Source organism: Pterocles gutturalis, unplaced genomic scaffold (assembly GCF_000699245.1).
Source record: "Pterocles gutturalis isolate BGI_N339 unplaced genomic scaffold, ASM69924v1 scaffold3985, whole genome shotgun sequence".
In the NCBI taxonomy this organism is placed as follows: Eukaryota; Metazoa; Chordata; class Aves; order Pterocliformes; family Pteroclidae; genus Pterocles; species Pterocles gutturalis.
This window is the reverse complement of record NW_010143172.1, coordinates 1-70133: the sequence shown is the minus strand read 5'-3', so window position 1 is coordinate 70133 and position 70133 is coordinate 1. Positions and strand designations below refer to the sequence as shown.

General features: G+C 46.2%; 4 protein-coding genes across 9 annotated transcripts; 3 read left to right on the top strand and 1 right to left on the bottom strand.

The window, feature by feature from the left end:
* The first annotated feature begins 32374 nt into the window (after positions 1-32374).
* Positions 32375-37790, top strand: LOC104469887. The gene is made up of 8 exons (XM_010084617.1): positions 32375-32417; positions 33331-33660; positions 33970-34272; positions 34886-35215; positions 35666-35741; positions 36554-36669; positions 37082-37131; positions 37584-37790. Exons 1-8 carry the CDS (start codon positions 32375-32377, stop codon positions 37788-37790), a joined length of 1455 nt encoding a protein of 484 aa, XP_010082919.1.
* A 3532-nt stretch (positions 37791-41322) lies between these two features.
* Positions 41323-45289, top strand: LOC104469885 (triggering receptor expressed on myeloid cells 2-like). Its single transcript, XM_010084615.1, has 4 exons — positions 41323-41362; positions 43924-44268; positions 44618-44678; positions 45073-45289. Exons 1-4 carry the CDS (start codon positions 41323-41325, stop codon positions 45287-45289), a joined length of 663 nt encoding a protein of 220 aa, XP_010082917.1.
* Positions 45290-47143: 1854 nt separating this feature from the next.
* On the top strand, positions 47144-53488 carry LOC104469886. Its single transcript, XM_010084616.1, is given in 9 exon segments — positions 47144-47187; positions 47712-47962; positions 47965-48024; positions 48361-48441; positions 48444-48695; positions 49621-49803; positions 50047-50099; positions 50517-50636; positions 53444-53488. Coding segments are annotated over 9 exon segments (1089 nt in total).
* Positions 53489-58125: 4637 nt separating this feature from the next.
* NFYA (nuclear transcription factor Y, alpha) lies at positions 58126-67844 on the bottom strand. 6 transcript variants are annotated; one of them, XM_010084610.1, is made up of 9 exons: positions 67724-67812; positions 65993-66076; positions 63610-63756; positions 62207-62338; positions 61464-61569; positions 60836-61002; positions 59869-60042; positions 59409-59510; positions 58126-58609 (listed from the first exon to the last, which is right to left on the bottom strand). In XM_010084610.1, exons 1-9 carry the CDS (start codon positions 67796-67798, stop codon positions 58556-58558), a joined length of 1041 nt encoding a protein of 346 aa, XP_010082912.1. In that variant the 5' UTR covers positions 67799-67812; the 3' UTR covers positions 58126-58555. The 6 variants fall into 6 exon arrangements, with proteins under 6 accessions (XP_010082912.1, XP_010082910.1, XP_010082913.1 ...); XM_010084608.1 differs by having other exon boundaries at positions 65993-66079; positions 67724-67798; XM_010084611.1 differs by lacking the exon at positions 65993-66076 and having other exon boundaries at positions 67724-67798.
* Positions 67845-70133: the final 2289 nt, after the last annotated feature.

Here is a 70133-nt window from a genome sequence, read left to right as displayed (position 1 = left end):
TGAGCGGGGCTGGGGAAGGGAGCAGTCGGGGAGGCAGGGGTTTTCTTACTCCTTCAGCATCACCCGAGAAGCGAGGCAATGTTTTCTGAATGCTAAAGGTTTGTGAAAATTTTTCTTGAGGTTTGACTTGTGATCAGCAAAGGAAGAAAAGTAACATCCCCAAGCCCAAGGTTTGCTTTAGCACTTGCAAGGAAAGCTCAAGAAAATAAAATCTTTTACCAACTCCTAGGTAACAGTTTTCAGCCTCCCGTTCCCTGTAAGGACCATGAGAAACGACCGATTTCTGCATCCATCCCACTGCGATCGCCAGCTCCTGAGCGCCCAGTGTTTTGACCTGCCTCTCGCTTGGGGTCATGGCTTTATTTGCATGATGGACCGCACTGGGGACACGGCAGTCCCGGCACACGCGAGGGGTCCCAGGGGTCAGTCCCCAGCTCAGAGGGTGCTGACGGTCCCCGGATCCTGACCAGCACAGCAAAAGCAGCTTGGCCAGGTGACACCATGCTCTTCCTACAAGAGCTGCTCTCTCTGACCCCCTGGTGCTGGGGAACCCCTAGCAAGGTCTGCAAAAGCTGCTCTTGTGACAAAGGAGCTTCCAGAGAGCGACTTCTCAGCAGCTCCTTGTGATGAACAGCCAGGGTTTTGCAGGCTCAGCTTGTGATCTGGCAGGACACAGCCCTGGAGCCTTTATTTCCACGTCCTGCTCCTAACCCCACACCTACAACTCCATCAAAGCAGCACCAGCGGTGTCACCAGCTCCCGGATAAAAGAGGTGGAATTGCTGGCAGCAAGTGATGACTCAGAATTTGGTAAAATAAAATTGGAAGTATATGAGAAGAGGTTTTTGTCAGCTGCCTTTGGCATTTCCTATTTAAAATGAAAATGTAGTGAGAGAGCAGGCTCTGAGTGTATTTTGGCAATTTTTGGTGAAGTAAAGCAAAATTATCAAAAGGATCTATACTTGTATATAGAAGTAGAGTCCACCTGCAGACCTTCTTCTGCTTATTCCCCAAGATATTCCTGAGGGCAGGGTTCAGGGGAGTTGGAAAAAACATAAAGAAAAAACCCCATGGAAACGGAAAGAAATGATACCCAGAATCACAGGTATAAAGTTTAAGAAAAGAAAGCTGGCAGAGGAAAATGATGCAAAATTCCGTGCTGCAAAGGATAAAGCAATCTCTAACTAATGGAGATTGGGAAGGAACTCTCCCAAAGGACTGGCCATCCCATAAATTAACAGAATCAATAGTGTCGCAGACCTCAGTCACAGGGTCCCGAATCATTGGACTAAGTGCTACAAGTGCATGAGCATCCTCCTCCGAAGCAGCTGGGACTGGCCACTACTGGAGATTACACACAGCCAGACGGAGCCCAGGTTTGAACTGACCATTCATCCATTTCAAAGCAACGCCAAAAATGGCCATAGGAGTGAATGAGTAAAAACACATGAATCTTTTCTGGTAGAAAGGGTGCTAGCTCTAACTCAAGCCTGACTTGACTTTGATCTTGTATGTGAGACCTGGCAAGAAATTTCCTAGGATGCGCACAAGTCTCCAGACACGCTAGAAGTTCATCCAGGCCAGAAAGAGTTCCTGCCTCCACTGCCTACACAAAGACGAGCTGGAGTGCACAGCAGATGCTCTTCTGCAGGTTTAAGTTAATCGAGTTAGAGCACTCGATTGCTGAATTACATTTTAGCACAGTATTTTGTTAGGGAAATCCGGGTTCCTGTTCTATCATAACTGCTGCACCTCTGTTCAGAGATCTCTGCTCTCTCAGGCTAACTCTGCTGCATAGCTACAGTCCTCAGAGATTCTTCATCTACCTTGGAAAGCTGATGAAACTTCCTCCTCTCTTATAAACTTGCAAAAGGATCCTCCTCAGCCTCAAAATACATGAGCTGTACACCTCACTCAGAATAAACAGCCCCAGACACTCCGCTTGCTAACACGGAGCCCATGGGGACGCTGCAGAGAGACACCTCATTAATAAAGAAAAATTCATCCTCATCCAAACAAGCTCATGTTCTAAACTTGCCAGAATGAGAGAGAGCCAACTGCCTACACTTCTCTCTGCCCACCATCCCTCAGAAAGAGGAAAAGCTGTACAAGTCTTCCCTCTACACTGCCAGCTGTTAATGGGGCACAACTAAACGAAACCCCCCCAGCATCACCTGCAGCTCTGCTCTTCAAACCTCTCCCTTCATGCAAGCAGGGTCTTCCCCTCCATGCTTTGGAACATGAACATTTACAAAAATATTTTCTTCAACCTTTAAGACACCAAGGAAACAATTTTCCAATCACTTTGTTGGTTATTTACTGTTGTTGCTCTGCCTGTGCTTATTGCTTCACAGCTAGAGTTGAGCATTGCACTTAAGGCTGATATTAATAAATAATAGCCATGAATTAACAATATGCCTCTTGCCACCTTAATTATAGATGGGATCTCCATTCCAGGGCTTTTCCGTGCCTCTGTGCTCACCCCACTGCTGGGCAGGGTTACCAGCTCCCTTGCACAGAGGGGAAGTTGCTGCACATGGAGCTTGCAGCCAAGCTTCCCAGGGATATTTAAGAGTTTTAACTCCCACTGAAACTGCAAATTGCTCCAAGGCTCCCAACCTAAGAGACTTGCCCAAGCCTGTGGTGGATTTGGGAGTACAGCAGTGTTTCCCTCAGGTTCACACCCTAACTGCGAGATCCTCCCTTTGATATCTCAGGATCTGAGACCATTTAACAGCATTAATAAACAAGCTAAGGAGAAGACATGGCAGAGAAGGAGCCTGTTTCTCAAAGGGGCACCAACGCAAAGAGACAGATGATGTAACCTAGACAAGATCGCGTTCAGATTTGCTGGAAGCTCTGAAATCGGAGCGCCCGTCTCCTTGTTCCCATCCCCGTGCCTTGACCTCCAGGACCATCTTTGCTCTCTCCGCAAATGAAAACGGGCAGGGGTATGACAGATTGACCAGCCAAGCTTCCTGGAGGTATTTCCCACAGATTGTTGCTGAGACATACAATGAAAGTGATAAATATCCCAGTGGGAAATATACGGCACCTCATCTCCCACTTGTGTCGCTGGGAAGAGCTGGGGATAAATTTTAAAAAAGGCCTTTTCCCTCTTAGGGGATAAATCCTTCAGGACCAATCCTCTGGTGGGAAGCCGAGAACAACTAGAAAACCCCATGACCCTGCCTAAAATCGTGGAGTCAACAAGTGGTCAAGCAGAGGTCAAGAGGCCAAAACAGGGCCAAAAAGGATGCTTTCGGCCAAGCCCATCTGCTGGCAAACAGACAGCCATCACCCCAAAGGTGCAGCGTGGATCAAGCTCCAGGACTCAACTGTTTCTTCCCCCAGACAGTAGCAATTATCATAATCAAGCAGTTGACTCCAATTACGCCTTCCTCTCATTACAGCCGAGGGGATGGACGCAGCCACAGCAGCAAAGGGAAAGTTCGCAGCCGTGTCGCCTTTGCATATCTTAATCTAAAATGACAGGGTGTGACACGGGGGGCCGGTGACCCTGCCAGCCTTCAGCTGTTCGTGTGGCAACAATTTCCAGCACCAAATTACTCCCAGGCAGGGCTTGATTGGAGGTTCAAGGCAGCAGGAGAGAGAAGCCATTTAGGGGACTGAAACATTCTTCACAGCCCTATTTAAATACAATTTACATTCCAGGCTCTGCTGTTTGTGCATTGTTAATTGCACCTTGTACCTTAGTTTATTTTATAGTTGAAGGGTTTTTTTCTTTGCTGTTGTTTTTTCAAAGGCATGCTTTCTTTCTTTTTTCTTTTTTCTCCTAAGGGGCTGTTCTCAGAATTTAGTTCTATTTCCTGGAAGGGAAAATAGATTAGTAGATTTAAAGGCCAGAAGGGACAAACAGATCATCTAGGTGACCTCCTGAAGAAGACATTTTACTCAGTAATTCCTATTTCTCGATTTGTCCAGACCTAAACCAATACCCCATGTCAACTGAAAGCCCCTCCACAAAGGCAGTCTCCATCCAAAGACACCAAGAGTCTTGTGAATCCCTGGTTGTCAAATTCCAGCACTTTTTATCTAAGATGGTATCAAAATTCTGATGACTTGGTCACTCTTGGACAGACACGTTGGTCTTCATTTCCCATAGGTAATGATGGTGGTTCCTCACTTTTCTCCAGCCCACTCTCAAAATTTTACTGCCCTTTGTTTGCTGGGTCAGGCTGGTGAGCTGGAAGACGAGATGCACTGGTTAGAGCTTTATAACTGGATAATGCATGAACCACTTTCACCATCTTTCCACCGACCAAACTGTTGTTGGTAGGAGAGAAAACAAAGTGGGAACAGGAAATTATTTATTTAGATTTGGGAAAAAAAAAAAAAAAAAGCAAAAGTCAGAATGGTTCTAGTTTGAGTGGCTTTTTTCATTCAGTTGAAATGGGACATACCAACCAAAATAAGAGCATCCACCCAGCTTTTGCATTACTAAAATATGGTGCAGAGATCAGATACACCCTGTAGCCCTAAAGCCTGTGGACACTGGCAACGAACCAGTCAAATCCAGACAACACAGCTGACTTTCCTACTTAAAATCCCGTATTTTTGCACTAATTATGCATTACTGCATGTTACCACACATTGTGGAGCCTAAGAGAGAAGCTTTATTTTCTAACACTAACACATACTGTGATAGCTGCCTCACATGAAGTCAATTTAATAAGAGTATGGACAGAAAATCCTACCCAGCTGGGTTATGGGGATGCAGGGGTTTACCTCTTCTTGGATGAACTGTATGAACCAAGCAAAGGCTGAATTCTAAGCTGGTGTTAATCTAAAGCAAAAAGTTTTCACAAGTTCCTTTTCCTCAGCTATGCAGAAACAGTGCTTGCAGAAGTGGAAAATGGATTTTGAATTTCCAGACTTGGGTGGAATTTCAAATCTCAGCTCTGCCTGCAAAAAAACCACTCCAAAAAACCCCAAACAAGAGAACATCTGTCAGGGGAGCACAGGGGTGAAACACCACAGAATTTTTCACTCCTCTTTCTCCAACTTGTTCTCCTATTGGCTTTGAAAAGCTTTTGCAAGTGTATTAGATTATTTGTGACCATGGGCTTTCCACTAGGTTAAGAGCCAACTTTGGATGCCTGGTAGCTGGAGCCAGGACCCATTTTTGGGGTCTAAGGGCTGCTTGGTTTAGCAAAGCCCTGAGAGCTTCAACTTGTACAAGTCTGAAAACAATGAGCTGCCATCCAGGTGACACCGGGGGAAGGCGGCATTGCCCAGGGAAGAGTCCTGCCACGTGGGAAAGGTTCGATCCTGCCCTGAGTGCCACCCAGCAGCACCATCAGTTTGAAGCTCTTTTGGCATTCTTTTCTTTGAGCCCCATCTGCTGGAGTCCCGTGATTTCATGACGCATTTTATCTTTCATTTGTTTGTTCCTATTTAAAAAGCACATTTTTAGCCTTTGCGGCCAAGGACAGAAGCTGGGAGACCAAAAAAAAAAACAAATGAAAGAAAAATGATAAAATCTGAGGAATTTCAGGATAGTCCCACGATTTCACAACTTCCGAAGGCTCGTGGCTGGGAATAGCCGGTGCTGCCACCGGTAAAAATAATCTCCCGGGCCTGGTTCTCATTTACATGAAGGTCCCTTCACACCAGTCTGGCGATGTTGGAAGCTGCTGCGATATAAAAAAAGGTGTCGGTGTAAATGACAACTAAGCCCACTTGACCCTAGCGAGCTTACTCCTAATTTACTCCGGCTCTGGGGAGGTCTGAGTCAGCCACCAGCTCAGTAAAACCTGACGGAGAGAAAGACAAATGTACAACACACCCTGCCGCCGCTCCGAGCCAATTCTTTTGGTGATCTCACTCCTCCCTTCCTTCTTCTTGCTCTCCCCCCTTTTCCCATCACGTGCTCGCTCCCAGCACACGCACGTCCTTCTGCAACAAAAAGCAGTGCCGCAGAGGAATGCGGAGGGTTTGAAAGCCCCCCGAGAGCAGGTAGAGCCATCGGAGCGAGCGTGCCTGCCTCCTCCAAAGCCAGGAGGGGAAGGCGGGAGGAGATCGGTTTACATAAGTACTTTGCCATATGAAGAAATAATTTAGTGGTATTAATAGAGGTTAAAGTTTCCCAGGAATCCAAAACAGGCCCCACAGACACAGGTGGGTTCTTTCACTCACAGGGATGGGGAGAGTAACATGAGTCCCTCCGGCGAAGGGGAGACGGGAGGGCGATGGGAGGCAGAAGCGCTGCTGGGGTCCGTGGGGTGTGCGGAGGGGATGGGGGGGCTCACCGCCCGCCGGCCGGGTGATTTACTGCAGGCTGCGAGATGGGGGGTTGCTGGGGGATGCGGTAAGCACACCATTGACCCTCCCTGCTGGCTGCCTGGGGGGACAGGACTTGCAAGGGCAGGGGCAGCAATGGTCCCACAGCGTCCAAGGAGTTTGTCCAGGGCAGTGGTGGAGTCACCATTCCTGGAGGGGTTCAAGAAACATGTCGATGTGGTGCTTTGGGACATGGTTCAGTGGGCTGGGTGGTGTTGGGTTGACGGTTGGACTTGATGATCCTTGAGGTCTTTTCCAACTTTCATGATTCTATGATTGAGTTCCAGATCAAGGCTGTGATCAGGAAGGGATCTGTGTGTACAGCGCTGGCAACACACAAGCATGGGCCAAGCACTGCCCAGCACCTCTGCCCTGCCCTGAGCATCCTCCCTGTGTGGCAGAAGGAGCATATGGTCCCGCAGACTCGTGCAAACAGGCACGTGCTGCTTCGTGGATGGAGCATGCACCAAACGTGCTCAGCAATGTGCGTGGAGCGAGCTGTGCAATCACCTGCACTGGAAATCCTGCCTTTTCAGAGCTCAGATACCACACACCAACCTGGAGTCACATCCTTCATCGGCAGAAAGCCCCAGCTGATGCCCAGCTATGATTCACCTCCAGTGCCTCCTGCAGAGCAGGACTTCATCCCGACTAAACGGATAATTTTATGGAGCACAGAGGGAGCTACAAGCAAGAGAGCAGCATGCCTGAATCCCCCTTTGTTTAGGTTAGGATCTGAGATAATGTTGCTGATTCTCTCACGTGGAGATTTTTACAGCCCAGGGAGTTTTATGCCACCCCAAAAATAATCATTTCTCAAAGCTCTAGTGATTATGGTGCCTTCACCCTATAAAACGCATGGGACCAAGCTCCAGCCCACCCTACGTGGTGCTGTGCTGCCTTGCACTGATTTGTGGGATTTGGCCCACAGCCTCCAGATCACAGACCTTCCCAGAACACGTGGCTGCTGTTCTGCTCCGGAAGGGACTAACAAAGAAATAAGAGTATTTGTTAATATTTTTTTTCCACTGAAAAAAAGCAGTTAAACCTTCCTAAGACACTTTTTTTCCAGACACCTAAATCCTTTAAAAATATTCTCTAGACTCCATAAAATTTACATTTTCCCTGGGTTCTCCCATGAGTTATTAAAAAATTAAAGTCTCTACCTTAAAGGCTTAGAGTTTGGTCATGATCAGAAAGCCAACTATGCAGAACGGCACCGTCCTGGGTATCCAGAGACACATCTGCTACCGTAGTGGGGAATATCCACGAGAACTGCGGGACCAGCTCAACCAAAGGAGAGCAGCCAAGACACTAAAAACAGATAAGTGCTTTTTTGGGTACCCAGGCTAAGACAGATTGAGGGATACGTGTTTGAGATGACAGAGGCTCGACACTCTGAAAACACAGGGTCCTTTGATGGATAGCCCGGATTGGCACAACCACGTTTCTAGCTGTTGGAAAAGAGCGATCGCATTCTCACTGTTTACTCTTTTCTCGACAAACACCTGGCAAAATCAGAATTTTCATGGTAGCATCTTTGCTTTCTTCCAAAGCCTCCCCCTCCCAACAGAGGCACCTGGATGGAGCCCGCACGGTCCTGTACAGCCAGCAGGTCACTCACACGGAGCTGTGATGGGCACAGAGCATCCCCTGGGCATCAGGACAAGCAAGTGATGCACGCGAAAGACACACAGCACAGAGGAGCTTCACAGAGCCAGAAGAGTGGGGGCTTTTTTCCCCCCGTAGCTGCTTTTCTAGACCAGAACTGTGCTCCCACACTGCCAGAATCAAAGGGATCATAATACCCTCCCTGGTTCACTTAAACATCAGTTTGTCTGGGGCGTGAACTCTGCCAACTGCAGCTCCTGCAAAGTACTTCGCTCTTTCTTCCCCCCCTTTTTTTTTTTTCCCCTTTTTTATAAAGCTTTCTCTTTTCCTCACTGCTCTTACCTCGCTCCCTGTCTACCTCCCCGTAGCCTCCCAGAAGCACTGGCATGTTTTTAACCCAGGCATGAAACAATCCCACAGCCACAGATTGTGATGTTTCAGATAACATACGGAGAATGTAAATCCTGTCAGCAAGTGCAACAGCCATAAAAGGCTAAAATGGATTCCTGCGGATTAGAAATAAAACACAGAAAGGGCCCTGTTCTCTCACTTTCCTCATCTCACAACCTCCTCCGCCTCCCCTAGCCCTCCCTCTCCTCACTCCCCTTAAAAAATTGCCTGGAAATGCAAGGGGTGGGTTGGTTTTTTTTGGCTTTTTTTTTTTTTCATCAACTTAAAAGAAAAATAAAATACATTCCAGGAAAAGGACTGCTGCTAAGAAAACTAAAACCAGAAAATGCTTAAAGATGTTTTAATGACTTAAACACAGGGCCAGGATTGTGTCTAAAAGTTTCCACATTTAAAAAAAAAATAAAAATAGCAAATTCAATATTAAATGTCCCCCACCACCATGGCTGCTGTATTTCTTTCTCGAACCATCTGATTTAAGCAGCGTATTATGAACACGGCCAGCGCGAACAGACACGAGCCTACATTTAAGCAAAGTTTACGCTTCTGTTCCAAACCAGAAAAGGCACAACCGAAAAATGCTCCTAAAAAATAATGAGGGCCACGTGAGCGTGGGTCCGAGAGGCTGTTAACAAGCAGCTGACAAGTTTCTGCTCGAGGAATTAGACCCTCATTTAGCGGGAGATTAGCAGAAATCTTCCTTCTCATTACAGAACAAGCCCAGCGATCTCCCCGCTCCAGATTTGCTGGGTTCTGCTGGAGGCGTGAGGCTGGGGGAACAAAGAGCCTCCCTGCAGCCAGAGGTGTGGTTCAAGGGCTGCTTCAAAGCCTTGGGGTGAGGTGAGCGGGGTCAGTCCTCAGCTCCCTTCCGAAGCCAACCCATGTAATTTGTCACGACCGGTAGCTTGTGTTGTGGAGGGGCCCCGAGTGCTGATCCGGCGTGAAGGGCTGAATCGAAGCCTTTCACCGAGCAGACAGCGCGGTTCCTGAGGTCACGGCAGAGGTTAGGGCAGGGCAGGCGCTACAGCTGCCTGCGGTGTATTTGGCCTTCGGATATGTTCAAAGCGAGATGTGGGGAAAGCCCCGTGCTAAAATGTTGGCTTGCGTGCAGAAGCAGGAGAGACAAACCTCCTGTTCAAACCAGCAGCTGAGAAGTTAACGCACAGATAACTGCCTGAAATGCACGGTGTCGGGAGGATTGCGTTCAAGGGAGCAAAATCTAGAGTATTCTGGGTGGAACATGAAAACCCCAAATTTGAGTTGCTGCTTTGAGGCTGTATGAAGTGTAGACAAATAATCAGAGAGCAGGCAGGCTGAGCTTCGCCTATTCGTAGAATCACAGAATGGTTTGGGCTGGAAAAGACCTTAGAGACCACCCAGTGCCACCCCCTGCCATGGGCAGGGACACCTCCCACTAGCCCAGGTTGCCCAAAGCCTCATCCAGCCTGGCCTTGAACCCCTCCAGGGATGGGGCATCCACAGCTTCTCTGGGCAACCTGGGCCATTGCCTCACCCCCCGCACAGGGAAACATTTCTTCCTAATATCTAGTGTAAATCTGCCCTCTTCCAATTTAAATTCATGACCCCTCGTCCTGTCACTGCATGCCCTTTTAAAAAGTCCCCCCATCTCTCCTACAGGCCCCCTTCAGGTACTATTGAATGTCACCCATTTTACTGACAGGTATGTAGTCACACCCAGGCTCACACATAGAGATACAAGACATACCCCCAGCAGTGGGGTAGGAGAGCTTTCAGTATTGCAGAGTGAAAACATTGCCTGGGTGGGAACTTTGGAAGGTCCCCGTGTCCTGTCAAGACCGAGGCTCCCTACCCCTGCTCCCACATCCCACCTCTACCCCCTCCCAATTTCACTCCATCAATATCAGCCTGCTGAAAAGCCACAACTGCCCAGAAGTGCTGGAGAGATGAACAAATCCTGGACTAGGGCTGGGACATGTTAACTGAGGCTGCACAACTTTCCAAAGGTGCATGTGTCCCTCAGGAATTCCCAGAGGAGAAAGGGAAGGAATCAAGGGAGCTCCTTGCAGTTCATCACGCATCTCCAACCATTTCCACAGGGTCTGACCCTCTGTTTCCTTCCAGCATACCTACATTTTGGGGGACAAACCAACAGATTGAAAAAAAAACCTCCTGCCTGCATGCAAAAGGGTGCAGATTGAGCCAGTCCTCTTCTGCAGGGACCGTTTGGGAAAATAAACCTTTGTGGGACCAGGGGAGCTACCAAACCCCAGCTGGAAGCATCCCTCCTGCTCTCCACCCCGTCTCCCCGCTGCGGGAAGGACCTGCTGAGCCTCCAGCCCAAAACACCTCCTCAGCAGCCACTCTGACAGCCTCTCTCCACCTTCATCCAAAAGCTCAATTCAGCACTGGGGGTTGTTGGGTTTTTATTTTTATATTGAGAACGTGCAAGCGTGTTTCAAACCCAGATTTCCATCCAAAAGAGTAGGAGGCCGTAGTCAGTCTTCCCAGACCACAGACGCACAGCTCAACCTCTTTCCAGCCAGAGTTTCCATTGTATTCTTCCCAGATGAACTTTTGAAATATATATGTGTGTGTGCGAATACGTGTGTCAGTGTGTGCAGGAACAACATATGTGGTTTTTTTCTTTCTTATAAAAAAAACAAAAACCCAAGAATAGAAAAAAGGTGAGTGAGCAAGGGAGGCTTTTAGGAGGTTAATAAACCAATCTGTTGCCAAGTTGGATGTGTGCGTGGAAGGGGGGAGTTGAGGGTTTTAATCCCAGTTTTTGATAAATAGAAGACATTCTAGTCATAATAAAACGTGTTTTGCACTTCAGTGGGGGAATAAGGGGAGGAAAAAAAAAAAAAAAGGAAAGTTTTGGTCAGGCACTGCAAGCTCCTGAGCCCAAACAATGAGGTTCAGAAACATAACTGTAACGCATTAGTAAATTGACAATGAAATTGCAGTTACTTCACTGGCTCTTTATTAAATAAACACAGCCTGAAATGGACCTGTCTGCCCCGGAGGTATTTGTATAGGGTTCATGTTACTAACCCAACAGCGCTGCGAAGGCGCTCTCCGCACTGCACACCCCGAGTGCAAACACATTCCAGAGCAGACCCTGCAAGGTGGGGCTGACCTTGCTTTTCCCCTTGTCACTTTTTCCCTTTCGTTTAGACCCCGGATTTTGTAGCCACTGGCTGCTACCATGACATTTTATCCCCAGTCGCAGCTCCTTTCAGGTCCAATTGAGAGAACGGCGTGTGTGGATACATGCACTAAGAGCACGCTCGTGGGCAAGCTCCCACACTCTTGCCCCTGGAAGAAGGTCCTCCTCTCCCAGGGCTCCTTCACAGCCTGCCCCCAAACTTGTGGTGGCGGCTTCCCTCCACCTATCAGTCCTTCCCACCTATTCACAGCCTCTACAAAAAAAAAAAAAAAAAAATCACACACCCCATGACAATATGCACAGTTCAAACCAATGGCCATCTACCCCTTGCAGCTACAACCCCAACCAGCAAACATCACCACTTCCCGCTCACCGGCTGTCCTGCCTCTCCATTTTCACAACAACCCAAGGGGCTTCCAACAACACGTCTTCATCCCTGTCCTCATGTATGTCAATCTAATCAACAGTCCTGCCACTTGGGCTGTAGCCTGACCCACAACCACCCAACACTGCGGCTACAAGTGGCAACCGTAATCAACGAGAAGCTATTGCATCTGGAGATGCAGCTGCAGCTCACCTGCAAGGTGAAAAGCCACCTTAGGAAACCTTCACCTGCAGTGCTAGCTAACCATTCATACCTACCAGCCCAGCCAAATCCCAGTCCCGCTCCCCCAGGCGAGCTCGGGTAATTCATCCCCGCGCACACGTTGGAGACAATAGGAACTTCAGCATGTTCAGCACCTTGCAAGGCCTTGAACGGCTGCCAACGTCCTTTGGAGATGCGCCAAACCAGCTCATAAGATGTGAATGATAGAGATTCTCAGCAGCCCATGGGGTCTGTAGCAGGCTGTGCTACTGTTAGCTTGCATGGTCACAACACGTTTTTCCCCTTGTTCTAAGACATCCCTCCTGTGGAGTCAGGTTTTCTCAGGGAGGAATTCTATTCCTGTCTGCAAGTAGAGTGAAAGCGCTCTGCTCTTCTTTCATGTGTGACCAAAACAAAAAGAAGCAGTGGGTTAAGTATTTTCTTCCTCCCTTGTCATCACGGGAAAAGACCAGACTCTCACAAAGGTAAAATACAGAGAGAGGACCTAATGAATCGTGTAGAGCAGAGAATTTACCTGTCATCCAACTAGTCTTCACCTAGGCTTGAAATTTCCCCAGTTACTCCAGGCTCACATTTTCAAACCCTCATGCAGAAGAGAATTCTGGGAAAGTGCACCAAAATTTAATTTTTCTGGAGCAATTTCTTCACCACCTTCTACACAGACCTCGGAACAAGAGCAAGGCCGGCCAGCCCACGCCGAGCAGCCCTCGTGCATGATCCTGCAGAGAGCAGCCAAAGCAGGAGGCGGATACACAGCCACTGGTGGGAATTTTAGTAATATGGAAGAAGAGATGGACTTTTTGCAAAAATGTCTTACTGACACAGAAGACGGCAGATGCCGAGGCAACTGTAAAAGCACAGCATGCTAATGTGATGTGGTGCCGAACACAAGGGCAGGGATGCTTTGCAGCACACTGGCAGATGGGTGTAAGGACCACTGGATAGTGCTGATTTGGGCTCCTCCTCTTCATCCCTTCTCCAAATGCCAAACTGCATTAAAATCCATCAGGATCAAGCTCACACTATTTTCTTAGTCATCCTGTTTTTCCATATGAGCAAATGGCGTTGTTGGCACATCTAGCTTTTGGACGAGCTCACCAAGGCAGGGGAGAGGCAGCAAATTCTCAAATTGTTTGGGATCCTTAAAGCCAGACTGGATGTCTGTCCCTAAGAGACAATGCCCTTGCTCCACCGGGGACTGCTCGGAGCGTGCAGGAGCAGCGGGTGGAAATCCCTGCCTGGCCGTAGGTTAGCCCAGCCGCTCCGAGGGATTCCGTCTGGCCTTGCAGCTGAACGTGAAATCACAGAGACGTCTCCTGCCTTGCCAAAAGCAGTTTTAATTTTGTAAGGAAGTGAAAAGGGAGAGCTTTCCACTGAGTTCTTTCATTCATATAGGCTGGTGGATTTTTAGACTTTTTTTTTTCTTCCTCCCCCAACTTGTTGAAGCCTCCAAGTTTCCCTCTGGAAATTCCATCCTGGGATGGTTTTCTCTTTGAGTTACCTTTTGCAGATTCGTCAGGTGCAACCCAAAGGCTTCCAGGGGCCAGGATGGAAAAGCTCTGCAAATTTAAGGGCAGGAAACAGGAAGATGCCCTGTTCATACATTTGAGCTGCCTTTGACGGCAGTCTCTTGGACAGGAGTCAACCTTGGCTGTGGATGGGAGGGAACGTCTCTCAGAGAAGATGGCTCTGCCCTATGGTGCTACTTGTTCACAGAGATATTGTTGAAATAAAAACCAAGCAGTACCGTATGTATCTGGTCACTTCTTGGAGTTTCCCTCTTTCCCCATCTATCCAGGGGGTTTTACACCTCCTCTGTTCCTCACAGCAGTTTGTCCCTGCTTTCAGAAAGCCCCCACCTTCCCGTTACCCATTTTCTAGGCATTCACTTGACATCTGGCAGAGAGGGATATAAGCCATTCTGCAATGAAATCTTACCCTGCCTCTTTTTCCAGCCTGTCTGACAGAGAACAAGTCAGCTGCGGGCCTCACCAACGATTTTAAACAAAACCCCACAATCCAGCAGGTCAGGCTATTTTAGCATATGTACCTTTTATTTGTAGCGGACTGTTAATAATTAAGTGATGCCTTTCATACAGACATTTACAATAATTTAACCTTGCCCTTGCTGTGTAATTTATTCTTTGCAGAAGCCAATAAAAATAAAGGCCCCGTATTTCGTCTCTCTCTCCCTCATTCTCTGTACATATATATAAATATATATATACACATATATCCAGAATAGTGTAATAGGTTTCACATATTGTTCCATAGGTATCATTAGGGTAACAGAGCCAAGTGTCTCAGTTCATATGACTCTCTTTATAGGTGCCTTATAATCCACATAAAATTGAGTTTATGTTTCCTCTCCATCCACTGATTCTAAAACAAGATGAGGAAGGGTTCTCTCTCTCACTCTCTTTGCTTTCTTAGTTCCAGTCCTCACTGCACCAAATTCAAAATTTGCTATTGGTGGTAAAACCCAATCTTTTAAGAACCCAACCATTACCAAACTGGACATCACTTACAATCCACCTCTTGTAATGTCTGACCGCTGACCGTGACAAGTTTTAAAGGCTCCAGGACAAAGATCTGAGCAATGCCCACGGCAGACAAGTATCAGATCGCCTGCCCAGGGAGGAAAATCCTTCCTGAGCTTGTGAGTCATTACTCCTGTTTCTAAAGCCACAGACAGAGAACCCAGCAGGTAAGTGGAATAGGAGCAAGGGAAGGGACTAAAAACAGAGATTTATTTCCACTCCAAAAAAAAAAAGAGAGGAAAAAGCACAGGACAGGGGAAAAAAAAAAAAAAAAAAAAAGCCAAAGCTAGTACTATTGGCTTTGCTTCCACAGAAAGTCCTAAAGAGGCTACACAGAGAAACAAAAGAAAAATATTTTCCCCTAAAGAAACATTAGTAAAAACACGTTTATTAAAGCACAAAAAATTCCATAACACTTAAGAGACCTGATGCTCTGGAAAGTGCGGGGCTGACCGCTGCGTGTAAGCCAGCGGGGCTGAGCAGACACGGCCGTGCGCCTGTGCAGGCTCGCTGCCCCAGCAAGGAAGAGCTGGAGAGCCTGGTTTGCCAGTTTACCCACTCCACACACATCCAGTGTGACCAGTATAGCCCAGCTTGGGCTGATCCAGGCAGCTATAGGATCCAGAACCTCAGCTGGACTGTTCTTATGCTCCCAAAGATCAGCTTTACCATCCTGAGGTCTAACCTACTCTCAAAATCTCCCGTGTTAGATATTCCACCTTCTTAAAGGCGACCGTGCCATGCAGTTCAGACACTCGGGCTACGTCGGAGAGGCTGAGACACCCAGAAGCACGATGGATCTCCCAGCACACATGGCGTAGAACCTATGGGTCACATAGGGGATGTGCCGCCCTACACCCATGGTAATCATAGAATCATTAAGGTTGGAACAGACCTCAAGGATCATCAAGTCCAACCCAACGCTGCAAAAAGTTTCCATTCAATCCCAGGCACAGCTTTTTTCCAGGGTCCTTTAGAGCAGCAGCTCCTAAGGGACACGAAAGCACATCTGTATTGTTATTGTTGTTATTATCCACCGGCGGGGCAGGGGGAGAAAGGGGCAGGGACAAGGCGGCTACTGGTCCCCGGTGCGCGGTCGGCTGGCGGCACGCAGCTGTTTGGTCCATATGAGGTGATGGAAAAGTTTCCCCAGCATCAGGTGTTGCTGCTGAGTGTGAGCTGCTCCAGTTACACTCTCAGCAAGTGTTATAAACACACAGGCACAATCTAAATATTTATGGCACATGAAATCTCCCGTCTGCTGTTCCTCAGCAGAAAGAGAAAAGAGGAGGGAGGGTGAATTAAGAGGTGATTATTGTGCAGGGCCTGCGAAATCAAAATATGGAATCAAGATGTATTCGGTCCCCAGGAACGGTCACGCCGTGGAGAGGAGCCAGGTGTCAGCTCCTGCCGTTGATCTAAGAGGTTTGCCACGGGCTGGGGTCAGCTGGCCCGAGCCACGGCTGGGGGAAAGCACGCGGCTTCCTCCAGCTGAAACACGGCTATTTCACACCAGATGGAAAACACGGCCCTGGTTTCGTGGTCTCCTTTTTCCTCTCAAGCACCTCCTGAGAGAATGATTGCTTCAGCTCGTAAAACCTTTCTGGGGCTGTGAAGAAGGAATAGAGCAGGCTGGGAAATTATTTCCCTGCCCTTGACAAAAATTACAATAGAATTTGTTTTCTTATTCTTTCTATTTTTTGCTCAAATCTCTGGGGGTTTTGTTAAAGGTTAAAAAAAAAAAAGAAAAAAAAAGAAGCATAACAAAAAAAAAGAGAGACCCAGACTGGGGAAGTTCAAAGTATTTGTGGAACAATCGCCCATTGATCCAACCTGTGAAGCACTGAGTGTATCTGAGGGTCATAGGACCCTCTTGCCAGAAAGGAGAAGTGGAGCTGCTTTAGGAGAAATACTCCACTTAGCAAAGCTTGGGAAGTTAGTATTGACCAAAAAAGCCCCACCAACAGAAATCCTGTCTGCACTGGTCTCTGGTGCTAGCAAATGCCGCTTCAGCTCATTTCACCACCATGGCAGGAACCAAGGACAGGGTGTTCATGGGCGCACACAAATTTGGTTGGGTAGCTGGACAGCCCCACCAACAACCTCCTCCAGGTCATCACAGAGACCTGACAAGGTGGACAGACTGCAAATACATTTTCAGGACCATAACACACTACAATTCCCAAGGACGCGTCTACCCACAAAGGATGGAGGGCGAGAGCATCATCCTTTTTGATAACACAAATTCAACTGGGAATGCTGACCCACAACTGGCTTGAGCAGACAACCCCTGGAGACAAGCTCTCAATGTGCTGCCCAGACTCCTCGTTCCGATTTTGCACTATTATTAGAAGAAAAAGACAATACAGAAGGTAGCTCCTCTGCTGCGCTGGGGCTCAGACATCGACAGTGTCCGTCACTGCGTTGGTGGCTCCGGCCGAAACCTTGGCAATGTCCAGCTGGAACTAGAGCAAGTCCTTCCTCCTGCGTTCCAACAAGCCCATTGCTTTCTCTCAGGAAGGGTGACACCACAAAGCGTGATAGTTTTCTAGCTTGGTTTCTGGCTGCCAGAAAGGCAAGAGAACCAGCACATGGGAATTTGTATACTGCTCTGTTTTCCAGGGAGTCTGTTCAGTTAAGGTGGGGCCTCCCAAGTTATTTTTAGCTCAGCACAAATAATGAAGCAGAAGGCTTTGACGTTTTTCCTGAACCAGTCCCAGGACCAAATTAAAAATCTAGGCTATTTAAGCTCTGCTCAGGAATTTATACAGCCTTTCACCTTGGTTTGTGCTGGCATCGGTGAGTTTGAGCACAGGCTGGTGACAGCAAAGGGAGGATCAGGAGGAAGAACTCCTTGGGGTGAGCCATACCCATTGAAACCTCCTTTTTCTGTCCAAAATACCAGCTCAGATTCTTCTCAGAGCTGCTCTGCAAAGTTGCTGAACAGCAACTCTCAACTTCAAGGAAGTACTCCAGTGCCTCAAAGGGCTGACAGCTCACTGTTGCCAACTTTGAGTAAACAAGCCAATTTCCACATCCCCCGGAACTGCAAGCACGTTGATAATCACTCAGGAGAAAGTTGAAGTGGAGCCCGGCCTCAGTGCTAACAAAGCCAGGGCACGTTGGGGTTGGCACACCCAGCTGGATGTTTGCACCCACACCCACAGAGGCGCCAACCCCGATCTCCTTCCATTGCAATGACAGGCCTGGCTTTGCAGGGCTTCCAAAGGCACAACACCTCCTGCCCTGAGGAGGAATTTTACTCCCAGAAGGCTGAGAACATTTTCATCGGAATCCGCCGTTGAGAAAAGCACTATTTTCCATGTTTCAGATATGCAAAGTGAGACATCATCTACTGCTTATAGAATCATGAAGGTTGGAAAAGACCTCAAGGATCACCAAGTCCAACCATCAACCCAACCCCACCCAACCCACTAGACCATGTCCCCAAGCACCACATCTACACGTTTCTTGACCCCCTCCAGGGATGGTGACTCCACCACTGCCCTGGGCAGCCTGTTCCAATGCCTGAGCACTCTTTCAGTGAAGAATTTTTTTCTAATATCCAGCCTAAACCTCCCCTGCTGCAGCTTGAGGCCGTTTCCTCTTGTCCCATCACTTGTCACTTTAAAGAGGCCAGCACCCACCTCACTGCACCCTCCTTTTAGCTTATGTTCCATAACCACACACCCTCTCTGTCAAAAGCTGGAACAAAGGTGCTGACTTCAGGGGACTTCTTATGGTCTCGCCAGGGTTGCTTGTCAGCAAGACAAGGGGCAGCTTTTGAATTCCCCTTATTCTACATTTCCAGGGTCTCTCATTGAAGCCTCTCTACCATCAACCTAGGGAAACAACGCGCCTTCCTCCAGGGACAGCTCAGCTGACTGCACAGCCAAAGGCAAAGCTACTGTGGACATGAAGAAGTCTCCATGCTACCTCATGTCTGAGCTCAAATCTCAAAAAAGCCAAAAATCTCCAGCTCAAACTAATAGACACATCTGCCAACAGCTTCTTTTAATTTTTTGGAACTCCTCTATAGATTATTTTATTGCCAAGAAAAAGAAGAGATATTTATGATGGGGACTGAAAAGCCTTGAAATTCCAAGTCAGATCCTCAGCGGTGTAAACTGGAGCTGCTCCAGTGAGTCACGGGGACACTGCCAATTTACACAGGTTGAGTTGGCTCTCTCGTGTTACCTGCCTGGCTCTCTAGCACACACGGACAACTAAAGGTAGCTCATTGAGATACTGTATGAATATCTGCCACGCTTCCCTCGAGTCATCTGGTTGGAAAAGAAATAGAAGAGTGCAAATGCAGAAGTAAAACAGACTTTTGCTCCTACCTTGAACTTGGAGGTGGCTGGTGTTGCAGCTTTAGCACGAAAACGGGAACTGAAAGCTGGACGGACAGAGAACGCCTGCTGATACGGTTCAGGGAGTTTCCTTGAAGGAATTGAGTCTGTCCTGGAAATCAGGGGAAAAAAAAAATATTTAGTTTGTAGTAGGGTTGTGAGTATTAAAACCAGGTAAGACATGGAGATGTTACAGTACCAAAGCAACTGGAGCATTGGGGAGTTCTGGAGACACAGAAAACATGTGCTTAACCTTCAGCAGGTGCTTAGGTTTAGATAAAGTGCAGCTCAATGAATTTCCCAACTTTCCTGTCCTGAGATTCTTCATGACCAAGGTTTCCCCAGGTGGCTCTCATTCAGAATCAGGTCCTTAGTTAACATCAGGGAGGTTCTTCTGATCTGTCACTCTCCTGGTTTTCATTCTGACTGAGACATCTTTTTGAGAAGGTTCAGGAAAACTGTATTAAATAATGGCTTTTAGTCTTAGTCTTTGGATTTTTTTTTTTAAAAAAAGTATATAGTCAACAGAAAATATCCATGCATTATGGCAGCATGCGACTGAGGACCTTCCTGAAGGTGTGCACCAAACAGACTAGACTGTGGTGTTAGTAAATACATACACATGTGAGTAACTTTACTCATGGCAACAGTCCCCATTATATAAAATATTCACACTGGTAAAGTGACTCCCATGATTGAGCGTGCTGCAGGATTGGGTCCTGTGTACTCTAGAGAGCATTTTTTAAAATTTAAATTTTTCTAATCCCTTAAAAAAAACGTAAACCAGTTGTGACCTCCTGGCATCCTGTGAGTTTAACGCCCAAGGAACGATCCCTTTGTTAGATCGGAACATGCTGAATTTAATCTCCGAATGAATTTTTATGGCCAAGACATAACCCACCCTCGAAAAGAAAGAGAGTTTATAATGGGAAGGCTGACACAATCTGAATTACAGAGCTATAAACGACAGCACTTTACTCATCCCGTTAAAGTGACCGATCCCTTCCAACAAGGGGGTGCTTGAGCCAAAGCTGTCGTAGCAGGTGGAGGGATCCTCCGTTGAGTTCAGAGGTCTTTGGATCAGACCCAGACTGTGCATGGATTTCAACTATTTTCTATCCATTTCAGTCCTTATTCAGCTAGATATTTAAACACATGCTAAATATCTCTTGTTTGTGTAACCTGGATCTAATCTCAAGTTCCAAGTTAGGCTTGGGTGGAACTATTTTGCCAACTGGTACTTGGATGAGCTGGTTTAAAGAGGCTCTTACTTGAATTTGACATCATATTTTACTTCTCTTTCTGGTGTTACCCCGATTGCTTTAATGCAGATATCACCTTTTGTTAAAGCACACATTGCCACTGCAGTGCAGTGATTTTAATTGTGTGGATTTAAAAAAAAAAAAAACAAACCACACCACACAAAAAAACTCCAACCAAAACCTCTCCAGTTATTTGGGGTTTCATTTTCTTTTTTTTTTTTTTTTTTTTTTCACATTTGGGGAAGAAGAAAAGACACGGGAAAAAAAGAGAGAAAATGGAAGCTTGAAAATGATTGGGTTTCAAGGAAAAAAAATAATTTTGGCAATGAAATCAGGAAAAGAAGCAGGGGTTTTGAATAGTGAAGCTCACCAACTAAGCCAGGGGAAAAAAAAAAAAAAACGTGAACTGAGCTCTGAAACTTTACCTTCCTTTAATTATACAGGTGACATTTCAGACATTTAGTCTGATTTTTTTTGCATCTGCATATTGAAAACACCCTTTTAAAAATACTTTAAAAAATAGCTGCTACAGAACATTTATTTAGTGAAAAGTAAATCTTATAAAAATTCAATTGCAAAGTAGTTAAGGTATTTGAATTTTTTTTTTAAAGAAGAAGAATCCCAAGAAAGATAGTATTTGATGGCTAATAATCTCATTTCAATATAATAGGACCTTTCTTTTGCAAAGAGCAAGACAGGTTAAAAGATATAATTATGACTTTGCAAACTCTCCCAAGTGCTACGAGATCATCTGACAGTTCTGATCCCGGGCTCAGCTCTCAAAGGGGAAAAGTCTTTGTCTAGTTAGAGAGTTAAAGAGACAGGATCCCTATTCCACCCTCTGCCTACATTGCAATTTAACTGTCAAAAAAATCCAAGCTGCAAAATTGTCTTATTCCAACACAGCACAAGAAAAGAGAGAGGGGTTTGAAACTGACCTGTCAAAAGCACCCTGTTTAAAAATGTATAATATATTTTAAATATTTTTTTTCCAGAGCTACTTAAAGGTTAAAGATGTGCCAAAGAAGTAGGATAGATTCCCCCCCCCTCCCCCCCTTCACTGAAGCTTTTTAAAACAATTAAAACAAAAAAAAAAATCATTTCAAAATTAGGGATCATCAGTGTAAAAAATCCCCTGAAGATCAAAAGGAAGACATTAGAATCACATTAATTCCGATTTTTTTTTAAAAAACAGAATAAATCCCCTTTTTCAATGGAAAGAGAAACTTTGAGGACATTTAAATAGTGTTTTCATTGTCAGAATTTACAAGAAGGTGGAGCAGGGTGTCTGGAAGAAACGACAACCAAGACAAGCACTGAGCATGGGGAAAGATACAGAGGCTGCTGTTGACAGTCCATCCTGGATATTCTCGGGCTCTTTAAAGCTTTGCTTTTCTTAATGTTTCAAAATAGTGAAAGAAGGAGTGGAAAATATTTTTCCCCGAGTAACCAAACAAAAGAAGCCATTTCTTAAGGGGGGTTTCCAAGGAGCCACAAACAAACAATTCCAAATCATTTTTTTTACCAAATATAGATGGTAAACAGGCAGCCGGACACCACCAAAGCTTTTACACGGTGCCACCCGCCTGGCATTTTCCAGCACCACGAGCACGTGGCGTTACACCAAAGCAGATCCAATGTGTTGTACTACAGCATCACCTCCCTGGCCCAGGGCTGCCTCGACAGGATCTGTCCTGTTAGCAAAGGAGCCTGGGGGCTGCAGAAACGCCGGACTGGGATCTGTAAGCACGAGCTCTTAGAGCAGCAGTGCATTTACTCTGAGCAGGGGATAAATTTCCCTGTTACTCATCTTACTGCTCTGGAGTCAATTCCTCAGAGACAAAAGTTTCCCCACCTGAGAAAAACCAGCTCAGAGCGCGTTTAGGTCCATTCATCCACCTCCAGCAAACACCTCAACAAACTGGTGCAGCCGCGAGGGCTCTCGCACCAGCAGCCTCTCCGTAGCCTTCACTTGCTGCAGGGGGGGGTTGTCCTCCAAGGAGCCAGTTGGGTTTTCCTCCCTCCTAATCAGCAAATTGTAGCCTGCTCCATCCCATACGTGGCTCGACTAATGGTCCTGCCTACGTCTGGCCGGGTGCAGACGATTGCGTGCATCCAGCAGGAACAGAGAGAGATGCAGGTAAGAGATTTACGGCTTTTGGACAAAACAGTTGCAAAATAACATCCCTCCCTGGCCCTCTTGGGCATTTTGGATCTTTCCCACAAATGAGTTCCTCTCCCAGGTGCTTGGGTCCCAAACCCCCCAAGAAAAATGGGAATTTCCTTTGGGATTTGCAGTTGGTCCTTCTAACAGAAGGCTGACAGGGAGGGGTTCCAGCCTGTCTTATCCTCAGAGTCAGAAGGTAAAATCTTTCTGGGACTGAGAGCCCAAGGACACTACCTCAGGGGGTTCCCCAAGACAGAGGAGGAGATGAAAATAGTCCTGATGGAACAGCACTCGCAGACAGACCGGCGTGCATTGCCTGCATGAGGACCACGCAGCTGGGCTGATGCTGTAGACTTTAAAGTCCTTCAAAACATACCCATACTCATTTAGATTTATCCAAACACCACAGGCTCCAGGCATCCTTGGCATACCCAATAAATACACCCTAAATAGTATCAGTGCAATCCAAGATAACGGCACCAGCAAGACAAGTGGCATAAAAATCAGCCTACCCCCCCCCACTGCTCCCCCTGGCAAATTTCCTCCCTTTCCAGCCCTCTGCATCCTGTCATTTCCAAGCGGGTGGGGAAATAGATGAGCTTTGCAGCAGGACTGAATGACACCATCAGACAGGGGGAACTTCGGGACAGGGGTAAAGCAGCGGCTGTGTACTGGTGCTTAGCTTCAATATTTTCATATCTATAAAACTGGTAAATTGGGGTGTGACCAAACTGGAAAAAAAAGGGGGGATGAGGGACCTCACTAAAGCATCCTTGCAAATCCATCTGCGTACCTCCTGCTGCATTAGGAGGTGTGTCAGCACCGTCCTTGTTTCCGTAGGATCTGCGGGGTGACCAGGCTTTAAGTATTACTCACAAAAAATTAAAGCCAAACTGGACTCCTGCCCTAGGAAACTTGCCAGATTTCTGCTCTTAAAGGAATGATAAGCCTTTGGGATGCTGGTTTTCTGACTGTGCAAAATCAGGGTCAAGTCTGGGATAAGAGCTCCTCATTAAATGGCTCCAATCCCGCTTAAATCTGGAGGAAAGCCTTCCTCTAAGAGCAGGACCAGAACCACCAGCAGGATGATGGGGTGCTCCTGACAGCCCAAACAGATTATACCAGGGCAAAGGGCTTCCTACAAGGTGTTCCTTTCATGTACGTTGCTCATAAGACAAGAAAGCCTTCCCCATCAAGCTCCCTCATCCCAAACTCTCCTCAGTCTGCCTCCACTTTTCAAGGGATGAGATGGAGATGGAGTTTCCCCTCGTGTAACCAAGAGCAGGATCTGGGTCTCCTTGGCAAATCCATCTGCTAAAGCTGGCTTCCCCATGCCGCTGGAAAACTACCGTGATTCTGCCCACGCATGAACCGAAACTCATCTGCTTTGCACATTTCCCCCTTAACCCAACCTGTTCCTAGCTCATCTTTTCCTGTTTGCGATCAGAAGAATTTGTGACTTTGCATCAAGGACGGTCTAGTGGCTTGCTTGTGACAGCACCAGTGGGGCTGCAGGTATCAAAAGGGAATTCCTGCCATGAAAATCATGGCTGGAGTTCTGAGAAGACACGGAGAGTGGGGAGTAAAACAGTGTGAGTGTCACCAGAGTGGCAAAGAGCCACGGCACACACGGATTCCACGCGTGTCAAGTGTGCAGCAGGAGCAGAAATGTACAAAAGGAGAGAGGAAGTCAGCAGGTGTAACCCCACAAAATTACACATGACACATGCTGGGGTTTACCATCATCACCTCATCCCTTTCCATCCTTCCACCCTCACCTGGACCCAACGCCCGTTCCCTGCTGGCACCCTCTCACTGGCCACGGTTAATCCAACAGCTTCACCAGGATTTTCTCAGCTAGGGGAAATCTGCAGGTGGTGTGAAGCCAGGGCTGCTGGGAGCCTACAGAAGCAGGGTACCTGTCCTCAGAGCAACGTCTCACCATCAAACGAGACAATTTCAGCTGAGCTGTGAGCTGAGCTGCCTTCAGGCTGGGACAGGCTCCGGCGACGTCCCCACTCTGCAGTGGGTCCCCCCTCAGCGCACAGCACACGTTTCGCTTTGATTGATTTTGTAATTGCTCGTTTAATTGAACAGTTACAGCAACACTATCAGGAAAAGGTTTCAGGGCTGGGAAGGGGGGGGTGGGAGGGGAATTGGAGCTGGGGAAAGAGCAAAATGGGTTTTTCCCTTTCTCTTAAGAGGAAATCAGAGAGAAGAGGAGGCAAGGAGCCTGGTTCCCTTTAGCAGGCACTGAGGAGGAGGGCTCAAACTGATAAATTACAAAAAGAGAAGAAGAAAAATGAGAAGTGGGTTGAAAAGTGTGGCAGGGCCAGAGGGTCCCAGGGACTGCTTAGCCTCTAACTGACATCCCCTTCCTGCTGGCTGTGACCGCTGGCACGAGGAAAATGGGCCACGGAGAAGGACAGCTAAGAAGCTACGAGAGCTGGAAAGGGGGAGAAGCAGCAGGAGAAGATGCCCGTGTGCCTAAATAAAAGGTGCAGGAGCTATAGGAAGAGACAGGGAAAGACATACCTGTGTCAGAGATGCTGCAAAGAGCAGAGGGTGTATGAAAGCAGGGAGGTCTGCATTTCAGGCACATACAAGGGAGGTGCACGGGTCCCAGAGCCTTGTACGAGGGGTAAACCTCCAGGGAATGGGAGAATGGACCAGCAGCGAAAGCTAGGATGCGCGGGAGTGAAGGGAGAGCGCAACCAAATGAAAGAAAGGTGAGAAAAGTAGTGAAGGAGATGGACAGACAGCTCTGCAAAAGGAGGTGTGAGAAAAATCAAGGTACTGGCTTGGTGCATCAGCGAGCCTGCTGGTGGGGACGCTTGCTGCTTCTTTGCAGATCTGGTGCCACGTTGCTTTTCACGTCTGCAGCTGCGTGGGCACCGCTTTCATGTGTCTGTGCATTTTTCAGAGTGTTTCTGCCTCTGGTTGGTGGCACGGGGGGTGCTTGCAGCACTTTGCACAGCATTTGTGCACACCCGTGTGCAGGCATGGCTGGCACACCTCCGCCAGTCCAGATGTGGCAGTGGCACCGCGTGTCCCTCCGTGGTGTGTGTGTGTCGGAGCAATGTGCTTGTCGGGTGTGTGTCAGGAAAAGGACAGGAGAATCCAGACGGGGTCAGGGGGGAAGGTGCACGCAGAGGCCATGGAGCAGCTCCGCGGCAAAGCAGCTCAGGTTTCAGGAGAGCCTGGAGCTGGGGCTGGAGGGGGACAGGAGGTGGGCTTTGCTGCCTGCATTCCCTGGCAGGCAGAACAAGGCAGGTTTAAAGAATATCCTTCCATTTAGGAGTTTGTTTATTATTCTTAACTAAGCAGCTCAGACAGGCAAGCCGGCAGCACCATATCCATACCGACTTCCCAGGAAGGCAGGGAAGGGAGGGGACAGGAAGGCAGATTTCCAGACTAGGGGACAAAGGGATTAATGTACCGCTGGGCTAGGGAAGGGGGCAAAGCTGCTTTGCCAACTATTTAGAAAGAGCGTGGAAGACGCTCAGCTTTGGGATGTCAGAGTCTGGGCGGGTTACAGCTGGAGTATGGCAAACAGCATCATAGCGGACTTGCTGCTCCAAAACTCAGCAGCACCTAGGGGTTGGCTGCTCCTCCTTGCACTTAAGACTTTTGTCTGAAGTTCCTCACAACCAGGAGCAGAGACTCAGCTATGTGTTTGCTAGGAAGGAGGAAGAAATGATCTCCTTTCTCTCCTGTAAAAATCCACTCATCCCATCAGGAGTCACAGGGCACCAGGGTATTTGTGGCAATAGAAGTTCCCTCACCTCGAAGGTGTGTCCATACCAGGGAGCCAATGCACATCTCCCAGCTCTGTGGTTTTGGTTGCCTGGCCCATCTAGTAAGTTTTCAGCTACTGCAGCTACGACCAAGAACACAGCCACCTGGACTGAAAGTATTTGTGCACATCTCTCACAGGGACAGACCAGATCCATCTGTGGGCTCCCTCGAAGCGTAGGTGATGGAGAAAGGAAAAGTTCTGCACTCTATACATAGAGTGAAAAACACAGGGGTGTTTTCCTGCCTGCTGCTCGTGCGTGCAGGCCAGCTCAGCTCAACACTGTCCATATGTGCAAAGACATGGATTAGCATTTTCCAGCCAGCACCTTCCACGCCTGTGGACGCCAGCGTGCGAGGGAGCGCTGCAGATGCAGGTGATGAGGCACCCGTCGCTGTGAGCACACACCGAACCCACCCCACGTGTGGACGGCAGAGCTAGCATCCCTCCAGCTCACAGGGCAGGGCTGCAAAGGAGGGACTGTCCGTGCCCTTCCCCGAGTGCTGCTGTGTGCTCACACTCTCATGAAAATGAGGTCGAGGAAGGTCATTCAGTTCAACAGCATAAATCAAGGGGGAAAGTAGAGCGGAGCCTGTGAATACTCAGGAGATCTCACCAGTGGGGGGTGGCCGGGGGAGCAGAGGTGAGACCGAGAATGCCACACAGAAAATAGCAGAGAATGAAAGCCGCCAAACGGTGGCAGACAAAACAGAAGGCAGGAAAGCCCAGCCTCAGGTCCTTTATCCTGCACTATAACCAATGCTCCGTGTTAACTCCCGGGATTATTCTACCAGAGCAGGCAGAAAGGCTCCACACCCTCCAGTCCCAGCCCGCTGACAGGAAACCTTTTGCTGGAAACTTGCTTGCATTCAGTGCAGAACGTCTCACTTCTGTTAGCAATTTGTTCCCTGTCACAAACGTTCCTGGGAGAAAGTTTGGTGGGGGTAGGAAACGGGCCAGGAGGGTGCGGGGCGCTTCCACCTGGCGAGTTGACCTGGATAATAACCCAACGGAGCAGACAGCCGGCCTTTCACCACCTCTCACCCTCCTCCATGTCCCTTATTCGGCCTTTCACCACCTCCACTTCCATTTCTCTCTCTTCTCTTTTGCCAGGCTTCTCTTTTTTTCCCCTCTTCTTTCATCCCTCTATTTTTCCGCTGCTATGTGCTCTTAGCACACGCGGATGCTCTCTCCCATCCGCAGGCACCCCAGGCTCATCCCACCTGTGTCCCGCCGCACTGGGGTACGGCAGAGCTCGGCACTTTCTCCTTGGGCTGGGTCTGAGCCTCCAAAAGGCTTTTTGTGATCAGCCTTCCCCCAGCGCTCTCTGGACAGAAGCCTCCCTCTCTCCCTTTTCCCTTCCCCCTTCTCTTTCTCTCCCTCACATAATATTTTCCATATGAAGAAGCCTTCCTGAAGCCTCACACTGCCCTCTCGGTGAGTCTTAGGCGGGTTAGAGGAGACCCTGGGAGCCTTTAATCCTCTCTCTCGCGCTTGCTTTCATCCTCAGCCACAGCTGGATGCCCCATTGATGTGGAACAGACCAAACACCAGGCCTCTCGCTAAGCTGCTGCTGTGGGGCCTCTTCTCCTTTAGAGCCCAGCCCGTGGCCCATGTCCTGCTTCCAGAGTGCCTGTCCCGCGTGCCCAGCAGCCCCCGCACGCACACAGCCGGCCCCCCCGGCCACGCTTCCGCTCTCGCTGCGGCTACCGTTCCTCTGAGCCATCTTCTACCACCTCCTTCAAAGACAAGCCCCCACCTTCTCCCTTATCCCAGCATCCCCCTTTCTCAGGATGGTTTAGCATCAATTCCCCGCTGCCTCGCATGCGTGCAGAGCGCCAGGGCTGGATGAGGGCGAAGGGCTGGTTTGTGTCACTCTGCTGAAGAAGCAACTGGTGGCAGTGTCCCCAGGAAGCGCCTGGCAGGCTCCATCATCTGGAACATAAGCCCTAAGGACTCAGAATTTTGGGAAGAGGGGTCTTTGCTGTCTGTTCAAAATCTCTCTTAAGGCACACTGCACAGCAATGCAAAAATATACGGTTTCACTAAAAACTTTGCAGCACGCACAAGACAGGTTCCCATGGGCACTTGCCTCCCGGAGCCAGGGCAAACAAGGGAGTGACAAGCTGCCATGCCCGGGCACCTGCTGCGTGACACCCCAGCCTTTGGTCACTGCAAAGCCCACTAGCTGAGCAAAACATTGCAAAATATAGGGAATATAGAATAGAATCATTCAGGTTGGAAAAGACCTCAAGGATCACCAAGTCCAACCATCAACCCAACACCACCCAACCACATCCCAAAGCCCCACATCTACATGTTTCTTGAACCCCTCCAGGGATGGTGACTCCACCACTTCCCTGGGCAGCCTGCTCCAATGTTTGATCACTCTTTCAGTGAAGAAATGTTTTTCTAATATCTAATTTTCTGTATCCCAGCATCTCACCCTGGTGCCGAGCTCCAGGCAGCGACCCGGCTGCTGCCGTAGCAGAGACAGGATTTAGCTGCCAAACACCCCACACCTGCGAAAGCTCCTCCTGCAGACCCCGTCCCCTAGCCCAGCACCCCATTGCTGATCTTCCTCTGCCCTCTAGTGGCCTCGCACCCCAAAACCAGCGCTCCCCTCCGCACCCAGCTCTGCGGCTGCACCCCACCGCTGCCGCCGCAGGGAGCCTCTGCCAGGCTCTTCCAGCCCATGGGGCAGGTGAAGCCAAGGCAGGGAAGTCTCTGGAAGGCCACTGACATTTTAACAAGTGTCTCATCCAAAGAGGTTTCTGTGGGCTTCATGGCAATGAGAAGAAATCAACAAAAAGCAAGAATTTCTACAGGAGGCAACAGAGAAGTGTGTGGTTTCATCCTTGGTTGGATGAGAAGCTCGAAAAACTTTAGGGAGCTTTGGGGACTCCAAGAAGATGGGCAGAAAAGAGGTGGATTGATGAGAGAATTCAGAGAAAGGGGGAAAAAAAATATCTAAACTGTCAGAAATACAACCTAGGAGGGAAAATTAAAAGATTTGGGGGTGGTTAGTCCAGAGTGGAAAGACTAAGGGAGGCATGGCAAGCATTATTGCACACAAAGCAAGAGAAAGGGAATAATCTGTTCTCCGAGTTCACAGGGGATACGAAAGGGAGCAAGGCACAAAGCAAGAGAAAGGGAATAATCTGTTCTCTGAGTTCACAGGGGATACAAAAGGAAGAGAGGCATGTAAATAGCGGGGAGAGTCAGATGTTAGGAGATTTTAAAGAAGGATAGTGCAGCGCTGGAATACATCACTGGGAGAATGCTACAACCTAAACTAGTTAAACAGAGATCTTTAGAAATTACATCGAAAGAGCTGAACCTACCGTGTGTCACTGGGCTAGATTAAGTGACCTCCTGAGATAACATTCATCTTATTTTCTGTGATACTATAATTAAAAGCCATATTGATCCTCTGTCAGAGTTGCAGCAAAAGGACCAACTTCATTACTGCCTTCCTGCTCCTTAGCGACCAGCAGGCTAGGTCCTGGACAGACATCTCTTTATGACCTGTCCTGCCCCAAAGAGCTGCTCTCCTCTAAGACAGGACCTCCAATGCACAGGGCAAATGCAGATGCTGTGGGAAAGGATGAGACGTTGCAATGCTGCGCAGTTCTTGGCTCAGTTTGTAGGCAACCAGTTGCAGAAACTAATTGCAGACTCTTGGGATTTGTTCGTAAGAGAACAAGTGCATTCCCTCTTCTTGTTACTGAGCATCAAGTGCCTGATGAGAGAGGGATTTGGGGACAAGACAATGTGAAGATATCTAGCACAAAATGATTAGCCAGAATGTATTGTTAATAAGCTGCTTATTCATATAATTGGAAATTATTTGCTGCCAGGGTGTCAGTACAGTCTTTCTGCGCTGCTCTGATGGAGCGAGGCAGGTAGGTACTGGCCCAGGGGAGACCCCTGTGAACACATCTGCTGGCAGCGGGGAGGCAGAGGAATTTAGTGCCATTATGCCTCTTTACTGTCACTGCCTTGAAGGGCAGAGAAGGGCACAGGGATTTCAAGGGGAGGCAGAACGGAATCTGCCACCCCCACTAGCTAGGGACACGTTTCCCAGTGTGGCAAGCAGGAGGTGTCTGGGGAGCAGAGTGGAAGGACAGTCCTTCTCCAGGATCCTTACAACAGCTAGAATGAGAGTAAGGCCAAGCAAGCGTGGAATCGAGACCAGTAAGACCTGCCACCACATGTGCTTCCCAAAGCAGAGCCAGCTGCAGAAGAGCCACGAGTCCACCCCGGAGGTGTGACAGCCATCGCTAAAGGGAGACTTTGCTGGAACTAGAGGTTTGCGCAGGTGGATTTGCTCACCTTGAGAAATGCTGGCTTTGTCCTCATTTCCAGGAGGCAGATTTCCTCATGGGGGCCAAGGGAAAGGAGGAGAAATGCTACAGAAGCTGTTCCCCATTCCCTCCCTTAGCTCTGCTCAGCAGGTGCACAAATACAGGGCTGTGGCATTGCACCACCTCACTTGTTTGTCCTTCCCTCACCTCCACCGTGGTTGAGCCCAGCTCAGTTCAGAATCAGCCACGCGGAGGTTTGCGTGCCTCTGAAACATTTCTCTGTTTTTCTGATGCCAAGAGCTAGATTCTGCAAACGCTCCACTGCCTGCTCTCTTACAGTCCTTTTCCCTACCCAGGTTCTGTCTTATTTACTGCAAGGTTTATACTGATCAACAGGCAGACAGCACAAAAATAATGGCTATGAAAACCATGCACATAACAAACAACCATGAAACTTGGGGGAAACTGTTCCCCAGGCCCCCCTTCTCCCTAATCTTTTATTACCTTATTGCTACACCACACCCTGCTCAGACCAAGAATTCAAAAAAGATGCTATTAAAATGTGTTACATTAGTCTCCTTCTCCATTTCTGTGAAAAAAAGGACAAATTATTGTAAGGCCTACCTCAATTTTATGTTCTTTCAAATATTTTTGCAAGAGGCTTCTCTTTTTTTTTTTTTTCCAAAACCACAACCTGAGATAAGGCAATGTAAGAATTTACTCAGCAACTCCTAGCTTGCTAAATTCTTCCCCAAAGTCTGAAAAAGGGAAACACCTCTCCCTACCAGCAGTTTTATACTAACTCATTTGATGATGTGCTGATGCTGCTCAGCTGTGAACACTGATGGGTTTCTCCCAGCTCTGCTGTGATGATGGTAACAGGAAAGGAGAGATGGAGGGCTTGTATTTTATCATAGAATCATATGATTGCTGCTACACCTAAATCCAGCAGCTTCTTCCCAACAGAACTTGGGACACTGGGAAAATAAACTGTTACAGGGGAGGCAGAGGGAGCAGGCGGTGTGTGAGGTACACAGGACGGAGGTCCCAGCTGCAGCCAGCCTCTGCTGGGACACAGCTGAAACCAGGGTCTGGATTTCACCTGTGAAGACTTTATCCCATAGGATACCTCTGATCACCGAGTCAGCTGATGAATTCAGAGCAAAGGCTCTGGATGTTTCTGTTACAAAAAGCATTGCTTTGTTTGGAGACATGATTATATTATTCTAAAATTCCTTCAGAAGGACAGAATATTTTGGATATTTATTTTTTTATTCAGCATCCCAGTTCAATTCAACCCTCCTGTAGTTAAAATGCCCGTGAATTGGATTACAATATTGGCACCCCAAGGGCTCTGTGCTCGACAGGGCACAACAGGACTGGCCGGGGTGGGGGACATGGGGGATCCCAGCTGGCACAGCCCCCGGGAGGGTCCGTGCAGACACAGCCCTGGACTCGTTGCTACCCTGGCTTTGAGGAGATGTTCCAGCGAGGGCCTGGGCTGAGGGCATCCTGGGAGCCTGGCGAAGGACCTGCTCCATGTCCCACAGCTCGGGACAGCCAAAGGAGTGCCCCGCTGCCACTGGTGTGAGGGCAGAGCGTGATGATGGCCAGGCGAGAGCAGCAAAGGGCTTTTGCTATCAGGACGAGCTGAGCTCTGCCCTCAGCCGCTTCCCCAAATGCACCCTGAAATTATCTTAATATCAGCCTTGTTGCAAAATGTGGTGAAGGATTTCCGTGGGCAAGCAAGACCTCAGCACTTCCTCCAGGAGCGTCACTGTGATGCAGGAAGGCTCGCAAGGCAGACACTTTTGGATGGGGCAGGTTGGGCAGCCTCCAGCGATGCCCCTTCCCTGGGCTTGAGGACGGCCATGGAGCTGAGAGCCCTCCTCCTGCTGCTGCTCTGCTTCCCAGGTAAGAGAAGGGCTGGGCATGCCTCAGGCTTCCCACGCACCCAGGGGGAATGGGACACCCTTCCCCACCGCCGCCTGCCTTGGGAGCTCCACCTTGGTGGGGAATCCTGACACGGACTCTGAGCTGGGCAACTCTCCAGGCAGAGCTGACCCCAGATGGGTCTCACCTCTCTCCCCCACCCTCTCCCTTTACCCCCAGCAATCGCTATCTTTCCACCAGCTCTTCAGTAGGATCATTCAGGGCCAACGAATAAACCCTTCAGAGCAGGGACTGCCCCCTGTGGGGGTGCTGGGACAGCCCTGCACCCAGCATAGACTCACATCCTCGGAGGATGCGGCATGGAGGAGCTGCAGGCTGCTGGGGGCAAGCTCAGGTCCCACCATGGGTTGAGCATTTCATCCCCAGGGCACACGGTGCCCCTGCTCCTTCCTTCTGCCCTTTCACCACATCCTGTACAGATGTACACACCCAGGTCCTAAGAGCTGCTGAGCCCCACCACTGCCATCCCCTGCGTGGGGAGGGGTTGGTCTCATTTTGCCTGCGGCAAGGGGCAGTGACAACCGGGCTGGGATGCTGGGGCGGCTCCGGAATCTGCATCATGTATGGCTCCGTTCAGGCTTGAAGGTCCAACACCTCCAGCACTTGCGTGTCTGTGGGTTTTAAATCAAAGATACTGGGTTTTAAATCCCAGTTGTGGTCCCAGCTCAAATCTCAACACTTCCCACCACAAATCAGCCCTCCCATTTCCAAGCAGGTGAATTGAACGGGAGAAATGGATCTCAGTTTTCAGAGTTCCTCCAGCCACAAGTGCTCACGGAGGAAGGTCAGAGGCAGAGTTTGCCCGTGTCCATCAGGAGGCTGTGGGCAGCCCTGCAGCAGCTCCCCTCTCCCTCACCACATCTGATATTTACAGGTCTCCAAGCCCAAACACCTCAAGAGGAGAGCCGGTCAGAAGGAAGCACTCTGTATATCCAGTGTCCTTACACACCAGAGACTGACTACTACGGGCAGAAGGTCTGGTACCATGTAAGAGATGGACTATATAAGGTCTTTGTGGAAAGCAACCCACACAAAACCCACACCACAAAGGGGAAAGTTACAATACAGGACAACTACACGCATCGGACAGTGTACATCACCATGACTGACCTCCAGGCAGAGGACTCAGGCACATACTCCTGTGCTTACCGTTCCGGTGACTGGTATATTACACTAAGGACAATCTCACTGAATGTTTTCAAGGGTGAGTACCTTTTTCTCCATACAAACTCAAGTCTTGGCAGAAAGCAACATCATTGCTTCCCCTGCTCTGTCCACCCTCTCCCACATGCTGAGCAGCTCCCACCCTCCCCAGCAGCACCCACTGCCTTCTCCGCTCACACACATGCCCGGTGTGAAGGATTCCCACAGACCCAGCTGGCTCCAAGGGCTCTCAGCTCCCTCTCATCCTACCCCACCTCACACGTCCCTGACTGTCCATCCACAAGGGAGTTGCCCCCCGGGTGCCCGTGTGCCCGGTTGCAGGTCAGTGAGCATGTTTGCTGTTTTGCAGAGCTGCACAAGTGGGAGTTGGACAGTCTCTCTGTGCAGTGCCCGTACAGCCCAGGGACAAACGTCTGGTGTCGAAGAAGTGAGACTTTGTGTAATATCGTGGCGAGGACAGATACCACCTCAACATCGCATAACAGCAAAGCTCTGGAAGGCAGAACATCGATCCAGCGTGACACCCAGCAGAGGACCGTCACCGTCACTGTGCAGAAGCTGCAAGCCCAGGACGCTGGCGTGTACTGGTGTGCACTCTACAGCGGCTATCGTCCCACCCGGATAATGGAGGTCAGGCTCTCTGTGTCCAAGAGTGAGTACCCACTGGCAGCGGTGTGGCTGTTGGCAGATTTCAGCCCCACCTCCCCTGCTCGTTTTCCCTCCCGTCCTCCACCACACCACGTGCCAGGGCACAGCTGACACCCATCTCCCTGTCTGTCCCTCTGGCAGACACCATGGTGGCTGCCCAACAGGCACCTGAGCTCTACATATGAGGCCACTCTTAACTGCTTCCCACAGGATCCAGGGGCCGGGAGCAGCTTGCCCTGCTCAGCACCCAGCTTGCCCTGCTCAGCACCCAGCTTGCCCATGCTGGGCACTGCTGGAACCTCCTCCGCTGTAATGCGTTGCTCTTGCTCTGCCCCCAGAACTGCCACCCCTCCCTGGTCCCAGCCTCCCAGAACCCATGGGCTGAGCACCTGTGATCATGCATTCCCCGGGGGAACCAGCAGAAGGGGACAGGACCCACGCAATTTGTGACTCACCTCCGCAAAAGGAATCTGGCTCCAATCCCCTTCTGCTCCTCATGTCTGGAGGCAAAAGGACGTCCAGGGAGCACTCAGCCCACAGCTTGTGTTCCAGTGATGGGGAAGGGGTGCCATTGGGCATGTTTTGGGGTCTCACCAAACATGCCGGGTGTTTTCCAGGGACCCAGCAATACACAGCCAAGGAGTCAGGCAACGTCTCTGTCCAGTGTCCATACAGCACCCTAGACTATGGGGCTGTGAGCAAAGCATGGTGCAAAGAGGGAAGCAGGAAAGCGTGTACCATGCTGGCCAACACGATGTGGAAGCCTTCAGGGAACCGCAGAAAAAATGAGCAAAGCAGAGTGACAATCCAGGACGACACGCAGCAGGGGATTGTCACCATCACCATGGAGAAGCTGCAGGCAGAGGACTCCGGCGTGTACTGGTGTGCGCTTTATGAACACACTCATCTTTTCCGAATAGTGGAGGTTACGCTCAATGTTTCCGAGGGTGAGTACTGACCTGCAGGGAAACGTGGTTGGTTGTAGGTTCCAGGCTCACTTTCCTACTCTCCCACCGAGCCTCTGCACTGCCCAGCTCACACCACCTCCCACATTACATCTGGATGCGTTTCCCTGCCCAAACCCTGCATCACGGCACCTTCGCACCCCAACCATGCTGCGGAATAGCAGCAGGGATCAGAACTGGAACACACACATGTGCTGTGTTGCTTCTCTTTTACCCGAGAGCAGCTTCAGTCATTTTCACAGAGGTGCTTCTGTCCCTCGTTCTCATGATACCAATTTTGCCCCTTTAGAGCAACTCATCCCTTGGCTTTCAAAGACTACTAAGACTTCCACGTTTAGTTGCCAAGGGGACAACCTTTAGAGCCATATTTTAGCTGGTAAATGCAAAGCAGCCCAGTGGTGCTCATTCTTCTCTTTATATTTGTGATCGCAGCATCCGCTGAAACAGCTGTGTCAGGTACTCCAGGCACAAGTCCAGCAACCCCGTCTGGCAACACCCCAGCATCGAGGTAAGGCCCAAAGAAGGTCTCTGAGCTTGAACCACAGACACAAGGTATTAATGTGTCGTATTGTTTCCCCTGGCTTCCTGGGGTAGGCAGTCCCTGGGCATTCTGAAGACTCCAGGTTACAGAGGAATTCGATATGACAGGCGTTCTTACCTCTCCTTGCCTCTGCTCTTCCAGCTCCTGCCCAGAGTGTAATTACAAAGGAAGAAGCAGATTGATAAAATCAAGTCACAGCTTTCTGGAATGTAGATGCCTACCTACTCTCTTTTGGCTGTGGTCTTTGCAGGGATAGAAACCCCCAGGTTCTGCCCCTAAGCCTTTCTGTCCCGACTTCACTCACTCCTGTCCACGAATATTTATCAATGAAATAGTCCTTGGCTGCTATTTTATCTATTTGCCAGGCTGTTAAATGTAAAGGATTTTCTTCCCCTTTGGACATCTGCTGTCATCAACACTAGAGCATCACCTAAGAGTACAATCATATATCAGATGCAGTGCAGCAGCTGCAGCAAAACACAGGAGGAAAAGGCAGTCCCTGCTCCAGGGAGTCTGGGATTGTGCTCTGAACGTGGAACAGTGACTTGTTTGTAAAGCCCAGCGAGTAGTTTAGGAAAAGCTCAGAAGGCACAGACAGGTAGAAAAATCAAAGTAGCATTTGCTGTAGGAGAACCAGACCCTCCTTCCAAGTGCACAAAAGCTAGTGCATGAAAGCTATTCCTGTCCCTGCTTTTGGTCATTGGTTGGTAATGGACTGCACCAGCATCATGCTGTGCTACCATCTAACACTGGTAACTCCTTTGCTCTCCTGGCTTCAGCTCAAATGTAAAGACCTTCATCCTGCTCTTGGGGGTCCTGAGCGTCCTGTTCATCCTGGCACTCATCAGCCTGATAATACTCTGCGTCAGGCGGCACAAGCAGCTGAAGAGAAGAGGTACGTGGAGACTGGTGATGTCTCATGTTCTAGTCTGTACCAAACAGGGCCTCCTCTGGCCATCACTCTTCCACTCCAGGGGAGCTTATTCCCAGCTCGCAGTGCCCTGGAGAAGATAAGGCAGGTGCAGCCTGGAAGGCTCAAGGCAGGCTCCTTGCTGTGACCTCCTCTCACAATAAGTCAAACCCATGTTCCTCCAGATTCTGCACAGGACAGCTCCTAACATGTTAGAGGAGAAGTGAGAGCAATCTGTTCACCAGATTCAGGGCAGATGGGTCCCACTGGCACACCCATTGCTTCTATCATGGAGCAATCTCACAGCCCTCCCCAAAACTCCTGAAGCATAGGCAATGCCCAGGCATTTAATGGACTTCTCTACTTCTAAACCCTCCGATTTTGGCTCATTCCAAAGGTACCAGAGAAGCAGAGGACATCTATGAGAAACCAGAGGACATAGCACAGGTAAGGAAAACAAGATTTCCCATATGGTACCTGAATCCCTTCCCAATAGTCCGTGAGGAGCTGCCTGACCCATCTGATGAGGACCCTGGTGCTCATTTTTGGTTGTGAGCGGGAGGGGAAATGGTATCTAATGGCACCAGAGAGGAACGTTCCCAGGTGGAGAATGTAATGTAAGGAAACTCCAGTAGGAAAAAACCACAGTGAACCAAATTCTAGTAATCTCTGTGAAATTACTCCAAGACTAGAAACCAAGGTTACACAATGAGGGTGTAACCTGTATCAAAGAGAGGTGATGGAGGAAAGAGTTTTCTCTTCTTCCACCTCTGTCATGACCGAAGGTATGCTTTTTACATGGCTTCTCCTTGTCTCGTGGGAAAATCTTGCTCTTCTGAAAACAGCTGTGGTAGTGGCACTGCATCATGCTAACAAATGTTTTCCTTTTCTTTTCACAGCTTGACAGTGCTGAAAGAATGGAAAGTCCCAAGGATGACAGTGAAGACCTAAAATACGTCACCCTGAACTTTAAATCCCAACTCAGCCTTGAGGATCCCCTCTACTGCAATGTTGAACCAAGTCAGACCCACAGGAAGCCCGAAGATGAGAGTGTGGAATACGCCATCATTGCACTCAAGCAGTTACCAGCGAATGACAAAGGATGAGGCACAGAATCCCAAAACAATCCAGAGATGGGAGAAAAGAACTGGCATACAAAGCGGGAATGGGGAGTAGAAGATGTGTGGATGGATACTGGGAAAGAGCTGAGTTTTTGCTGCCATATGTTGCCTATACATTTTAAGACCTCCCCTCCCATTAGAGGCCAGTAGAGAATTTTGCCACAAGTGTGCAGATTCCCCTGGGTCAGACAGAGGTGCTGGGTATTCCCAGGATCCCTTGAACATCTGCTTTCTTCAAGCCATTAAAACTCTTTTGGATGGGCAGGTGTGGAGGACTGACCTTTCCAAAAAGAGCAATATTTGTCTGGACGTGGATGGGTTTGGTATTTCAACGGTGTTCACCGGTAGAAACTCCATCCCACTCCTCAGGGTTCAGCTACTATAGCCAAGCAAACTCATTCCGGTGCTGTAAGAGATAAAACTCTAACCTTGCTGTGACCGGTTCATTTGCCATGTAATGGGTGGGGGATCTGAATGCTGGATGACAGGAATAAGCAGAACCAACATCTGCCGGAAAGCAAATAGCTTGAGGGTGGCAACACGATGATACTCTGCATTGCAAACTTTGCAAACTGAGGATTGCGCTGTATGGATCTGAGCACCAGAAGGTCTTGTAGCTACCAAATGACCATGATGCACAGAGGCAATACATGCACTTTTTGAGAGTTAATGCAAATTCCCCTATAACCTGAATTTATCAGTTTGCTTAGGTAAGAAGTAAGATGGTGGGAGGCTTTCAAACTAAAACTAAAAGTTTAGCTTTAGATCAAGAAATAGAGCATGCAGGGTAGCAGGGAACCAAGGTGATGTCAGTTCTGGGTGCAGGTCCAGGTGTCCCTTTACAGAGTGCAGAGGGTTGTGGGATGGATTCAGTGTGGCTGACCCTACTGAGAGCCTCCAACACCGTACCTTTGGGACAACTCAATGATTTCCAAGCTTGAGGGCTGAGGTTGCTGTCAGGGTCATCCCCAGGCACAGTCTTGGAGGCCTGTACATCGAGCACAGAATGAAGCAGCAGCTGAAAGCTGAAGGTACAGGCTTGGCTTCCCACACGCGTCTTGTGCAGCATGCCCCGTCCTCTCAGCACCTCCTCAGCAGAGGCTCTCACTGCATCCAGCAGCTTCTGGCTGGCCTGCTGCCTGCCACCCTCTGCTCCCCAGAACATCCAGGCTGGCTGCTTAAAGCAAGGCAGCGTGCAACCAAGACAGGCAGGGAGAACGAAAAAGGAGTATTTCTGGAGAAAGGAGGGATGGGAACAATACTGCACTAGAAGAGTGGACAGGGCACTGGGTTGTTTTGGAACAGAATTTGCCTTGCTGTGCCAGCTGCAAGGATGAGCCCTGAGACAGAGACAAGGGAGGTGTCTGCAGGCAGAGCAAGAAAGTGGCAGGGTGTGCGAGAAGCTGCAGGAAGTGTGACACAGACAAGAGAGGAACTGTGGACATAAGGGGGCTGGTGTCAACATCAGATGATATAACAGAAGGGACACGATGGTAACTAAGAGTGGACTATTTACCGATGGAGATGTCCACGTGAGTCAGACCCAGTGTATTTATGGATCTCAGCGCAGCTCTGATGCAGGTTGGCAATTTCTAAGAGCTGCCACGGGAACACTAGAGTGGCTGGGACCTCATCCAACCCTGTTATCCTGAAAAATCACACAATGAACCATCAAACATGCTTTTCCAATGCACTTGGTCTCTTGCCTTCCTTGTTACAAGGCATCTTTGTATCTCTCCTGGAATCAGGATCCAGCCCGTCTCAGATGTAGCTCAGTTCTTTTGCAGCACTGTGCTGTGCTTTAAACAGCTCTTCCCAGCCTGTTCAGCAGCACAGCTGGTTCTTGTAAGTCCTTTGGAAGACCGATACAAACCAGCATGCCTGCTTCCAGCACTTTTTTTTTTCTTTTTTTCTTTTCTTTTTCTTTTTTTTTTTTTTTTTTTTTGCTACACCATAGAAAGCAAGCTTTTATGGCTTCTTCTAAAGTCACAGAAGACCAGAAATGCACATGCAGTTTCATGGGAGAGTTCACCAGGGCCTTGGAAAGTGATACCATGACTTCCCTCTCTCTGCTGGAAATACTCCAAATCACACATTCGCTGCCTTTATTTAGCAGTCATGTGGTGAGCAATATGAAATGAGTTTGCTGGGGCTCAAGCTCAATTTCTCCAAAAGACCTGAAACACAGAGACATTATTTGGCTGCACCAAGCTCTGCAGGCAGGTGGCAAATTAAAGGGTCCTGAGCCACTCTCTGTTCACAAGCCAGTCACATCCCATAGGATGCTACGGCTGCAGTTGATCTATTTGTTGAGATTTTCAGAGTTGACATGCTTAACTTGAAATGACAGAAAGCAAAAGAAAATGGTTCTGGAAATGGTTCGCTCAGCCCAAGATTCCCCCCTAGCTGTTTGCTATTCATGCAGTCGGTTATACTGGGTCAAACAGTGGAAGAGCTGGAGTAGAAAACAATTGAGTGGAAGAGAGATGTTTTCAGGGAGACAGTTGCTTCTGATCAAAGAGAATCCAGATTTGTGCTCACTGGAGCAAGAATGAACAAAACCTGCAATCAGTAAGCCTCACAGGGAATTTCTGGGTACTGTAAGGTACCATTTTCTTAAACACTAATTTAGAGGAAAGAAAAAGACGAAACATTTATGAATGGACAGACCTGCAGGTTTGTCTGCCTGCTAAGAAGCAGGTAAGCACACAAGAAGCCAGGGTCTGTTGGTACTTGAATGGAAGATCTCCAAGTAAATAAATTCAAAAAAGAAAAAATAGTAATTTGTGCACATCATACCAGTTTGCTAATGCTAGAGGAGGCTCCCTTAACTGCAGTCCTGAACTCCTGCAGCAGTACGGCACCGATGGGCTGGGAACCAATGCCCCATCCCTCGATGTCCTTTCTGCTAGATACAAAATAAGGATGTCTGGTTTGCTCATCTAAAGCACCTCACAGCTCCCCCCAGCGCAGTGTTCTTGTCTTCCTGTCTTCAGTTATATGGCAAATGGGAATGCTGCATGCATAGGCTCTCCTAAATCTTTCTCCTGAAAATAACCAACAAGATGATGCCCTTGCCCTCCTTTCATCCCCATGACTGAGCTCCCTGCAGAGTCTCAATGAGAGCCGCCCTTTCAGCTTTCCAAAAATCCACCCCATGCAAAGCTCGCGTGTCAAGCCTGCTCTGGGGGACAGGCACCGTTGCTGAGCCCGGAGGGACTCCCGGTACCAGGGTTTCAGGCCACCACGTGATGCTCTCTTTCAGGCTGTCTAGACTGAGTGGTGGCTGTGAGTAGGTGGCTATGAGTGGGCGATGCTGATGCCTGAATTTTCAGCCCACAAAAGAAATGCCCATCCCTGGAGAATTGCTCAACATGCAGGATGAAAAAGATGCCAAGTTCCTGTGCTCATTCCTTCCGTCAGAGCAAGGAGGGGGGAAAAGCAAGCTGCTCTTGGGCAAGAGTCCTTTTCTTCTTTCTCCAGACTCCTTTCTTGTCCCCTTTGCTGCTCGGCTGACATGGAGAAGCTCGTGAACCTCATCTTCTTGGTCTTGTCAGGTAAGAAAGCGTATGTGGCCTTGGGTTTCAGCTAACAGGGTGAAGGATTGGTGCAGAACTTAGTCTCTGCTGGCACTTTATATGAGATGACTGCTAAAGCTATGGGGACAGACCGCATGGGTGTTGACACATGGTAGCTTTGTCCGGATGCAAGGCATCTTCCTTGTAGCAGTTCTTTGGAAACTGATACAAACTCTTACCACGGATAAAGAGTTGCACTGCATGTCGGTACGCTGCAATGCAAGCAGAAGGAAGCTGGAGTTCTGCAAGCCACTCTTCCTCCCCAGTTACATTGCAGGATGGCAGACTCAGAGTTTGCTCTTTTCTCTTAATTTAACAAAGGGCCAGCGGCGATCCAAGTGCTCGGCTTTTCTCGCAGGGATCTTCTCGAGTCAGAACAGGAAACACTGTTGACAGAAGTCTTGTGTGCCTTCTCAGAGGGAAATGTGAAATTGCAAAACCCTGTTTGTTTGCATTTGTGGGGCTTTGACTGTAAATTGCAGCAGGTAGGGTTCAAGAGGAGGAGAATAAAGCTGAATGAAGGGGACATCTCTGAAATCTTGGGCACTTGGCTATTTGCAGCTTGGAAATCAATGTTCATCTGAAATGAGAAACAAGGCACAGGACCCAGCCAGCAGCCTTCTCTCTCCGGCCACTCTTTGGAGATCCCACACACTTGCAGCAGTGCATAGAAAGGCAACAGATTCAGGCTTTGGGAGCACAGAAACCTGTCCCAAAAATCTGAATGAGTTTGGAAAAAAAGTCCACTATTTTTCAGTAGCACACAACAAGGGAGGAGGAACACAAATAGGAAATCACCTGTCAGCAGAATGGGTTGAAAAGATAATGACACAAAGTTTTCCGCAGGGGCATCAGCAAATTTTTATAAACGCCATGATTCTGATCAAGAGGTTTTTTTTTTTTTTTTTTTCAATGCTGTGGCTATTTAAAACAAAAACAAAACCCTGGGGCTATTCCAGGAACGGAAGGGGCAGAGCTGTGGGTGAGGAGGGGTCCACAAGAGAAATAGGAGAGGGAGTTCAAACATTTGGAGGGATTGTGCAGGACTAGACTGGAGGTAAGCGGTGACTGAACAAATGAGTGCAGCAACAGATCAGGATAAAAATTTGTTGGATACTTGGAGAGCACAGATCCATTTTTTATGCTGCCTTGTAGTCAAGCCTGAAAGACCTTCAGTTTTTTTAGTATACAATTCACCCAGACTGGTTGAAATTATTTTAAGAAGTGTTATTAAAAGGCTCAGCCAGCACAAAGTCCTCACAACAGCCTATTTTTAAATTTATTTCTGTTTTATCATTACTTATGGTTTCACAGAAGGCATTAATCCCTGAATTTTTTCACTAGAAGCACAGATTTCTACGAACACCATGCTGCACTTCTCTCTGGAAGTATTAATAGCTCAGACTGTCCCTTCTGCCTTTGCCTACTGCAAAGAGGAATGGAAATTAGAAATAAGGAACTGAGGAAAAAGAAAAAAAGGCAAGCAGCCAAAGTCCAGTTGTCAACATGACCAAAATTAGTAGGGTATTAAAAGATAGGGTGAAAAAAATTGCTAAAACCCTGGATTTAGAAATTAGGAGAGAGATTAAGAAGTAAACTGCTAACCAGCTAGCTGGACACTGGTTTGTAGGTGTCACTTTGATTCTAGCATTTTCCAGGGCTGTGTTGCTTCTGTACGTTGCTGCGTAAAAAGCCTTAAAATGGGGATAAACTTCATCGTCATTTACTGGAAAGGACCTTTTCTGGAGGGTACTCCAGAGGCACATCTGCATCTATGAATATCAGAGCAAGGGCTGAGGTCAAAGTCAAAACCTGAAGCAAGCTGCCGTGCTGCAGCTGTATGCAAGGAAGCAGGATGGATGTTGCAAAGCAGGGGTGTTACAGAAAGAGCGGTCTAATGAGAGTTACCCAGAAATAATTTCTCATTATTGGGTCAAGTAATGTTTTTATGAGCTGCCTTGTAAAAAAGAGCTTTTAAAAATCAAGACAGCTTGCCTGATGCCAGTTCAATCTACCTGAATGCCTAGCTTCATGCTGCTCGGGACCAGAGGAAAATGCACGTTTCTATTTAATCCCCTAATTGTGCTGACAAACTGCTTCCCCTTACTGGGCAGGAGCCCAACGATTACAGACAGTGTGATGTGGCTGAGCTCCAGACTGCAATCCAGAGCAGCCACCACAAAGACCAGAAGGGAAAGCAAGGACCAACATTTCCTGAGCTTCAGAAAATCTGCAAATATTAATGAAGCTGACACCTTCTCCTTCCCTCAGTCCCCCTCCCCAACAAGAATAGCTGCCTGGCAAGAGCCAAATAACCAGCAGGCAGAGGGATCATGACATAGTTCAAGAAAATGTGAACCCAGGCTCTGAATCTGAGCACACTGGATCTTTCATGGGGGACGCAGACAGGTAACAGCCCTACAGCTGCCAGCAGCCAGCACTAGAGTAGCAAAAAGAGAGAAATGATGTTTAGGATAAACATAGTGCTAAGGGAGAGATATGAAAGTGACTCAGCTCACTGCTTGCTCCTCCTTTCCCAGCGTCCTGCGCTGCAGAGAACATCACTGTGGTGTACGGGATGGAGGGGGACACCATTTCTATCAACTGCACCTACAACCCCTGGCAGCAGCGGTGGAGGGAGAAGAGCTGGTGCAAGCAGATCGATGAGACCACGTGCCAACACGTGGTGAGCGCCCGGCGCTTCTGGCTGCCCTTCCTAAAGAACAGGAACGGCACCACCTCCATCAGTGACAACATCCACGACGGGGTCCTGACAGTGACCATGAAGCGACTCAAGAAGAAGGATGCTGGGTTGTACCAGTGCAGAACTGACTACCTGGGGGAAACAACCAGCCTGAGGAAGGTGAAGGTGGAAGTGCTGACAGGTATGTCCTGGGGCTCTGAGTTTCACGAGTTTCTGAGTTCCTGCTTAAATTACACCTGTGTTTGCAGATGCCCCACGTTAGTAAATATCTACTTTTGTCTTACTCTAAGGAGGTACTGTGTTTTATTGCCTCTTTTTAGTTCCTGATTTACAGCAACATGGCCTCACTGTTACAGGACATCTAACGCATGTCATCCCCTTACTGCCACCCAGATTAATCTTCCAGCACACAGCCCAGTGCCCAGCCTCACACTGGTTATCCATGCCTAGCTGGGGCACTGGTGTTGGTGACAGCAATGAATATCACTCAGAAACATCTGTGAACCCAACTGTTCTGTTTCTCCCATCAGCTGTAGCTGTCCTGGAGACCCAGATGCCAGAGGAGCCCAGTGCTGTGCAGAGCATCTCCAGGTAAGCCATAAAACTCCTCACGCTGGGATCTCTACTCTTCCTAAACCAGATTAACTGAGAGGAATACCACCACATAGTCTCTACCTCTTCCTAATCCATGACAATTCTCAGAGCTGCTCTGTGGTTTCTAAACAGCATCTTTATCCTAATCCAGAAAATGCAGCATTTCAGTGCCCCGCAAAACAACTCCTGCAGATCATAATTTATCCATGTGCGAGGTCTTGCAGTTAAAACCTGTTACAGTTGTTTTAACTGCCCAGGGTCTGCTGTGCACAGGCAGGGATGTTGTAGGAGGTGTTACTATCTTCACAATGTGTCCTACCAGAGTTTCTTTAAGGGTTAAACCATCCCCTTCATGGCTAAGCTTTGTTGTTGTATTTTTGCTTCCCCATAGCATCCCTCCCGAAGCGGATTTCACCATCTTCTATATCATTGCTGGATTCCTGGTTACTAAATTCATGGTGGCTGTGCTGATCTTTATCATTGGCAACAGCAGGAAGAGCAGAGGAAGAGAGCAGAAGAACCCAAACCTGAACGAGCAGTGGGTCGTCCCTTTCGCTGGTGACCTTGCACACGATGGAATCAGCCCCTCCTGGGAGAGCAGCGCTTAGGGCTAGACCACAGGGAATCCACAGGGAAACGAACATCAGGTATTTGCAGGCAAAGCTTTGCCACCTGCTGCAAAAAAAGGATTGCCTACTAAACATAGGTGTTTATGAACTTATCACTCTAGAGAAGGAACACTACCATCTACCACCTCTTCTCGTTGGTGCTGACCAATTTTTTCCAACGCAACTGAATGGAAAAGATGCTGCCAGCGACCCCTGAACCTAATGGAAGAGGATGGGATTGAGGGCCAGGGGGAGAGGAGGAATATGAAGTCTTTCTGTCAAGAGATCCATCACGGACTTATCTCTTACACAGGCATGGTAAAGGTGAGAGAGCTCTGCGCAGTTTTCCCCCAGCTCTCAACAACTGTGTGTTGAGCAATTCACAAACACATCCACATAATGTAAAAATGGAAAGACATTGTTCTGTCTCAAATCCACTCGCTAAAGACTGAAGCTTTTGACACACTTTTGGCAATGCAATGCTCTGCTCTCCTCTGCATTCGCTGCCAGCAGCTGCACCACACCACCAGGCAGTTATTCCAGATACTCATCCTCAGTAGCATTCCACCAGGGTCTGAACTGAGACCCATCAACTTCATGTCATCTCAGAGCAGTGCCAGGTGAGAGATTCTGTCTTTTCAAGATGAAGATTGCCTTGGACAGCAAGGATGCTTGGTGAACAGTCACTGTGGAAAGGCACAAGGAACTGCAGAACAAAATAGAAATGTCTATGGGAGGTCTACATGTGAGCCAGCTTCCTCATTTCTCAAATGATTTTACAAAAAAAACAATAACTCTATTTCTCCCTGTATTTTTTCTGCCCTCTCAAGGGGATGTAACCAACATGTGACCATTGTTCATCACTCCCCAAAGTGAAGCTGCATTTAGCTCTTCCAGGAAGACCCCAAACCCAAAAGGGCATTCACACTTCTTTCCCTGCACTGCCTGCAAAGCTCAATAAAATCAAACTGATTGTTGGACTCGGTGTGGATTCATGATAAAGAGCCACAGTACACCAGATCCCAATACGTCACTTAAAGAGGGAACACTTATCACATGCTGGTGTGTTTATAACGCACAGAAATGCTCTGAGCCAGCTGGGAGGTTGGCACATCCAGCCAGCTCCATATGGTATCATGCAGAAAGAGCATCTCAGATCCCCAAACCAGATCAGGCAATGCGTGGCTGTGCTCTACTAATTTCCTTTATTTCCAGAGGGTGAATTAGCCCGTACACAGTCGCACACCACTGCAGCTGTACTAACACAAACCCAGCTGCAGTATTGCTGGATGGTGCTGTGGTACCCAGCTGAATGTGCTATAAAACAAGGGAACCGCAGCTCTAACCAGGAGATCTGGGTCCTTGTTCCAGCTCCGACCTGTCGAGAGAGCTCAGGGAGGGCCATCCGCTGCCTCTGTGATGCCAGGGGGCTGGTTCTCCACCCCTGTACGAGGGCTTTGGGAATGAGGGATATCAAACCTGGAGGTAAGTCCAAAGCAGCAGTAAAGACCAATGCATCCAACGGAAAGCTGCTCTGTAGTATGTCAAGGTGGCATTGGGGATCAAAAATGCCCATTTCATTGCCAGCCGCACAGCCTGATGATAAATACGGCTATCTAGACAGGAATATATTTAAAACAAAAAAGCAGACAGTAAAATTCCCACCCAAGAAGTGATATTAGGGTTGTGGTTAAAAGATAATTCTCAGCAATTCCAAACTGGCATCATCACTCCAGGCAGCAGACGACTGCAAGTGACAGAGGAAGTTAGCTTCCCCTGCAACAGAGAATTTCTCTGTAATAGAGCAGCTCTGGGATACATTTTTTTCCTCTGTGCAATTTTTTTTGCTTCAGGATGGGGGTTTTTCCAGCCCTGCTGCTGTTGCTGGCACTACCAGGTAAGGCACAGAGACTCTTCATTTCTCCTAGGAACAAGATGCTCTCTGTTTTATTTATACAAGCTTTTGGGTTCTCATTTTTGTTTATAGTAGTTCTGTATTTTGTCCAGAAACTGAACTTCATGGCAGGACATTTGGCAATCTTTGCCCTTTTGAGATTTTTCTCTCCCAGTATTGCAAAATTCTCAGTCTGAAATCACCCAGCACACAAGGAGAAAAAAAATCTGTGCTTGTTGCTCTCTCCTGATAAGTCACAGATGAGCTATTGTCATAGACAGGCTAGCTGCTGTTTGCTTTCTTACTGCAAATAAATACTGAGGCCACAGAGAGGAACGATAGGAATAAAAATGGAACAAGGGTAGTAGCACGAAGTCTAAGCATAGATGTTTATTTAGGCAAACCTGCAGAGTTAAGTGACTCTTCTCAGAGGCCCAGCATGAGAGTCCCAGTGGTATAATGAAAGAAAAACCGGGATACTAAGCTGGGACTCAGTCGAAGCATCAATTTTCTTCTTTCTTTGGAAAAATCGTGCATGGCAGGAGAGGACACGCAAGTGTTTCTGCATACGGAGGGAGAGTCCTCCAGAGCAAACTGCTCATATGATGTGCACAAGAATTTACAGGAGAAGAAATTTTCGTGCAAGGAGCTGTCAGATAAACCTTGTCCAGTCTTAGCCTTGAGTTCCCCTTCAGAAGAAAGGATTCAGCTTAACCGTGCCCTGATAGACTTTGGACGTGGCTGGTTTTCTGCGATCAGGACTTTGAAGAGAGGATTCTGGCGTGGGGTGGTCTGAAGAATGTCCTGCTGCAAAGAATACAGCCAGTGGTTTCACCTGAGGGTGAGCTCTGAGGTCAGCAGTGCACTGGGTGGGAGACAGCCAAAATAAATCAAGAACCATGTGTCATTTCCATTTTTGTTTCACAGCAAAACACTGTATCTACAGAGATCTCACCAGAGGTTGTCGAGGACAGGGTAAAACTCTATTATATAGCTCAATACAGAATCACAATATGTACCCGTATGTATCTAGAGGCAGAAGTGGCCAGGAAATTATTTTTGCCATATGAAATCAAAAAGTTTCAAAGGAAAAAAAAAAAAGAAAATAATCAATATTTTACAGATTACCATCAAAAACCATGAATACAATTTTGTAAGATTGTATTAATGAAAAATAAACTTGTGAGGCTACTTGCAAAAAAAAAAAAAAAAAAAAAAAGCAGCTCCCTGTCCCTCCATCGCTCCTATTCTGTGACGGTCAAATCGGGAAACTTCAGGATTTTATTTGGTGCAAAACGGTGTCCCGAATTAGATGTCAAGCTATTATCAGAGATAACTCTGATCAAAGTATCGTTAAAGCAGAAGGGACTGAAATGATGAATGACTTCTCATGGAAAATGATTAGAGTGTGGCCGAAAAAGCTCTGACTTAATGACTCAGGAGAATATCATCCTGAGAGCCATTTCCAGGGGAGAAACAAACTACTCAATAGGATCATGTTGGAAGTTTTGGGTGAGTTAATCAAAGAATCAACGATCTTCTAAAAGTCAGCAATTTCTTACCACTTAACAAGAAAGATTACAGGTCAGTGTTAAAGAGCCCCCTCCTGAGCCTGGAAATTTCCCGAGACCCAGATAATTCCTGAATTTCTTGGGGTTTTTTTTTTCTTTTTTTCTTTTTTTTTTTTCCCCAAGGGGAAAATTGGAATGGGATTCAGACACCGTTTGTTTTCCCACTAAGAAGGGGGATGTCGCCAGCCTCACGGATGACAGCAGTAAGGAGCAGAGGTAACAAACAAAGACTCATTCTGGATGCACCACGGGATTTGAGGAGCAGCGTGACAAAGAACTGAAGCATGTGCTCACACACACAGAAAGAGGCTTCCCCTTCTTCCCTGCAGAGTCAGGTCTGACCTCTCCAAGTCCCATGAAAAGCTGTAGAAGGTTCCTGATAGTTTCAGGAGTGCTAGGTAAGGTCTCTACTGAAGATGCTCAGCTTGGCTGTGTTCTTCCTTTCTACCTGGTTAAAAAGGGACAACTACATGGCCCATGCAATGCTGCGATGACTCTGCCTTTTGCACAAGCAGACCAGCCCAAGACCAATCCCAACTAACCAACACAGCGTGTCAGACGAGAGTTACTACAGCTCTGATCAAAGGTGACCCTATTGATGATCCTGATCAAAGCCAGACCACGAGAAGGGCTACTGCATCCTGCTGAGGGATGCCTTTGAACTCTGGTAGCATTGCAAATGACTGCAGGAAGAGAATTCAAGCTCCCGAGTATTCCCCAGGCTTGCCAAGCACCAAAGAAAATACAGCTGGGATGGATCCTCTGTAGATCAGTACTGACCTCATGGAACCACCCTTGTTTAGAGACCGCAGGGGTGATATTTGCATGCTGAATTTTTATCCTGAAACCATAATTCATTTTCAAAGACAAAAAAATCTCCTCCCAAATTAACCTAGTCACCTCCGGTGGTGTGAACGGCAATGGAGGCATCATGCTTCCCTGCAGGACTCTCTATGGTCTCATGGTGCTGAGTGCCTTCCTGCCTACAGCTGCTCTGATTGCTACCGTTATACCCCTCGTCACCGCTTACATCAGAAGGAAAAGGGCAGGTAAAGCTCCCTAATCCTCTCGTCTAGTTTTCCTGCCCCTACAGCTTGTTGTCCCACCACCCTGAACATAAGGAAGGTCTGCTCACAGCCATCATCGTCCAGGGAGGCGATGAGACCGAGCTGAGAGTGAAACGCAAGATGTGCGTTATATGGCAGGGAAGGGACAGTGGGGGTAGTGGGTTTTACAAGGAAAAGGTAAAGGTGTGGTTTTACACTCTAAGGACATTCTGTCCTTCGTGGCAGGAAAAGGGATGGACTTTGGCAGACACCCTGCTCTGAGCCAAGCAGCGCTGCAGGTAAGATACCATCAGAAATCCCACATTCCTGGTGCTTTGTTTGATCTCTGTCATGCAGAGACAAGGCTCTGTGTTAGAATCATAGAATATATAATTTTGATAATTGACTGGCCTTGAATCTTTGGTGACATCACCAAAGATTCTCACCAAAGGAAAACTTTGCCACTTGCAATCACCCTAAATATTTAGTGTGATAACTGTTGCTGCATCTTTCTACTTAGTCCCTTAAACCTGAGGAAGTGAAGTTTTGTGTAAGAGAAGTTTCCTAGACTTCTCTGAGCCCACATTCCCTTTGCCCATGCACCCTCTTCCCCAATTTCATGATACAAGCAGAGACCATTTGTGGTTGCAGATGAATATTCAGAAGCAAAAAATGCTGAGTTGCTTTCTGACTTCTCATTCTCCTTGGTTTCTCAGAAGGACGGAAGAAACAAAGCAAGTAGAATGTCAGATGGGGAACTGAATGATATATATGCAATATGTGCTGTCATAAGGCACCAACCTCAGACGAAGCCTGAAGATGTTATATACAGCAACGTACAGAAGTTTTCTTCCACACTCCAGAACCCCCAGGCAATCCGGTTTCCCCAGGGTCTGTGGAACATGCTACTGTTCTCTTCAGAGCCACAACTCCACAATCTGGAACTGAAAAGAGAAAAACAGGTCCACCTAAAGAAAGCAGCACAAAAACTTGGGCTTATTTGCAAAATTTTGCTGAATGGTACTTAGAAAAAAATCCATTTGTAAGCAGCTGCTGGAGCTGGATGCACGTGGGGTGTGAGGCAGAAAGGATGAGGCACATCCCTGACAAAATAACCAGACTTTTCTAACAGTACAGCATCATAATTCAGCTATTGGTAAGCAAATCTAGTGGAAGGTTATGGCACATCTGTTTGTTTTTTTTTTTTTTTCCCAAATTGCTCTATTTTTAAACAACAGGCAGCTACAAACCCAAACACAGGAAACTCTTCTCTCTGGTAGCAACTGATACAAAGCCCCAGCCAAAGGGCTGGGAGATACATAAACACAACGCTTCCTTTTAGACTTTCAACAGCTCACTGAAACACTCCTGGATAAAATGTTAATTATCGTCCTCTCTGATACGGTCCAAGTCAGCAAAGTGGTCCAGAGTCATGGACTTCAGAGAGACAAGTAAGGCACTTGACAGGTTTTAGGGAACAAGGGTCTTGTTGAAAAATATTTGTCTAGGTTACAGTATCCATGGGTACAGAATTTATACCCCAATTTCTTTATTTATTTTTACAAATAACTTTGTATTTCCTTTCCTTTGGTGCTTGTTGTTTATTAATGCCACACCCATGCTACAGTATAAATCCAGCTCGTATTATAAATTACACACATTTTGATGAAACTACTGAATGCTGTTATCACGGTGATATATGCAAACTTCCTTTAGGGATTATGAAAAAAATCCCCGAATTCATCTGACTGAGATTTTAACCTTAATTCTGTGAGTTAGAGCCTGAGGATGCTGAATATGATATAAAAATGGCTTTAACTTTTTGGTATTAAGACTGCAAGACAACTCCAACCTAGGGTGGCATGGGAGGAAAGGAACACGAAAAGGCGAAGAATACATCCATAAATCATAGAAACTCTACTCTGCCTGGGAGCACTGGTACACTTCTGAAGGGTGCAGGGGAGAGAGGAAGATGGGAGAGAAGGAGGAAATTCTCCTGACTGGTCTGATGGGGATACATGAGAGCAGGCTTTTTCCCATATACCCGATATTATTTTGTCCCTCCATTGCAAATTGTCTGAAAATAAAAGTAGAAAAAACCCCCATAATAATAGCTAAAGAAATCAATTTCTGGCTTCCTAAACAGGCTTGCATAACTCCATCCTTTACTTCCTGTCCCAACTTCCCATTTTCTGTTCTTGCATACTGTTATTTCCTTTTTTTTTTTTTTTTTTTTTGATCACCACTGCATTCACCAACTCTGGAAAGAATTAATGACTGACACCTGTGTGCTTTGGGTCATTTTTGAGATGTCAAAACCATTGGTGTGGGGACCACATTAAGGTCTGAAAGGACACAGAACAGGAAAGCCGAACAGTTAACATAATAGGCTTCAATATATAAATTCAACTCCTTATTTAACCTGTTTGAAAGCACCAAAAACTTTGAATGCCTAAATTCCTCCTCTGGGTGCAATGGCATCCAAGTAAAAGTTCTGAGGGCCTCAGATCTTTGCTGGTTTTGCTCAACTCATTCATAACTTTCCTCTTCCTCTGGAAGTCTCTGAAACACGAGAAGGTTTTTGGAACAAATGATTGTGTCTAACTCCTCCAAGTACAAAGAATCAGCAAAGAATCAGCATGAAGAACCCAAAGAGAAAACCCAGCTTACCAACCCTACATGCTTCGCATTAGTAGTAAAAAATTTTATTAATTCTATTCACCTTAGAATACCTGCTCCATCGTTCTCAGCTTCCTGCCTACCTTCTCTCCCGTGCCCAGCAATTGCAAAATATTAATTACCAGAAAGGAAAACTAAGCCATAAAGGACAAGATCCTGGCAACCGTGACTAGCCCAAGATTAGCAGATAGAGGAACTTCTCTCCAAAGTGTTTTAAATTAGTCTGCTTCTGTTCTTGTTAGGGGACTGGAAAGAATTTCAAATTAAGAATAAAGCAAAAAGCTGTAAAAATCAATATCTGAGGGGCTTTATAATCAGATAACCTGTTAGGTGCAGAGGGCATTCCCTCCAGCCCTACAACGCTTGCTCGCTCCCTGGGGCAACTGCCCTTCATGCTCTTCTGCATTCACGGATCTTCAGCTGTGAGGTCCTTGAGGATTTATTCTGCTCTATTTGCCAACAACCACACTTCCAGCATTTCATTACGATTGCAAAACTGCCAGCAACGCAGTGGCGGCAAACCAGGCCAGCTTTCTTCAAGAGCACTCTGCCAGCCGGTGGATCTGCAACACAGCAACAGTGTCTGCGTTAGACCCCATCCCATACGCTCAGCAGAGGGGAAAAAGGCATCTTCAGAAAACAGCAGGAGCTGACTGGATGCTCTGAACCATCTGCTGCAGGGTGTCACCTCTGGGGACACCATTCCCCAAATTCAGACGCTTGCCACAGGCTCTAGGGTTACACCCCATCACAACTGCTGTTCCAAGCACACACCAGTTTCCAACTGGAGCACTGGGACCGCTTCAGTGTGGCTGAATGCAAACTCATCCCGTGCTCCCCAGCTGTTGTATGGATGGTGTAAAGTGGGTTCACTTAGAAAATACATTGAGGCACCCAGCGGCAGGAGAAAGAAACAACAGTGTGTGGTGTAAAACTTGCCTTTTTTTGTTCTGGTCATTGCCAGCTAATGATATTCGTGCGGGTTTTCAACCTCTACCAGCACCAGTGAGGGCAAAACCAGGCCCCCAGGACTCCAGCAGCGATGACGGTTCCTTCACATGTGACATGAGCTCAGTGTGTCCCTTCTGAAACAGTGCCTATCCCAAGAACACAGGAAAAAAAAAAAAAGTACGCAGAACAGAATATTTTGCTTTTTTTATGTGGCTGCTTTTAACCCAAAGAGTTTTGCAAACTGTAAACACACCCAGGAACCGTTTCAACAACACTATCATGTCCAACTACTTGATAACACACACAGATTGCCTAACAGTGAGGGACCTCAGCCTCGATAAAAGTATTTAGTTTATCATAGTGAATGTTTAAGCTGCAACACTGCTGAGAGATCCTGAGCAGCGTGCGTGGAAGAGCAGCATGCCTGGGAGGGATTAGCACGCAGACATGGGTACTGACTGTCTCTTAAACCTCTCAAAGCCTGCTCAATCCTCTTAAGAAAACTTCCTTTGGTGCCAAAACACAAGAAATAAGCTCTAAGGGTGTCCATTCAGTCATATTTGGCCAAAAAAAGATGACGACATGATCCTTGGGAATTTGGAAACACCTTCCTGGAAGGTAACCAAGAATCTAAAGGAGTTAATGTCTCAGAAAGAAGAGCATTTGGGTAACATGAACATTGTCACCTCTTACAACCCTGGACAGATTCCATCGCTGCACCCATAGGACGCGCCCTGTGCTCCAGGGCAGCTTCTGTATCATCACCGGATTCTTGTGCGTGGCCTTCCCAGGATAACCACCCAATGCAATGACTCCTGCAGCGAGACGGAGATGTCACCGAGGCACGCTGAGCATTACGCCGACGGAGATCCAGGAGCTGGCTAGCTATGGACAGGACACAGTGTGACTACCAGGCGTATTTTCCTTAATGATTAGAACTGTAATTTTTATTTCAAACAATAATTGCCACGCCTCCTCTTTCCTCTGAGCTCAGACTCACTGAACATCTTCCCCACACTTGAGGACACACGAGAGCAGCACTGGCCAGCTCAAAGCAGCCTTCCTTCCCTTGCTCAGCTCAGTGAGGCCATCACCCAGCTCCAGGAGGGTCACAGCAGCTTTCCCGAGCTCAGAGCTGAGGCGAGGCCTCCTTCCATCCTCCCTACAGCCCCCAGCTCCTCCACGCAAACCACCCGACAGCCGCCATCTTGAGGCACCACCTCAGCCTGTGGGGAAGAGCAGGAGGACAAGATGGAGGCCCTCTACACCAGCCAATCAGAGGTGTCCATGGTGGAACACCCCAGCTTCCCTCAGCCAATCAGCTTCCAGCACTCACCAGCAGCCAGGCCTCAAGGGTGGATGGAGCGCTCCCATCAGGCAAGGTGGCAGGATGGAGAAAGAGACAAGACGAACGCCAAGATGTCAGGGCCCTTCCCCACACAGCAGCAGAGTAGGAGGCACACCCAACCACCCCCCAGGATACCCCTTCTCCTCTCTGCTTTCACAGAGGGCTGGAAAGCTTGCCAGCTGCCTTGGTGTTTCCACCACCAGCCCTCGCTGCTCCCTCCTCACCGCTCCATGGCACTGCTGCGGCTTGACTGGAAAAAGCAGAAAGTCTGAAAAACAGAGTCAAAGCTTATTCTCGGTTTAGAAATTTTTATTATCTGGATAGTGTACACAGTACTTACAATTGCATCTATTAAAGACCAAAATACACTTGAAAAAATGCATCATATAAAAAAAATTAGAAACTTTTAACTATATACAAACTTTGCCTTACATTAATCTCAGTACCCTCCCACACCCACTCACAAAGAAAAGAATTTCTTCCCCCCCCCTCCCCCCTTTTTAACATGCAAGGCCTTAAAGCCATTTAGCATCACTTGAGGACCATTTCCGCATCCCATTCTTTACACTCATATAGAACTGGTTTTTGATCGGTTCGCCACTCCAGTGCTCTCTGGGACAATCGACCATGTTTCTCATTCTCCCCGAGCCTCTTCTTTTATCCTCATCCACTCTTTTATGGACTCCCAAAGTGGAGTTTTTTACTCAAGTGTAGCCAATCCACAAAAAAATTTCATTTAGTTACTAGAGAGGTTTGAACTTGACGATGTCTCCAATTTAACAAATTTACCCAGGAAAAGAAAGACTTTTTTGGTAACATGGTGTTGACCGATAACTCCAATCTCACCAAGCAAACACTACTTTTAGAAGTGAATACACATAATCCAAAGCAAATCAAAAAATATGACAGTAGCACTCAGGGTTTCACATCACTAAAGTATTAACGATAAGACTTCCTATGTAACACAAATCCATAGGTCTTAATACACATTCTACAACAACGGATCAGAGAACCTATAGATGAAGGGCTTATTGGGAAAAAAGTTCTAGCTGTTTTGAAGAAGTTTACGATTTCTTCAAGGAAAAAAAAATAATTCATTTTAAAAAAAAAAACCTATGTCAGAGCAATAACCTTGCTTCCCTAACTTTCAACTCTCAGAGGGGGTTCTCTAAAGATTAGCCATCAGTTGAAGAGCAGAAATGTTACAGAGGGGCTGTCTTACTCCAGCACAGAAATATTCCACCAGCACATGAATACTCCACTGACAAAATGTACAGATGATCTAAAAAAAAATATTTACAATAATGCTGCAAATACAACTAACGCAAATTTTTTGTTATTTCTTCACTAAAAAGAGAGGTACACATTTCCTGAAATGGGTGACCTCACAAGAAATGCTAGGTGAGGATTTCATAGTCGCCAACTGAAGAAAAGAAGCACCATGCTCTCATTGGCCAAGTATATTAAGGCGGAAGCAACCAAAGGCACCAAAGATGCCATAAATGCAACAGAGGTAAACAAATGCCTTTTGAATCATTAGAAAAAAATCCTAATGTCAGATTTGGGAGCAGAGTGTTAGATTACTAATATAATTTAAGACAAAACCGAAAGATTTATTTGCACCTCCTGCCATAGCTGCAGGTGTCACTGTGTGTTGAACAGTTTCCTTCTCAGCTTCAGTTCACCGTGTCAGCTGTGGTAAGAACACAGAACTAAAAATTCATAAAGAAAGGGAACTGAACTGGATTTAGAAAATCCAGCTGCCTATCTACAAACACCAGATCTGCATTGCTTCTTTCACTGGCTACACACCTCCGCAGATGGCCGACCTAAACATTGCCATCCTTAGTATCCAGACAGGCATACTCTTCCTCCAAGATTACTTGCTGGCAATGTAGAATCTAACACATTTCTCCATATTTCAGCTCCCTCCTCTTGCATTCCTTCCCATCTTCTCATACTCTTAGGTCTAGTATTCTTCTCTTTTATCCGAAGAAAATTGAATTTTCAAGGCTCTGTCTTCTTGTATCCTCCCAGTCTTCTACAACTTGCTGATTTCTCCTCCAGTTTGCACTTAGCCATAAGCTTTCAGTAAATGGGAAAAACGTAGAAGAGAGATAACATGGGTTGTATTTTTCAAGTTGCATTTACTTTTGTCACTTGAAAACAGAGTTCACTGCATTTAAACCACTCTCTCCCATCCTTGCATGCTTTCCTCAAGAACACCTCACCCTCTGCTACTCTACCTATTCAGGTTCATGATCAGCTCAATGACAATGCCTGGCTGTATTTCCAATCCTATGCTTACCTGCTGTGAGGCAGTTTGATGTTTTACTGAACACAAAAATTGGAAGAGATGGGACTATAGCATGCAGGTGATACACAGAGAGCCAGTAAAACTTTTTCAGGATGGGAAGAGACCTGTTAAAACACTTCTGAACTACAGCTTCCATCACCAAGTTTCAAATTAGTAAGAATGAAGCAAGCTTAAAATCTGTAATGTTTTGTCGAGACACTCTGTCAGAAGCCAGCTACAGGTCACGAAAAAAATCCATTTTTTAAAATGTAACAGTCCTCCTTCGTTAAGTGCCGCTTTTTTTTTTATTTAAAGAGGATAGTCTGTAAAAAGCCTGAAAGGTTCATCAACATCAGCCTTCATTTCTTTAACAATCCTTCAGTTACATCAGGATGAGCTGAGCTGAGTTGCCTTATGCTTCTGCTGTCATGAAACAATCCCTCACTCTGTGGAATGAGAGAATCATGGAACTGATTTAAAACGGACATCAAGAAACACCATCACAAAGACGGTCAAGTGCTATCACTCTGAGATTGCAGATTTTGTGTCTTTTGGAGGAACCATGCAGTGGACTGGCAGGTTAGAAGGAAGATTTAAAAAAAAAAAAAATCATTTGGAAGATACTCACTTAGAAGTTTTAATCCTTCTTAGACTACCATCCACTCTTCTTCCAACGCAACAACTACTGGCAATAAACATACCAAAAAACACCAAGAGATTGCTTTTACTAATTAAATCCTTATCCCCACATCGCCCTCTCCCCTCTTACTTCTTGGAACAGATACACAACACATCAAGTCCTGTAATTGTCTTGAAATACTTCTATCATTGCGACTGGGTGGCTGAACTTTTCCCAGAGAAGAGCTTGCTGTTTATTTTACAAGGTGGGACTTAAAAGAACCCCCTTCAGTTTCTGTCAGTTTCAGAAGTGCAGATGCAACAACAGGGAACTGTTCAGCTGACAATGAAGTCCAAAGGTGTAAGGAGTGGATGGAAATAATAAATCTCTGCTGGGAAAACACAAGTACTGTAGTGTAGCCAGGTCAGTACCGGTTGCTATAAACTGGATTATGTCTCTGTACAGAAGGGCCGTAACTCCAAGAGGTCTTTGCTGGCCCTGCTTCAGCACGTCGGAGTTATTGCTGATCACTGAGTCAGTGGCACACTCTCACCCATGGCCAATCTTAATGCAAGAGATGTTTAAAAGAGAGGGAAAAAAAAAAAAGCACAAGCAGTCAGACACTGAAATCCCTGCGCTGGATCAGAAGAGTATATGAAGAAGTTTGTTAAGTTCCTATTTGTTGAGTCAACTGCAGTTAAAATCTCAACCACATACTGAAAATGTGGTACTTGTTCTGTAGAAAAGGATAGGCTGCGATATGGCGATTGTCCCACTGAAAGACTTGCTTGATACACTGGAAAGGTAGGAGAGACTTGCAGAAGGGACGGGTAGTCAGTTATTTTTTTTCTTTAAGCAGTGGTTAGGAGACTCTGATCATCTGTGTCATTGCTTCTTCATTGGCCTGAGTTGGATCCTACAGACACAAATACATATCATGTTGTAACTTCACGATTTTTCCATACCAGCAGAGCCAATCACACACAGCTCTATCAAGAGAGGATATGCCTGCCCCTTCCCTTGATCTCTAAACATGTCATATTTTTCCTGGGTTTTACAGGCTAGTTTAAGAGAATGTGATATATAAATCCTAATAGTTCCTAGTAATGTGCTGTTTGTGGTAGTAGGGAAGACCTCATACTGGTCTAGTATTTGGAAAGGATTCCACTTCAGAATAAGAAATATTCTTCTGCTAAAGCCAAGGGAGTGCTTTAAAGCATTAATCAACAACAGAATTTGCTAATTCTACACTATTGTGTCCCTTCCTTCGAAAACCTATCTTGCACTTTTAATGTAAATCAATATGAAGTTAAGAATCTGATATTCACATTTTAAATTTTCCATCAGATGTAAGATAAGGTGTCTCTACCTTTAATTCATGCCCTAAAAAAATACCTCTGGTATGCAACCAGAAAGGCTGCAAAGACTGTATTTCTTAGGACAAATACAAGCATTCTCTGCTTGTAAAAAAAACCTGAATAAATTTGCATCAATATTACTATTATTTAATTCCTCAAGGCAAGTAGACACTTGCTCTCCACAAGACAGAAGGTTTCTTTACAATGTCTGAAACATAAATTCGAAGTCCGTGAGGGACAAAGGACAGCAGCCTAGACCAAAAAAGAACAAACAAAACAATACAAAGACATCTCTAAAGTGTATTCTGAAGAACTGAAAGCGACAATTGTCCAAAGAACAGACTAAATTCTACTTACCTGCATATGAGGGCTGTCTTTTTCCTTTGGTGAGAAGAAACGTCCACCTTCTCCCCGCTTTCTGGCCATGGCATGACGATGCCGAGATTCATGCAAGTATTTCTGCAACAATAAGAAGGAGGTAATGAGAGACCAGCCCACTATTTCTAGGTCAGTGCTTTCAGTTGGGGAAATTCCTGACCGCTAGAAAAGCCTACCAAGTCCTCATCCTTCCCCCTTCAGAGTAAATGCCCATTTGCAATATAACTACATACATATTCAACAATCAAAAGCATGTAAAGGAAGCAGGATTACAACCAAGGGACTGAAAAAAATTACTCTGACGTAGCTTATTAATGAAAAAAAAGAACAAAAAAATATTGAAGGACAGTAAGATTCCAGTCCTCATTTTCCAGCACAGGTGCTTTTCTCTGCCTTTCTTGTAGAGCAACCGTGTATTAGATCCAAGTCATATTCTCACCCTTCTTTCTTTGGGAATTTTTCCCTCTGCTTCAAGCTTAGCACGTGCCTGCCTCCTCTTAAGGATCCGGTGATACTGCTTGGCATTTACATAGAGGGGCTCTTCTTCCAGCATTTCTGCTCCAGGCAAAGGTATTCTCTGGATAGCTGGTACTGATCCAGCTCCGGGTACCATCTGTACAGAGAACAAGGTGTTTTTAGTCCTTCTATCACAGAACTTAAAGGAATTTAAAAAAAGTTAAAATGGAAGGTATTTAGGTTTTGTTCAGATAAAGCATCTACTTAAATTGTAAGGAGTAATAAAGTTGTCCTCAAACTGCAGCACACATTGAAACAAGTCAATTATGTATCAGTTGTGCTTGGGGTTTTTTTCTGATTATGCTAAAATCTCAATACAATATGTAATTCTATGACCATGTTACTGCTTGCTCTACAATTAAGCATAGAGGACATGGCCATTGCTTCCTTTTCTTTTTGGTTATCACTTATTTAATTTATATGATAATTTCACTGCATTTCATAAGCAAATATTACTTGTAGAGCTGCTGACATCTAGTGGGGACCAACAATAAAATTCAAGTTAAAAGGCATCACACTACAAAGAAAGAAGTGGCAGAAAAAGCCCTCTTATGAATCAGAGACAAATACTAAGAGATCCTCAAGAAAAGCAATAGTTGATTCAATCTTTTTAAACCCCTGCTCATCAGTTAGCAGCTTATTTTGAATTTCAGTGTCTAGATTTCTGAACTCAATAATCTGCTGTGGGAGAAAGAAAGTACAGGATACATAGATGGCAATAGGACACAGGCCATTAAAACTGAAAACTTGTATTGTTTAAAATTTAAAACTAATGGTAGCTACTGAGATGACTGACCGTATTAAGGTGACATGAGTCTCAGACAACAGTTTCTGTAGAGACATCTTAAAACTCAACGTTTAAAAATATCAATGGGAAGTTAAATACATACCATAACCATTCCACCTGAATTGACAACATTTCCAGCAACTGGCAGCGTCACTGTGACAGTCCCTTGTCCACTACTGGTTGTATTGGTGTTGGCTCCTGCTTGGACAATTTGTGCTCCAGCCAAACTGGCTGCTGGAATGGTGATCATGCCTGTAACAGGGACTGTAACTTTAAGAAAATAAAACACAAAAGAAAAACAAACAAACCAAAAACACGCACACAAAAAGGGAACACAATTAGTCCCACTTCTGTTTTTCACTCATTCATCCTTCAATAACATGCAAAAAGATTTAGAAAAGCATTGCAAGTGAGTAACTAAATTCCATGACCTCATGCTTCCTATTTTTGCATCTGTATCTGCACAAAAATCCCAGTGTAAAAGTAAACTTAAGTGTTAATATTCTAATAGCCCTTGCCAAAAAAAGAGCCATTTTTTAATTTTCAGTGGAAAGAACCACAGACTGAATTCCTGTATAGTAACATAAACATCTCCTCTTCCATTCCCTATGCCAACAATTTGTATCACAGCACTCACAGCACTACTAGCATTGAAACTCAATGTTTTCTTTGACTTACAAGGCAATAAAAAAAGAGGTAAGTTCTGACTCTCTTCACACCAAAGCTCATACCTTGTTGGAGAATGGTTCCATCAGCATTAACTGGCTGATAGACTATGGTCTGGCCTTCAGCTGCTTGTGCTACCTGTTGTCCTTGAACTGCTATTTGTTGCTGGGTCTAAACAAAACAAAGAACACAGTAACTTTACAAATTGCTTATTTTTCAAATTTTACAATTCCTGAAATAACACATGGTACTTAAGGTGTTTCAGGCATCTATTTCTTTTGCTTTATTACCAGCATCAAGAAATAGAATGGAGCACAAACCAACTGATCTGTAGATCAAACACCTAAAGCACGTATTTCTAAGTGTAGTATTTAATATTGAAAGAAACAAGTTCTAGGTTTCCTGCCTCACTATGAATATGTTAAGAGAAAAACTATTCTACTCAGAAATTTAATTTTGGTCCTAAACAAAAGAATCAGCAAAAAACCCAGGTATGACTAGACTATTTCACAAAATGGCACAAGTATGAAATTAGCAATACTTCATGTTGTCAACTTGCAACAAATAGACAAAACCAACCATGAACCAATAAAATACAGAAACACAATGGATAAAAACATGCAATCTATGTATTCTGCCCCAGAGTTATGGATGAAAACACTACAAAAACATGAAATTTATTCTCAAGTTCTCCTCAATATTAATAATTCCTCTAATTTTTTTTTCCTTTTTTTTACTTAACCACATCATTTGTCAAGTTTCTCTTCCTATTCCTCTCAAGAAAACTCTTTCATGCTGGTGCAGTTACCTGTGTCTGGCCAGCAGTAACTGCAGTCTGGGGCTGCTGTATAATGATCTGCTGGGTCTGGCCCTGCTGCCCCTGTACCTGCACAGCCTGCCCACCTTGAATCTGAATCTGACCTGGCTGGACCAACTGAATCTGTGGAAGAAAGAGTCAGAAAGGAACATTAACTATGCCTCTTATTTGTCCCTCCTTGGCCTTAGCATTACCAAATCATCTCCGAGGATGATTTATTGTTGCAAAGAAAAAGAAAGCACTGATTATTCTCTTTTTCCATTTTAAAATGAAGAGTTTTAATTCATTCCTCTCTGTGACACAGCAGTCACAACCATACAGAATAGAGGAAACATAACATGCTAGTGTCATCATGCCCCAGCAGTTCTGTACTGCTTACACAACAAAACAGTCAAAAGAAATAAATTATTCACACGAAACTAGGAATAATAATACTCAGTCCTCTTCTCCTCTTTCACCTAAGATTTAAGATATCTGTAGAGTGTTAGTTATCCAGCACACAAAAGTACTCCTGGATACATATAAGTTGTCTTCAGCTCTGCAGAGAAGTCTTTCCACCAATGTGGAACATTCCTCAGATTAAAAAAGAGGAACTGGAATATGGTTTGAAGCTTAAAAACTCATTTATGGATTTTCCTCCAACACCCAGACTGTAAAGAACCTAACACAAAATAAATTGTTTTTCAACAAAAGAATTTTTAACACTAAATAAACCTCTCAAAACACTGAGACAAAATATGCCTTCCTGGACTGTGCTGAACTTGATTCCTAAATCCCATTCTCAAATCACTACAACACTTTCATTACACCACTGTCACAGTTCTTCCCTTTGCTTTTGAGGAACACACTTCAAGCGCCTGTTGAAATTTAAAATCTGTCTTTTAGACAAATATTTCAAAATAATTGCTTCTAATAAAATCCATTTTCTATACCTTCTACGGTATTACTTTCTGTGCAATGGAAATGTTTAAATTCACCTTCAGCCATCGCATATTAGATGAACTAAAGCACTAGGGTCACTCAAGCTTTCTTACATAAATATTAAAAAATCCTCTTTCTGAGCCATAAATTGAGTAGATCACCAACTATACTGCAAGGATCAGTTAAAATAAAATAACAACAAACCAACAACAACAACCCCAAACTAACTCCAGCCGTATTTTTAACGGACTTCATCTACAAGATTTGCACCATCCCATAAAGAACAAAAATCAAATACACAAAGAATTTTCATTGCATTCTTAACACGGAGCTCACAGCCAGATCCATAGCTGGAGAACCACCTTTGCCCAGTTTATTTTAAGAGTTCTGAGGCAAACGTACTATCTGACAAAGTGAGAACATCACAGTGCATTTTCTGCAATTTATCTTAAATAAAATTAAGGTTCTCTCACCTGCTGCAGTCCCTGTGTTCCAGAGACCGGGACCTGCATGATTGTCTGGCCCTGACCCCCGGGCACAGCCTGCACCATGATGGGCTGGCCCGTGGACGTGATCAGCTGGCCTCCGCTCACTTGGACCATTAGCGGTTGACCCTGGACCTGGGGAACAGGAGGAAAAACAAACAGAACAATGAAAAAGGCTGGTGAGGTGAAGCCAGAAACTGAAATGGCGACCAGGAGGCTAAACGTTTACCTATTTTAATGCAGTGACCAGGGAAACTGAGCAACAGCCACTAACCTGGGTTCGTAACCAGCATCAAATATCTTTAGCTTCTAAACCTTTTTCCATGACATGCTAGTGGATTTAGTAAATTATCATTTTCTGTTGCAGTCTAACCAAAACTTCCAAATCTAATTGCAATAAAGCAGGACAAGCATGGCTACATTTTCCAGACACAACAACTACCTTCATGCACAGCCCAAGAGCAAAGTGTAATGAAAGAAAGTTTGTTATCTGCATCACTAGTACTAATCTTTAATTGGGGTTCCTAATGAGAAAGCTCTACACAAGCTATCTGGCAGAGATTCTGAGGTACCTCCAACTCTCTCCAATTACATGCTCACAACATTCCCGTTTCCTAGCTGATATATAGTTTGGGATGTTCTTAGAGAACCTCGTCATGGTTTTTAAGTTAAATCATAAATGTAACAACACAAAATGTAGTTCAGTAAGGAAAAGTGAAAGAAAATGAGCAGCAGCTACTTCTTGGTCTGCCAAAGCTTACAGCAGATTTATAAATTCAGCGTAAGCCTCTGGACTCTTGGAGCAGGTATGTCTCTGGTCACTAGGGAAAAGGCCCATGAAAAGAAAACCAAGCGGAAAACCTCTCTGTCCAAACACCCTCACCTGCTAAGTCCCCAAAATGTATCTTTGAAAATACTATATCTCCAGGGCTTAAATGCAAAACGAGTCTTTTGAACGAGGTAATCACTCTTTACCGCGCTCGGAGTTGTTCAGACAGAGGAGCAACACAACACGATAAAAAGTCATTGAGTTCTGGGGTTTTCTACTTCTGCATTTCAAGAATACGCAGTAACAAAAGGTTACTCTTCAACCGCTGTGGGATACTGGGTTAAACATCAGTCCAGATTTTCAGCACACACTGAACTACCTAAAAAAAAAGCTTCACTTTGCATAGTTCAAATACCTGAGTAAATGATACGCTAACAGATCCACGGAAAGAACCACAGCTGTAGCTCAGTGATCAATGCCCTACGTAGAATATTGTGACTTTACAGGTCACCTAATACCCTTGCGACACTGTTCTGTTCCTCAACTGTGTAACTATTGCGTACAAATCCCTAACAAAAATCAGTAGTACTTGGTTTGAATTACAATGGAGAGAGAGAGAGATAAGCATGCTCATGTCAGCCACAGAGAAGCACAGTCAGCAGTGCAATATCCAATAAGAAGAAAGAAAAGTGATACATTCCAGGATTCCTGTTAATGTATTAGAGCAAGCCAAAAAAAGAAAAAAAAGAAAGGGGCCCATAACAATGACCAGGAGGCCACAGTGACCCAAGCAATTCAAGTCAGCCAGCTTTTCCTATTTTAACTGTGAACATATAAAATGCTGTGTTTAACTTTACACCTCGAAAGACCATTCTAGCCTCTTGGAACTCCCCTCCTCTGAAGAATTAAAAAGAAAATGAAACCAAAATCCCGAGTGAACAAGGCACCACTAAACTGCTACGGCTATGCAGGGTTTATCAACTCCTTTAAAAGCCTCCTACGTGAGCTAATGAAATGGAATTTGCAAGGCAGAAAATACTTCACATTGAAACAAATCAGGGTTTGAAATAACCTTGCATTTCTTTCCAATCTGTGAGGTACTTAGGATATGTACTTCTCCTGGATAAGAAACTGGATCTCTCAGTCCCACAGAGGCCAAGATTGTCCCAAGGCACCCTTTTTACTCACAGGTGAAAAAGTTCCACTCTTCAAGCCCATAGCTCATCCACCACCTCTGTCTTTCTTTCACGTAGTGAAGACACAGAACTACTCACAGTGGATATCAGAAATGTAACCTTGAAACTACAGGAAATCTCTGAGTTACACCGCTTGACTGTTACTTCCTCATCTTGGTGGTTTTTTCCTTTTAAGTCTCATTTCTACCACTATCCCTTTCAGAATTAGTGAATGCACCTGACATCCAAAGAAAAGCTATAATCCCACACTCTCTGTGGAAAACCCTGCAGCTACCAGAAAGCACAGGTACAACTGCTGAGGAATTTTCCTGTTCCTATTTCAAACCCTGGCAAAAACACAGCATTAGATACGTGGCGATGGTGAGAGTCATGCAGTGCTCACAAACACAATTAGAGAGGTCACCACTACCTGGAGGGTCTGGACTTGCTGGCCTGAGGCGGATGCCACCTGGGCCTCAGTCTGCAACTGGACAGCAGTGACACCACCCTGCTGCTGGGAATAGGAACAGGAATAGCTTGAAACATGGAAATGCACAGCTCTGACAAGAGACAACGACACTTTGCAAGAAGAGCGTGAATTTAAAATTCATAGACTGCTCTCGGAACATAAGGAACGTGAATACATTTAGCAAACCTAAGAAAGGAATACCAACAAAACTGCACATGATACTGACTGGCTTCAATATCCCAAACTGGAATCACTTACAAAGAACATGAGATTACTTTGCAGAATTTAAAATCTGAGATTCAGTGTTTTAATCTGCAACCTTTCTGCTTAATGTTTCCTTTCACTGCCCAGGTTTCCTACTGTGAAGGCGTTCCAGATTTTTGTCAGACTAGTTCATGACAATAAAAGCCATACATTCCTTTCTGCATAGAGCAGCAGCACAGATGACTATGGTCTAAGCTTCATCTATGGCGCCTCTGCATGAACGTCTTCCCACCACTGACCTTGAAGGACAATCTTGAGAGGTTGCAAGAGCAGTTAAATCTAAAAGCCTTTTCTATCTTTAGCCTCTTTAGTAAGAGTCCCAAAATAATCTGTTAACTGTGTTAGCATTTGGGAGATGAAGGACATCTCTCTATTGAAAGCTGTACTACAACAGGCCTGTTAAAATAACTTATTTTAGAAAAAACATTTCATGTCAAATATAACGCAGGCTTTAAGAGCACATACCTTGGCTTGTTTCATTTTTAGTATGTTTTTACCTACAATTTGTCAAGAACCCCAAATTTCTTTTTGGCTATCTGCTGGAAGCAGGTATTTTTGATAACTTTTAACATATAATTTTTAAGTACAATCTCGTTCTGAATGAAAAAATCAACTAAATTAAATGGAAGAAGCCAGTCCCCGCTGTCAAACACTGAAATAGGCTGATGGCAAAGCAAAGCATATCTCACTGAAAACATAACCCACTGGTTCATTCGTTTGCATGACAAACTAAGAACCCCCTCTTGCCTTGAACTACAACAAACATAAGATGCGACAAACATTCAGCACCAGCACAGCTCATCTGAAAATGCATTACTGTATCTGAACGGTGAAGCTTAACAACAGTGAGAATCTATAAACCCTTTAAAAAAATCCAGCCCTACTCATCTGTACTTTATAACATCAACTAGAAACTTATTTCTGGAATGGATGAATTCATGCAAAGCTACATGTTTTGCTGCAATTCCTGTACTGTGTGTTTGTTTGATCCACCTGTAGTTCTAAAACAAAGGATATCAATAAATACTTCTTTTGAGAAAGCTGGAGAAATTCTCTATGGGGGGAATCTACATTGTCCCTTGTGGACAACTGCCTATTTGTATTACTATTCTGTTTCCTCCACTTTCAGAGAGGATTTGTTACTTCCTCATGCCACTACCAGTTTGCAAACTCCCTACTGCTCTGAAATTGGTAACTTGTATACCTGCAACTTTATTAATTTAATTTTTAAAGTTTTTTTTTTTTTAAATATTTACTCTGACTTCAAGTCAGTTCAGATCACTGACCAGGTGACAGAAGTCAGGTAAACACACATCCAGACAGTATCATGAAGCATCTTGCTGGTTCTGTGAAACTCTGAAAAGTACAAACAGATTTGTAGCTCAGCGCTGGCAGTGCCGGTTCACCCGTTATCACTTTCCATACCTGCTGCTGAATCTGTCCAGCCTGCACAACGATCTGCTCTGTGGAACTGTTACTGTTCGCTGTGTACTGCTCCATAGTGCTTCAGCTCCAGCAGGGCAGAAGGCACACCTCAGTCTGCGGATCTGGCAAGACAAGTTAAAAAAGCATGTGATTATTGTCCCCAGGTTTGAAGATGAGTATTATCTTACAGTAGCTGAAAAGCAAACCCTCTGCTGACCCTGAGGTCAGAATCACACAGTGAAAGCCACTCTTTAATCAAGGACTGACCTCTTTCATCATGTCACCTAGCTTTCATTGAGTAACAAAACTAGAATTCTAATTTCAAGAACACACAACTTGACTGAGAAGCAAAAAGTATGTCAATCTCAATTCTGTCATTATCTTCAGTGAATCAAATCGAAGCTATGAACCTGTTGCTCTTCCTGTTTTACCCGTCAAGTCTGTGTATTCTGGGCTACACACAGTTGCCTACACCGCATACTGGTGGTTGAGAGAGGTGTTATTGCTAAAAACCCTCACAAAATACAAAGTTTAGGTGTAAAACCAAACTACGTTTCAAGAATTCAACAAAGGTAAGTGAAACCATGGCTCCTTCCCCAACTACGCAGCACAACCTCCTCCTATCTCTTTCTTCTCTTCTTAGTTTCATATATTTTGAAAATAGCCAGGAGACTTCTCACCGCTTCCATTCTTCCACTGCCTTTCATTTCTTGGACCCTTGCCTACACATATGAAGAACACGCTGCTGAAATAAAATACTCAGTTCCATTACCTCCTTCTCCCTCACACTTCTCAGTTGATCAACAAGGGAAGAATTCTTACTATTACTTTTAATGAGGTATTTGATTTATACTACGACTGACCAAGTACCTGCTATATTGGTGAAACAGCAGCCTAGAACTTGAACCTTCAAAGTCTAAAGCAACAACAACAAAAAAAAAAAAACAGGCCCCATCAGTTTTCAAAGAAACGCACACTAAATTTATTCACAACTTAAACTAACTGTGACAGTTGCTGTGGTTACTGCTGTAATGACACCTCTCGCACTTCCTGCTCTTTACATCATCCTTCCTACCTCACTGTCTTGCATTTATCTTAAGACTTTATTTTTTCATCAATTTATCCTCACTGTGGCCGAAGAAAACACACAACAATTTTACATTTCGTGGTTTTCTTGCACATTAACACCAAATGTCCCTTACCTACAAAGATAAACGATTAACCAGCGAGTATCATGACACACCAGCAGCATGTTCCTTACAGGGGGCACAAGCTCAGCCATAATAACCTGAGAACCTTCTCAGTCCCTATCAGATCTTTTGTTCAGAGTAAGGATGTAATGACACTAACCCTGGAGATCACAGAGATAATGAGCCACAGGATGAAAGGCTTGACATTTCACTGCAGTTTTAACTCTATCCTTGGCCCATTTAGTAACAGTTTGACACAGCTTGACAGAACAAGATTATAAATACTCTTTATGATGCTGTCTAGCAAAGCTCTCATTTCAGCTTTGTATATACTGAATTTCTGCCCTAACTGCCTGTGGGCCGGTCAGAAAACAGCTCCCACGTCTCATTCTTCAGGGAAGTATTTCAGCAGCAAGCACAGGGCACCAGTAAACCAAGCCCAAAGTTCTCTGGCTTCCTTAACTCCACAACCAACAGCCAAGCACAGGCACACCTCTACTCGGGAATGCTTCTTCACAGACCCCCATATCAAGCCCCTCTCATTTCATCAAATATTGTAATCCTAACTCCCCACGCCAGCTGTGGCTAGCTAGAGTTACAAAAGGAAGATTTTCTATGTTCCAGATCATAGTCCTCCAAGGGATTATTTCATTCCCTTCATTAAAACACAGCGCACCAGCGGTACGGTATCAGAGTGAAATGGGAAAGATCAATGATCTGCTTCAACGGCGCGCTCCTCCCCCAGCTGAGCTCACCGGGCAGCTCCTCCTCGCCAGGCTCTTGTCTGCGCTGAAAATGACTTTGTGTTCCAATTCCATCAGGATATATTTATATATATATACACACACACATATATGCAAGGCTATAGGAGCTACACCAACAACAGTTCCTCAGCAAATAAGCTCTGCAAAGAACAAACTAGCGTGACAAACCGTGCTAGGACCTGAGCCAGCTCAAAAGCATCATTTTTAAAGGTGTTGCATCCTGAAGCAACACGACCGAATCGGCAGAAGTTTCTAGGGCAGCCCCTGTCAATCCATCCGTCGGAGGACACGAGCAGAGGCCAGCCACCCACACAGAGCCAAAGCCAGGCTTTAACTGAACAGCAGCACAGCCAGGCCACAGATCTCCCCCTGTTCCGCAGAGTAACACAGGTGCTACCCAGATTTTGTTTCCGACCTCCTTATCAAACTCGCAAGCCCAGGAGTTCACCCAGGGCC

Excerpts from the sequence above, each read along its gene's own strand:
- LOC104469885 (XM_010084615.1), top strand. The coding sequence starts at position 41,323 with ATGGAGAAGCTCGTGAACCTCATCTTCTTGGTCTTGTCAG. Across the intron at positions 41,363-43,923 it reads CATCTTCTTGGTCTTGTCAG|CGTCCTGCGCTGCAGAGAAC; the intron begins GTAAGAAAGCGT and ends CTCCTTTCCCAG. Across the intron at positions 44,269-44,617 it reads GAAGGTGGAAGTGCTGACAG|CTGTAGCTGTCCTGGAGACC; the intron begins GTATGTCCTGGG and ends TTCTCCCATCAG.
- LOC104469887 (XM_010084617.1), top strand. The coding sequence starts at position 32,375 with ATGGAGCTGAGAGCCCTCCTCCTGCTGCTGCTCTGCTTCCCAG. Across the intron at positions 33,661-33,969 it reads CTCACTGAATGTTTTCAAGG|AGCTGCACAAGTGGGAGTTG; the intron begins GTGAGTACCTTT and ends GCTGTTTTGCAG. Across the intron at positions 35,742-36,553 it reads GGCAACACCCCAGCATCGAG|CTCAAATGTAAAGACCTTCA; the intron begins GTAAGGCCCAAA and ends TCCTGGCTTCAG.
- NFYA (XM_010084608.1), bottom strand. The coding sequence starts at position 67,798 with ATGGAGCAGTACACAGCGAACAGTAACAGTTCCACAGAGCAGATCGTT. Across the intron at positions 66,080-67,723 it reads CTGGACAGATTCAGCAGCAG|CAGCAGGGTGGTGTCACTGC; the intron begins GTATGGAAAGTG and ends TCCTATTCCCAG. Across the intron at positions 58,610-59,408 it reads AAGACAGCCCTCATATGCAG|GATCCAACTCAGGCCAATGA; the intron begins GTAAGTAGAATT and ends TTGTGTCTGTAG.